Source organism: Phlebotomus papatasi, chromosome 1 (genome assembly GCF_024763615.1).
Source record: "Phlebotomus papatasi isolate M1 chromosome 1, Ppap_2.1, whole genome shotgun sequence".
Taxonomy (NCBI): Eukaryota; Metazoa; Arthropoda; class Insecta; order Diptera; family Psychodidae; genus Phlebotomus; species Phlebotomus papatasi.
In genome coordinates this window covers 62121792-62193880 of record NC_077222.1, presented here as the reverse complement: position 1 = coordinate 62193880, position 72089 = coordinate 62121792, and the positions used below count along the sequence as shown (strand labels likewise).

General features: G+C 33.7%; 1 protein-coding gene across 1 annotated transcript; it reads left to right on the top strand.

Annotated features, from left to right (window-relative positions):
* The first annotated feature begins 24139 nt into the window (after positions 1 to 24139).
* LOC129809613 (uncharacterized) lies at positions 24140 to 67436 on the top strand. The gene is made up of 4 exons (XM_055859572.1): positions 24140 to 24733; positions 28722 to 28922; positions 56027 to 56075; positions 64696 to 67436. The coding sequence occupies exons 1-4, from the start codon at positions 24428 to 24430 to the stop codon at positions 64983 to 64985; spliced, it is 846 nt and encodes a 281-aa protein (XP_055715547.1). The 5' UTR covers positions 24140 to 24427; the 3' UTR covers positions 64986 to 67436.
* The last annotated feature ends 4653 nt before the right edge of the window (positions 67437 to 72089 follow it).

The following is a 72089-nucleotide window of genomic DNA, read 5'->3' as shown; positions in this document are numbered from 1 at the left end:
TACTTTTGAAATATTATACTCTGAGAGTCACGAGTTCGAACACTTCGCAAAGGATGGGATGCTTTGTCACTCCTTTTTAAGAACTTTTGCCTGAGTTTTTCTCAGCCTCTGAGGTTCGATGTGAAATAAGACCTTATGAAATGTGGCCCAAACTTTGTAAGTACCGTGTTTAAATACTCTAGATCACAAATATGGCATCCTCTAAAATTCGATTTTCGTAAGTCATGACCGGATGTCCCTTCCCTCTGTCGTATAACCGCTTCTAGAGAGAACAGAAAGAGATATCAACAAGCGGTTTTCGGCAAAGGTTAAATATCGATGGGCGACCAGAAGTAGATGATGTTAAATCTATCAGTCACCATCACTCACAATTTTGGACCACCCCCGAAAATTTGTTTCCTCAATAACTCAGTCTCTATAACATGGATCAGTCTCATATAATTTAGTATATCTAACCTTAAAACCTTTCAATTGAAAGAAAACTTGACATTCTTCAACCCCTCTGACCCGATCTAAGGGCTCAAAATACGAATTTGCACTTGGATAATTTGAAAAGATTTCTTTAAATGATACAACTTTTCAAAACACCTCAACTTTATTCTCTTTAATAAAAAAAAACCGATTAGAAGATAAATAGATTTGTGAAAATTCTATTTCGAATACCAAACGATGCTGTTCCACGAAATTTCAGTATACTTCTTTAATAGCTAGTCTTAAGTCATACATTTCCTGTAAAAAAAATAGGTCATGTTAATTAAAGAAATTTGGGAAAGATATAAAGCATTTGAAGCCAGAGTTTGTGCGAAGCCTTAAAGCTTTCCCCGATGAACTTTCTTTTTTAGTAATTCCTCGCCTAATATACTTCTTTATGCCATTTGTGAATTTCTTCTTAATTGATCTTCTCCATTATATAAATAAATTAAATTTTATTTGATATAAATATTTTTTGATCGTCAATTAATAATAAAATTTTTTTTGGTAAATCGTAATCGTTTTCACAGAAATTATATAATAGGACATTTTAATGGGTAACTTTAATGCATTTTAGAGCCAAATATGAAAAAAGAATTAATGTTAACGTGTCTAAAGTATTTCTATGCTTGTATACTAAGCGCAAATAAACCATCGTCCGCTTTTATACACTAGTGAAAAAGTAGATTGGTTCATTGATGAAGCTTTTAATTTCAAAAGTGTAGGCAGGTAGTGTAGGAAGTAGTTTGAAATAACAATTGTACCTTCTGTGGTTTCAAATACTATAGAAAGAATATTTTCCTATTTACATTAAAGCGCGCTGCCTTCAGACGACTCAAGCTTCGAACAATTAATTTCTTTTTTAAATTAATTTGACACATTATAATATTAAATTTTAATTTCTGGCCCAATGCCAATTTCCAGAAAAGAGCTATATTGGTGAAATCTATTAAGAACATAGAAAAAATGAGTTGTCCGAAGCTTGAGTCGTCCGAAAGTAGCGCACTTTCCCCTTGTGTTTTGGTTTTATAGAGCATTGTAGAATATCAATTGGTTTCTGTTCTTAAATTCTACAAATTGATTTTTATTACCTCTTTTGCATAACAATGTTAAACACTTTGAAGTTTAAAATGAGCACTCTCTTAAGAATATCTCGTTTATCCCTCTCACGCTTGACATAATGTAAAATTCTAAGTTGTTTTGCGTGATGCTGCATTTGGACTTTCTATATAACAAGAAAATTAGTGAAGATATTGGTGTCATCCTGCTGTTCATGTATGTATCCAGGCACTTCACAAGTGCATCGAGATTTCAGTGAGAATTATGTAAAATGTGGGGAAATGCACGGAAGACGGAGAAGAACTAATGATTTCAAGTGTTATGTGACAATTGATGTGATTCATTAATTAATAACGTCGTGGGGTCTCGGGGCGCAAGAAGTTGCTACAGCTTCATTAGCGTGGTGCAAGGGGCAAAAAAAGGGGCTCCTCTCGTGACGGATGCAGTCATGTCTGTGGTCCATCGCGCGAGGAGCACGAGAGATTGAGTAAATTAATATGCCACAGCGATAAGTATCGATTGAGTCGCGCGCGGCACATTCTATTCCATCATTTACATACGGAATCCGACTTGGGAAGTGTCTCTTGGTTCTCAACAGGTTGTGCACCGGAAAAATTATGACTTTCTCACGTGTTTTTGTGGTGGGCAACAATTAAGCATGCATCCAACTTCCATGCCTCAAGTCTGTTGATACTTTGTCGCATGGCTAATTCGGGCGGTGAGATATCTGGGGAGCACTCTTGAGATGGATGGGACATAGCGCGGGAGATGCATCTCCAAATCGAACGCGGCTCATCTCAAAGCACCCAAAGAAGTTAACACAAATGGACAAAAGGTGATCTTCATCGGTGATTTCGATCCAGAGAGAGCAATTCATCCTAAAACCATCATCAAATCATATTGCTGGAGGAGGAAGAATGAGATGGGACGACATCGTCGCGGCATTGTTTTGTGGCCATTTGCTTCCTTTTTGTCCCCTCTTTATATCTTCCTCCTTTAATTTTATCTGTGGCACCGACTCTTTATTTGTGTGGCTTGTGTGACAGGAATCCATAACGAGAATATTAGCAATTTTACCTTTCTGATAGTACACCGGCATTTCTGGCTATTTGAAATTTTTTGCCCATCAATGGCCACTTCTTTGGATGCACCGATAGATGTGGACACCCTTTTCTGGAATGTCTCTCAAGTCTTGGATAGTTCTTTTTTTTCTGGAGCAGCACGCATCAGACGGTATTTTCTATTTTTCTTTCTTTTTTTTTCAAAATAAAATCCCACTTTGATCAATGGAATCAAAATCACTGAACCGAATTTCATTCTGAAAATAATTTTCAGTATTGTGTTACTCTTGGTCTAACTCACGGTGACAAATAAATGAGGAGCTCAGAGCAAAAAAAAAACGCTATTTTAATAGGGAAATGCATACGACTTAGAGTTTTTTTGCTCCGAGCGCCTCAAATGTTGAATATAGTTAGTTAGATATTTCAAGGGCTCAACTCTGCATTCAAGTATTAAAACAGTTCGATGAAAATCGTTGGTAATAGTCATTTTTATTTTCATTTCGTTAGTAATCTCCTAAAGATTTGCATAAACCGAGCGAGACTTGAACTCACAACTGTGACTGTCGAGTAAGGGATCACACCGCCCAGGAACCGAACGCTTTTATCAACTGTACCACAGACCACCTATTTGTATTGCTACAAAAACGATCATTGTAAACTATTTGTATTTGTACAGTATTTATTTGCTATCATGTGTCTTGGAAATTACCTACTTTATCGTGCGTTCGCCGTCGTACTAACATTGGTGATCAGCCTCCAAAGCCAAATGGCAGAAATACTTGTTCCCATGCTGCTTCTTCGTGTTCAATTCAATGATCTTTTTTGTAAAGTGGTTATCATAGCGCCGCCGTATGGAAGGGGAGTGATTAAAAGATTATTAAAATTTAAAACTTAGGGAATTAAAACATGATCTAAGGGACTAAAAGCGGGGGATTAGACACTCCACACATATGAACAAATGCTGGATGAAATTATTAGGCAAAAACTCGGATATAATTGACAATATGAAAAAAACATAGACAAGTTCCCTTCTATGAATTATCTATAAGGCAGGGGAAAGCGCGCTACCTTCGGACGATTTATGCTTCGAACAATTAGGGGAAAGTCGTCTGCCTTCAAACGAAAAATGGAGTTCCAAATTTAAGATTTTTTTCTGAAGAATCCACAAAATGGATTTTATTTTCTACTACACCAAAAAATTCTCTTGTTCATTCGGCGTATATGATTACCTCATTTAGCACTTGCAAGTCCTCAGTTTTTCCTTCTGAGGAAATTAAAAAAGTGATGTCGATTTGTATGAAGGCAGCTGGCATAGTCTGCCTTTAAACGCGATGCAGCTACCTTTAAATGTTTTTTTTTCACTGAGAATATTGAATCAATAAAACTAAATGGGCTATAAATGATTAGGTTGAAGCCTAACGCACTCACTAAAATCATCACTGCAGTCAAAAGACATTAAACAATAACTTTTCTTCACATTTTTCTGAAGCACTGTTTTGCACTTGAAAATTTGGAAGAAAAAGCCATTGAAGTTGACAATTGTCAACTTGAAACATTCCAGCCGGAGCAAGATAGCAGGTTATAAGTATTTGTATGACGTTCGTCAGAGAAAAGTAGGAGTTCGATTTCACATGTTTTGATGTATGGAAAGATAGGATTTAAAGGCACACGACATTAGCATTTAAAGGCTGCTGCAGGGTGATATTTGCAAATTTTTGCCACCCACAAAAATTGTGTCATCTGAACCAAAAAGTATTAACAGAAATATTAAGCCTGATTAACCTTCTATGTGTCACAATGGAAGATTTATTTGTAAAATGATTTTTACTATGAAAAATCACATGATTTGTGGAACATCAAAATTACAGTTTAGAGCTCATTTTCATTTTTTTTTCTAGCATCTAGGAAATAGGAGCTAGGCTCTCCATTTTTTGATGATTTGTGAGGATGATGGATAGCTACCTAATAGTTAATAGAATATAATTTATGCTTTTGAGAACAACGAAAAAATCGCAAAATTTGAAGGCTGCTGCATTTAAAGGCAGACGACTTTCCCCTACTCTTTTTCGGTGTATTAAAACTTAATTTGGCCCATTATAATATTATATTTTAATTTCTAGTCCAATGCCTCAAAGTTTCAGAAAGAGCTGTGGGTAAAATCCATAAGAAACATAGGGAAAAGATTGAATTGTCTGAAGCTTGAGTCGTCCGAAGGTAGCGCGCATTCCCCTACGGCTTTTCGGTTTATCTCATCTCAGCTCATCTCATTCCTCGCCTAATCATTTAGTACTTTAGTAAAACCGAGACAGTACAGATGTAGAGTTTTTTTCTATAATTTTTTTTTCCTTTTTTCTATAATTCACATATGGTAGAGAAACCATTTAATGCCATGTCCCATTTGATGCCGTGTTTGACAAATTTTTATTTATTTTCAAAATTTTAACTTTAGCATTTCAAAATCAAAGTATTTGATTTGTATTTTGAAATGCGCTTTTAAGATATCGAAATAATTAAAGCAAAATGAAAATTGGGTTGGCATCAGATAGGGCATGGCATTATAGTTACTCAACCCAAACATTGATAAATTGAATCACAAATTTCTTTAACACCAAACTAACATGGAAACGAGCTTTAAGTTACATTAGTACTCTATATTCTATGTTGCTTTTATTATGCGTTTCTTTTAAATTTTAATTGAACTTCAGCCACTGAAAAAAAATTAAGAAATTTTTGGAAAAAATATTATTTTTTCTAAACCGATGCTTTACCCCCATGATCACAGGTTATGCATTAAAGCGGCTATTAAGAAGTCCTTCTGACCTAATAAATACTACTGTTAATATCTTTTAGGAAAGAGTTTATTTTAAGTTATTAGTGGTTCATCTATAAGATGATTGCCTCATAGAAACTTCTTTATGTGACAACAGAAGCAAACTAAAATAGATCTCCTAAACATTTTTCTAAAAGTAAAAAATCATTTGTATTTTGTTACTTTATAAAAAGAAAATTTTAGATTTCATATTTGGTATGTGTATTTTGTTTTTTAAATAAGGGTCCATCTGAAAGATGATTGCCGCGGTATTTGTATTAAAGCTTCATTAGTTAAAATTATTAGAATTTGTCATGCTAGCTATTTGCTTTGCATATTATTATTAGGGGAAAGTCGTCTGCCTTCAAACGAAAAATGGAGTTCCAAATTTAAGATTTTTTTCTGAAGAATCCACAAAATGGATTTTATTTTCTACTACACCAAAAAATTCTCTTGTTCATTCGGCGTATATGATTACCTCATTTAGCACTGGCAAGTCCTCAGTTTTTCCTTCTGAGGAAATTAAAAAAGTGATGTCGATTTGTATGAAGGCAGCTGGCATAGTCTGCCTTCAAACGCGAGGCAGCTGCCTTTAAATGTTTTTTTTTCACTGAGAATATTGAATCAATAAAACTAATTGGGCTATAAATGATTAGGTTGAAGCCTAACGCACTCACTAAAATCATCACTGCAGTCAAAAAACATTAAACAATAACTTTTCTTCACATTTTTCTGAAGCACTGTTTTGCACTTGAAAATTTGGAAGAAAAAGCCATTGAAGTTGACAATTGTCAACTTGAAACATCCCGGCCGGAGCAAGATAGCAGGTTATAAGTATTTGTATGACGTTCGTCAGAGAAAAGTAGGAGTTCGATTTCACATGTTTTGATGTATGGAAAGATAGGATTTAAAGGCACACGACATTAGCATTTAAAGGCTGCTGCAGGGTGATATTTGCAAATTTTTGCCACCCACAAAAATTGTGTCATTTAAACCAAAATGTATTAACAGAAATATTAAGCCTGATTAACCTTCTATGTGTCACAATGGAAGATTTATTTGTAAATGATTTTTACTATGAAAAATCACATGATTTGTGGAACATCAAAATTACAGTTTAGAGCTCATTTTCATTTTTTTTTATCTAGCATCTAGGAAATAGGAGCTAGGCTCTCCATTTTTTGATGATTTGTGAGGATGATGGATATCTACCTAATAGTTAATAGAATATAATTTATGCTTTTGAGAACAACGAAAAAATCGCAACATTTGAAGGCTGCTGCATTTAAAGGCAGACGACTTTCCCCTAATTTTTTTTATTCACTTATTAATTTATAAGTTAAAATAATTTATTCTAGTTTTGTAACGCAATTTCTCTTTTAATAATTGTATCTCGAAAAGTTCAAATATGTCAAATACTCCTACTAAATCTACTGTATCCACTCCCAAGCGTTCACTGCCCTTTGGTTTGATTATCCTACTGTCAATATCAATATCTTGTTGTAGGCTGTCATATTGGAATCAACACATGGCTATGCCGGCATGAAATAATAAGTTTTTGACATAAGGACGAATAACCTCAATTTTTCGTTCTAACATCCCCAAACAAATTTTCGCCAAAATCTCTAACGAATAGAATAAAATACAAACTGGTAGGCTAAAATTTATAATATTTTATTTCTCACAAAATTTCCAAAATCACAACACCAGCCTAACGAAGAAAAATAGATTTAATGCGTAGGACACTACAAATTGCGTCATGGAAGAATTTCTATGTTGATGCGTTTAGGCGCTAGACTAATCCCACCTTTTCGCACAAAACGGACCTCTTACCTTCTAAGAATTATTACGCAATTAGCCAACATACTAATCGTCAATTTTGTTAATTTTTGAATTTCAGCTTGTAAGATTTATCGCCTTAATTTTGCACTTTTTTGTCTTTGTCTTCCCATATTGGCGCTGATTTTAACATCTTAGCGATATGACTAAAATTTTAGCATGTTTTTGTCTATCAGCTTTCAGTAGCTCTATTTGCGAGCTTTAATGAGTTATCATGCTTAGTCAAATATTGACTAGAAATTTTGTTAGAAGATTCCACTCATTTTCATCCAGTAATGCTAAAAATACCATCACGATTCTGACTTCTGTCCTGTTTCCCAAATTGCATCTGACCATTTTACCCAGCACACAATCGTGAGTTTGTGCCGAGGAGTATTGGTGAGAAAAGGCCACGAAGATGGGACAAAATGAGAAGAGAGACACAAGACAAATTGATTTGTGTAAATACTAAATGACATGTAAATAAAGATAATTAATGATAAGATGAACGGCTGCGCTTGAGAGTTGTACGAGGGGGATTTCTTCTGAATTCAAGCACTATTGGGAGGAAGTGCATGGGGGATTCGTGGCTCCTGGGCTGGGAGGAAAATGCACTGCACCAGAGGCTGCCGGTTAATGTATCCATCGATCAGGGCAAGAAGTTCCGGTAGCGGACAAATTGTTTCTCTCACTGAGCATTGTCCGCGGCACAGGATGGAGATGATGATGATGATGGCTAAAGAGCCGCTGGCGCAATTGAAATCCCCATTTGTGAACTTAATGGTGGGGCGGTGATTGGGTTAAGTTTTTCGCATACACCAGAGGTGTAAGGGAGTAAAAAATGACGATGAGTTAATTACAAAAACTTCTGCAGATGCAGAAATGAATGAATCTTTTAAGACTCTTCGAACTACCTGCAAGAGAGACTTTTGCAAAACCCTTTCATACAATTCTTTCAACTCCTCACCCCTTTATTCCTTCGTTGAAACCTCATCCATTGACTAGGTGAAATATTTCCAGTCAAGGTATAAAGGATGCATCGAAGAATTGGCAATTGATAGAGATTTCAGTGGAATTATTGTTCTCATCCTGTTTCATCCTTTCACGCACTATCTTTATTTGCACACAAAACCCAACCCCTTTTTGCGCCACTATCCTAAAAAGCACACGAAGGTTTGGGGTTGCATAAATCAACTTTATTCATTTTTAATTCAGTCTTATTGAACACAACAATAATTTATTTTCGCCTTACAGTGTTGAGCAGCTCCTTCCACTTCCACTTTGAGAACTCGCGTGTGACTTTTTATGTACCACCAAGATGGTATTCACAAAAGAAATTCCCATTGCACAATTCTTCATGACACTTTTCACCAATTCACTTTGCAAAAGGGGTGCATGCAAAAACTCAATCATCTTGTCAATTTATTATTTAGACATGCGTGTACTACAGAGGGATGAATGGGAAAAATGATGTGTTTAGGAAAGTTGGGAAAATTGCGCGAGTTCCATGCAAAAAGTGTGAAATGCAATTGGATTGATTGGAAAAGTGGAATTGACAAATAATTCAAATAAACAAAGTGTTTTTCCCGCAATTTGCTAATAAATCGACACGGAGTCCTTTACTCAACAATTTCCTGGAAAATTTAGAAAGAAAACTGGAGCGAATTGAAGGGATAATCATTGCTAAATTAATATGCATTTTCCATATAGAAAAGTATTAACCTTATCAAATATACATTCGTGTTAATTAGGTCGACTAAAAAGTTCTGAGAGCGGTATATATAAATGAACAACAAAATTACAAATAATAGTCGATTATTTTGTATCACTCTTCATATTCCATCCACAGTTTTGTCACATTCTTTCTTTTCCTTGAAACCCAAATGGACTTCATTCAGTGATAGAGTCCTTTGGTAATTTTTTTAAAGCAATAGAAAGTCAATTTCAAAAAAGTGATAAAAGCACTAGGGGATAGGGGTAAAGGAAGTGTGCCAAATTTCGGCCAGCTTCTAATTTCGGCCACTTTAAGTGTAATTTCGGCCATGGAAATAAATAAATTAAAATTATGTATGTTATCTTCGAATAGTCAATGAATTCGTTTTTTTTTTTAAATATTTATTCATTTTAGGATGCATTTTAGGATGCAAGAAAGACCGTTAAATTTTAGGTTAAATTAAGGTTAAATTAGGTTAATTTTAGCTTTAAATTTCGGGTAAAATTTCCCAGCTGTATCCTGTATTTCGCGTAAGAAAGTATATACTTTGTCTGCGTCTCTCCGGTGAGGTAATGTTGCCTATTCCGGCAACATCTTTTGCTGTCCTAAATTTCTTACTCATTTTATGTTTTTTTTTTTTAAATTCTGAATTCTCCAATGTTCATAGAAAAAAACCATCGCTTTTATGAAAAAGATGATGTGGAAAAGGTCTTGCAAGAGTTCAGGAAGGGCAAATTGCTACGGGAATCTGCGCGCAAATTTGAGATGCTACTCTTCAGGTCTTCAGGACAAATTACACGGAAGATCTCAGGACTTGTGGGTCATATAAACGTATTAAACTAAATATTAAACTCGTTCCGTATGAAATTTTGAAATTTTCTATTCGTTGCATAACAAAAGGTGGTCACAAACAAGGTGGCCGGTATTTCACTCAAAATGGCCGGAATACTACCCAAAGCAATGTAAGCATTTTGACTAATTTTTCTATATTATAGGAACTGATTTAAAGAAAACAAAGACGATAAACTAGTTTTCAAGGTTCCACACAACCTTCCCGAAAAGGAAGTAACAAGAAATATCAATATGAATTAAAAATATTGCATTTCAAACTTAGAACTTCGGTGCTTATTTGCAACTATGCCGAAATTTTGCACACTTACCCTAAGTTCCTTAAATTTGTATCAAGAAAGCCTTTTCTTGATATAAAGAAAAGTAATAATTTAGATTTTGAAAAACCAACATTACCGATAGAGTTAAGTAGTTCTTTGCGTTGGTCTTGACTGTTTTCCCCAGTCCTTGTCATGTTGTAAAAACCACCAAATTGTCATGACAGGAACCAATACTAAGGAAAATCGATTATATATGTGGAAGCATTTGAGAACGGTAAAGTTCTAAAAAAAGTTCATTTTTTATTGGAATACCACCATTACTCAGCTCCTTCATTCACAGCTGGCATTTAAAAAATTCGAATATCGATTACGAAAGCCAAATGGTAGACATTTTTCCTTATCATTTCGTTCGAGTGGTAGCTGAAACTTCCTGTTCGAATTTCGAAGTATCTCGTGTGTCAGTTTATATTTTGCTGTGCGGGGAAAAAAATAAAAAATCATAATATTCATGTTCTACTATAATTCCTCTAATAATCACTGAGTAATTCTTTAAAAAGCTTCTTAATGTGATATTTATAATTTTTTTCAACGTTGTGCGAAAATGTTGTTTGACAACCCACCCGGCAAATTCTGCAGAAATTCGTCATGATTTGAATTCCTAACTGCCGAAAAATCAGCAGAATTTCTGCAGAATTTTGTTCTAGTGTGGATCCGATCGTTGTATGAAAATTCTGCACTACATTTTCCCCACCTTGTTCGAAAATGTAGTATTAAAATTCGAAATTGAATTGGAATTCTTCGAACTTCAACGACTTTTTGTGCAAATAGAGTTCCATTTACCTTTTATCCAAGACACTATTGGAGAATCAAAATCTACTTTTGTTTGGGCTCAGTAGATTGGATCGATAAAAACCATCCTTTAGTTCTAGAAATAAAGAAAAGCTTACGAATAGGGGGGTGTCAAAGTCACCCATACTTACGTAGCTTACGTAGATGCTGTCAGAAAGTGTAATTTCGGTCTTCTTTAACAAAGAATTGCTAAAAGTACACTCCCTTTAGTATTGAGAAACCCCTCATATAAAAACGCGAAAAATGTTATGAAACCATGCAGTTATGGGACAAAATGAAAATTGTCGATGGAGAAAATGAAAGAAAAACATTTTCAGAGGCGATTTTCATTTTAGTGATGAAACGAGAAGAGCACAATATTGCTCATGATAAAAATAACATTGATGAAATGACATCTTTTATATACATATTGATTTCCCCAAGTATATGAAATTTCCACAACGAAAATTCCGCCCATTTTTTTCATATATATATTTTTTCTGTGCCATACTGTACGCTCTTGCCCCGAGGCTACAAAGCTCTCTCTGTCCATGGAAAAATATCCTAGTGAATGCATAGAAATACTGAATTATCCTGAGAAGAGGTGGTGGAAAAAATCCATCGTGTTCTATAAACATCCTCTTTCTCTGCGACAGATGTCCACTTTCCAGCTGAAGATCGTGTCATGTCTACTTCCATATCGTCTTATGATCGCATCCGATAGTTCGGGGCAGGATGAAAAAAAGTTTATAGAAAAAAGCTTTTCCATTAGATGTTGAATAAAACCCATTTTTGTGGGTTCTTTTTTTACGAAGAGATGGAGGGCAGAAAAAAAGCCCATAGATCCCATATCGTGGACGCTGAAAAGAATTCAATGAAGGAGCATATTTGGTGTATGTTTAGCCCACAAAAAGAGCGCCTGTGGCCACGTAAAAAAGAGCCTATACAAATAAATACAATTTCATGGTGGAAATAATGAAAGTGAGGGTGTTATGATGAAGATGGGACTCATCTGTGGTCGCAAGAGACTTTTGATTTCACTTGGCAGTGAATCAGTCTTTGAGATAAAAAAGCATCTTTAAGCCGTTGAATTCATCTGCCAGCTGTTGATTTGTTTGAACTTAAAATACTGGGGATGTTCTTAACCCATTCACGGAGTTATTTCAAAGGGGCGCGAAGATTCTTCCGGAACTATCTCCCCTGGTTGAGAGTTTTCCTTTCAATCTCACCAGCCGTGTCAAAATATTTCCAGGGATAATTCTCCTCCCCCATCTAAATGAGATGCATTTCTGGCATTTGCCCCCGAGAGAAAAAAAAAACTAGAACTTTTTTCTCAACATCCCAAAGACGTCCAGAGATTTTTTTCTTGCACAAACCGTCTCTTCAAATTGAAAATGACAAGATGTTCACAATATGGTGATACTTAAGGAATAACTAAGTATATTGGTTCCACCAATAAGACAAATTGATAAAAAATATAAGAGAGAAAACTTGAGTAAAAGGGGTTATTAATTCTTTTTTTTCTTCCACACCAATTATAAAACAGATGTCTCAAAGAAAAAAATTATCCTCTTTCCACTAACTCTAGCTACTGGTGTATTATATGTATGAAGAAGTTAATAAATTTTATGATTGAAATACATTGCTGGAGGATTTTTTTTTGCTATCTTCCCTTTCCCACTTCTGTACTGGGTTTGGGGAACAAACAACACTATAAAATTATGTAATTAGCCTTGTTTACGTGGAAAACAGTGGAAATCATGAATTTCCTTGGAAGTCATTACACTCAGAAAATTTTGCACTCATTTTGGTTAGAGCTAAAACTTAGCATTAAAATTTTTAAATTCTAAAATTAAAATTTTTCATTATATCTATTTAAACAATTAGTTTTATACTTTATTCTTTTAAATCAAATTGTAACAGATTTATTTACAACTTAAGAACTAAAATTAGAGTGGTAAACTTCATATTTTGACAGCTGTCAAAAGACAATTTGATCACAAAAATTCAAACTAGAAATACAGTAGATGCTGACCCATTTGGACATTTGGGAACGAAATCCAAATTGCGAAGTAATTCGTACGTGAAACTGTTTTGAATCCAACGAATATTTGTTTATCTTTATACTAAAATTAAATTTACTTATATTTTTTGTAAATTTCATAAAATAACCCTCAATAATGCAAATTTTTCAAATTATCTACTCTTTAGATTTTTTAAATCTTCCCATACTTCTACATAATTCAGTATTTTTTAATACTTAAGAAAAGTTATATTTTTGAAATATTTGATGATTAAAAAGATTATTTCAAAAATAAAATTCTGAAGAAAGTGTTTTAAAAAGCTGATTCAAATTCATTTTTTTTATTCAGTATTATATTGTATTTTAAGCATTTAGCATTGTTAAAATTTTAATATGACTTAGTATTTACATTATATGCTTTTTATTTATAAATTATTTTGTCAGTATAGTAATGTATAACAAATTCACGTTTTTCTATTGAAGTATGTACCTACCTACTTAATGTATAAAGACAGCTTTAGGTGAATCCAATTAAGAAAAACCTCAGTTAATGGTCTTGTTTTTAGCTTATTGTTGAAACCAACAAATAAAAAGCTTTGTTTATTGTTTTTAGCACTTATTCTTTCTTTATTGATATAAAAGTTTCTTTTTTAAATAAAAACCTTGACATAAAAAAGTTATACGATTCCTTACGTCGACTTTTCATTGGAGCAATAAAACTCCCTTGGAATATTTCTTTAAGAATTTATTAAATTCTTTTTTTGTAATTTTTAACCCTAATAATTTTAAGAGATATCTTCTCTGAGTACATCCACCCCTTCAATAGTGCCACCCCAGATTGTTAGTATTTTAAGAAAATTCCTAGAACGTGATATTCCTTCTATTGAAATATCTTTTTAAATTCATAATAACGCTCTTACAGGAAAAATTGCAAAGGTTTCGCAGCTACTTTTTTGCACCATTTACAAGCACTTGATAATAAATTTTAATATCCTGTGTTTTTTTTTCAGCTTCTAGGTAACCTTCATTTCTAATTAAACCATCACAATGAGAACATGAATGTTAATTTTTAATTAAACTTTTCACGGGAATTCCATATTGTGATTGTCTCGAGTACACGAGAAGTGAAATCTAAAGTGAGGATGAGAAAAAAAGAACATCACACAATTTCCTTAAAACTCTCACTACAATTTTGATGAAGTGCAAGAGAGTGGTTGAGAAACTTGGCACAATGTGGTGTAATAAACTGGGACACTTCGGAAGGGAGATTCAATATTCAGAGAAGGAAAAACAAATCCATCAACCTCTTTGAAACACGCCCAGGAATTTTGATGTTGAGGAAGCAATCACTGGCTGGTAATGACGGTTAACGGCAGAAATATCATATTTGACGATTATTTAAAGCCCATTTTCGTGTCTCATCATACTAGATAGGATGAGCTCTGAGACTGAGATGCCGGAATTGCTTGAGGCAAATCCTTACCTTTAGTTCTCTCTTCTATATTAATGTCTCATTTTCGATGCGGAAGGATAATTTTATAATACAGTAGAATAATAATTATTCAGAGGGTTGTAGATAATGGGAAACAATGTATCGTGAGAAAAATAGTGAAAATTAGTTAAAGTTGGTAAAACTATTTGCCATCATTAAATATTTTCAGATACAGAATTTATCTATCAAATACATTCATTCATTCATTTTCAACCGCTTATCCCTATTGGGGTCGCGGGCCCACTATCAAATACATTCCTCTCTATATTTTCAATATATGAAATTTCAAACCATAGTTTTCTTAAAGACTTCTCGTATAATCCCCAATGGATTGCAAAATATACAGAAAATGTTGCAGAATAAAACATTTATAAGATGAAAGAAAATTGAAGAAAACTAAAAAACTATGAGATTCTGCCTAATAAAGTTTATCAAAATTATTAAGAGAACCACTCAGAAATAATAAAATCATACTAGCGACATTCTACTTGATTTTAAATAAGTTATGTAGGATAAAATTTACAACCTTACTCCAAATAGATTTTTTTACAACTTCTTTTGGTAATTTAAATAATACCGGCACAATTTTATTATCTGATTCTATGTGCGCCAGATAAATCGAAAATCCTTTCATAATGATAAGTTTTAAGATTCTAAGTGTGGACATTCTATCCTACTCTTACTCCTTAATTCTAAGACAAATTCTTAAGCTTATTGAATTAAAGTTTAATTAATTTTTTTTTTTAATAAAAAGACTTTGTTTTAAAAACGTTAAATTTCTTAGTAAGAACCCTATAAGCTAACATACACGTTACAAAATCTTATACCATTTTATCAAAAAAAAAATTGGAAAGATTAATAAAGAACTAATTGTGGCGACTTTCAAAAAATACTTTTATTTTATATTAATTATTTTTACTACTTAATACAAACATGAAAATCGTTGATTTAGTACGTGTAGTACGTACCTATTTAGTATAGTGTACCTTTAAATAAACTGATAGATTAATTGACAAGCTTAGAGCAGAAATGGACTCTTTTAATAGGGAAATCAGGGGGCCATCAAGCCTAATAAAAAGTGAAGCTATTTTTCACATTTTCTTGTAAAAATGTTGCAGATACTGCACCGCGACTTAAACAAATTTGCTCGTAGTTCTTATATTATTTCGGCGAACATTATGAAATATGCGTTTTTAGATAGTTTTTAATGCACAATTTCGAAATGTATCAGACTGATAATTCAATTCTCTTTAGGAAAAAACTTTCCAGTAGTCTTCAGTGCCTTTATGCAAAAACGTATAGAAAAATAAAATGTCGAGAGCCCCCGGGGGAAATGCATACAAAGGAGACCATTTTTGCTCTGAGCGTCTCGATTTTGAGGACACACGGTAGATTGTAATTCAGTTTTAGTCCTATTTCGAAGAGTATTCTAGTTGTTTTAGTTTTGGTTTAAAATCCTTAAAATTGATGCAAATTAAATGATTTTTTAAATATTACTGTCAGCTTATATTACATTATATACAATTTTTCTAAATCCGAAATCCTTCTTAAAACTTCTTTGACGTAGAATTTAATGAACCGTAATCATAATATTCAGGTAGGATACATATAAGAATAGATTGTACCCCGTCTGTAAGAGTTTGCTGGAAAATTTTAATTCGAATGAAGTATAATGCTGTAGTTTCTAGTCTTTTTTCGCATTAGTCATACAAATTATTTATTATAAGGTCGAAGGAACACCTATTGGCACACCTTCTGTACGACTGTTATATGAAATTTCAATACCTATCTTTATAGGGAAACCTAGATAAAAAAAAATCTAGTTTTATTAACTTGTGCTTTATTAAATCCAATAAAGAAAATTCAATATTTTGACGAACCTGCTAAATAGTGTTCCTTGTATTTCCTTGTCAAATGAGTGATTTTAAGATTCTATTAACCCTTTAAGAACAAGTGGATCAGTGGTAACGCAAATTTTTTTTTCTAACTACTCGGAGTAAAATATAACTTCATATGATCGAAGGAAATTGTTTAAAAACGCAGGTGTCCCAATCGTTCTTGTTGAATAATAACAAACTCAAAAAAGTTAAATGTCTGAACAGGTTATACGTGAATCACGATGACTAAAAACATAATATTTTCTCTATTTTTTTCAACATAACCAAATATTTATTTGATTTGATTCAAGATCTTGAGCATATAAAAATACAAAATTCAAAGAAGCGGAGACTGGGGAAGTAGTAAACATGAGGTAGCACGAAACACTGTTATTTATATCTGCAATTTTTTAACTTATATCGATAATTTCTTCAGTGGACAAGCATTCTCATGGTATTTATAAATTCATATAAGTCTGATCCTCTGAAGTCTAATACATAATTAAAGAAAAACCTGACGTGTTTACAACTACCCCGTGTTTACTACTGCTCCAGTTACGCCCATATTTTCTGAAATTTTTATTTGAAAATTTCAAAAATAGAGCTGTAGCGATCTGATTTGCGATTCTGAGACGCTTTCGAAAAACTTACCGTTCGGTGGACAGCATTATTCTCTGTAGGTTCATCTTAAATCAAAAATCCAAGAAGTAGTTGAGGTTCTTGTCAATCTCACGTATTTCCTGTTAGCAGAATTAAAATCGTACTTGAACGAAGGATTTTGTGTTTACTCGATCACTTGCAAGACGAAACGTGGTGTAAAATACGCATAAATTACAAATTTCATCTATTTTTAATAAATTCTTCATTTAATTACGAGTTTAGATCATTCATTTTTCGATTTCAAGTGAATCTGCTCTGAACAATCTTGTCCACTTAAATCCCTTAAAAGTAATTTGTTTTTTTTTATAGAGGTGTACTAAAATAAAAATAATAATTTAGATTTTGTACTTTTATGCGTTCAAGAGCTTGAATAAAAAAATATTATGCTGAAAAAAATTAGAAAAAGTATAGGGGAAAGTGTCCTGCCTTTGAATGCGGAAGCCTTTGAATATTTCAACGTTTTTCTTATTTTCGAAAAACAAAAAACCCTAAGTCAATACAACTAACTATTTTCTATTAACTTCGATTAACAAAATAAAATTTTTGCTTTGAGAAACAAGAAAAAAAAATAAATGTTCAAAGGCTGCCGCATTCAAAGGCAGACCACTTTTCCCTACTGTTCTTAAGTCTACGTGACCTATGTAATCACTTAAAATAAAATTAATAAGTATGTTCATATGGAAAATACAAATATCTTGCATATACAACAATAGGGGAAAGTGCCCATGCTTTGCACGGTCCCATGCTTTACAATGACTAAATTTTTCCTACGTTTCTGAATAAATACGACTCAGTAATATATTTAAAAAAAAAAACATTTTCCATTATTTTTTAAAATATAGAAAAGATGAGTCACATTTATTGAAAAACATACGAAAAATTTAGCCATTGTAAAGCTTGCGACAGTGTAAAGCATGAGCACTTTCCCCTACATGGATTTTTATGTAAATGCTTTAAATTTATAGGACTTCATGTTTGTAAAGGTCCTCCATTAGCCTAGTAGAAATGCAGAGAAACATTTAATTGGTAAAAAAAATAATTTTTGTTAATTAAAAAACTTGTTTTTACAAAAATTAGTCTAATATGGGTGTATAGTATAGTATTTTATCATTTAAATTTAAAATAGATTCAGGGCAAATGAAAAACTTGCATTATTTTTTTTAATTTAAAATTAGTCAAATATGAGTTTTTACTTTATAAATATATTTAGAATCTTACCATAATTCTAAAGAAACTTAAAAAGAAACTCAATTTATATTTCATTTTTCTCGTTATCAACTTTTAAATTACCATTATAAAATCATTTATATAAATTTTTCCTCTTCAGACAACCGCATCGTTGCAATTTTGAATCAAATAATCCGTAATCGTTATGATGTCTGCTTCATTTAACGGAAAATTGAGCATCTTAAAATATTCTTTAGTTTCTTCTATAAAAAAGCATCATAAGAAAATTTCATTCTTTTCTTTCTGAAGCATGCGTGAAGGAAGACTTTCTCCTCAACATCTCTACCACCACATGAAAATGGGTTTTCTTGGTGTCTGTGAAAACTTAACACTATCCCCTGTTGCACACACAGAGAAAATTTTTCAAGTATCCAGATTCAATACCCATGGTATTGATTTTAATCCCACCATTTCAATACCAAAATTATCCCAAATTTTCTTGAAAATAGGTGCATATTGGGATTGACTTTAATTTCTAGAACAAAGTTAAGAAATATTGGGATTACTTTTAGGACATATTGGTATTAAATTTATGAAATTAATTTTTTGAGGAGGAAATGGTATTGTTTCTATCTCAATTTGAGATTGAATTTTAGAATTCGTGGGATTAATTTAATCCCATTGCAGCATTGATTTTTGAAAGTCATTATTTATTAGGAAACAGTATTAATTCTATCCCATTCTGGTATTGATTCTATCCTATTTTGGTATTGATTCTATCCCATTTTGGTATCGATTCTATCCCATTCTGGGATTGATTCTATCCCATTCTGGGATTGATTCTATCCCACTCTGGGATTGATTCTATCCCATTCTGGGATTGATTCTATCCCATTTTGGGATTGATTCTATCCCACTCTGGGATTAATTCTATCCCACTCTGGGATTGATTCTATCCCATTTTGGGATTGATTCAATCCCATTCTGGGATTGATTCTATCCCACTCTGGGATTGATTCTATCCCATTTTGGGATTGATTCTATCCCATTTTAGGATTGATTCTATCCCACTCTGGGATTGATTCTATCCCATTCTGGGATTGATTCTATCCCATTTTGGGATTGAATCTATCCCACTCTGGGATTGATTCTATCCCATTTTGGGATTGATTCTATACCATTTTGGGATTGATTCTATCCCATTCTGGCATTGATTCTATCCCATTCTGGGATTGATTCTATCCCATTCTGGGATTAATTCTATCCCATTCTGGGATTGATTCTATCCTATTTTGGGATTGATTCTATCCCACTCTGGGATTGATTCTATCCCACTGTGGGATTAATTCTATCCCACTCTGGGATTGATTCTATCCCATCGGGAATGAGAATGATACCTTAATAATATAAAACTGATACCATAGTATCGTAGAATATATACCTCAGTGGGATAAAATCAATACCCTATAGTCCTTTTGGAATCGGTTTGGGAAGGAAGATGGTAATGACGTGTCTTGTGCGAGTGTTTTGTATTTAAAGTGAAGTCTGAGTGTATGCTGTCTTTTGCCTGGTTATTAGTGCAAAAGGGCTGCAGTGGATACAGTGTACACACCAAAATACCAAAATGCGGTAGTCAATACCAAAATGGGATAGAATCAATCCCAGAGTGGGATAGAATCAATCCCAGAATGGGATAGAATTAATCCCAAAATGGTATAGAATCAATCCCAAAATGGGATAGAATCAATCCCAGAGTGGGATAAAATCAATCCCAGAGTGGGATAGAATCAATCCCAGAGTGGGATAGAATCAATACTGGAGTACCCTAAAGTCAATACTGAAATTATATGAAATTAATCCCACAATGGGATGAAATTAGAAACTCATTGTGCTGTAATAAAGGAAATTCAAGCAGTCCCGTGGCGCAACTGGCTAAGGCGTCGACTCTCAAGTGAAGATTTGCTGAAAAGTTGTGAGATCGAATCTCGGCCGATGCAAAAAAATGGATTCTTGGTTGGACTTTGCGAAAATCAATACTACATTGGAATGAAATTAATACCAAAATGGGATGAAAAAATCAATACTTGGAGTACTCCAAAATCAATACCAAAGGGGATGAAAATCAATACAAAAAATAGGATGAAAATACCCTAAAATCAATACGAAAATTGGGATAAAAATATCCTGAAATCAATACGGAAAATGGGATAAAAACACCCTAAAATCAATACCAAGATGGGATAAAATTAATACCACAATACCCTAAAATCAATACTAACGAGGTATTGATTCCAAGGAATATTTTTTTAATCAATACCTAAATACCCTAAAATCAATCCCAGAGTGGGATAGAATCAATCCCAGAGTGGGATAGAATCAATCCCAAAATGGGATAGAATCAATCCCAAAATGGGATAGAATCAATCCCAAAATGGGATAGAATCAATCCCAGAGTGGGATAGAATCAATCCCAAAGTGGGATAGAATCGATCCCAAAATGGGATTAAAATCAATACCAGAATGGGATAGAATCAATACCAAAGTGGGATAGAATCAATACCAGAATGGGATAGAATCAATACCAAAATGGGATAGAATCAATACTCATTGCGATTGAAATTTAATGATTTTATGGTATTAAATCAATGACAGAGATTTTCTTGAATTTAATCCCAAAATACCCTAGAATTTAATACCACGAGGTATTGGAGCCCTTTTAATACCAAAAGTATCCCAAAAAAGTATTGATTCTAGGGTATTTTTTTTCTCTGTGCAAGAAAGTTTTGTCGATTTTATGCAGCAAAAGAGAGTATTAAAAAGTTATAGGAAGGAAGTTCTTTTTTCTCACGTTAGACCTGTCGTGAAGAAAAATGGCAGGATTGGTGCAAAAGGTGGAAGAAAAAAAACCTATAGGATGAGTGACATAGACTTGAAGCCGGAAAAGTTTCTCACGTGAAGGTGATTTCACTGTAATTAAAATTAAGGCTCTTCGTAAATAATGGCACGATTTGTTAAAAATACATTGCTTTTTTTCTACCTTGAATGGACCATTGAAAAAAATATCCTATGTTTTGTTTCAATTAATTTTTATGAGTTTTGTGTGTTTGTTGAATTTTTCTCGTTGACTCGTTTTTTTTCATCATTCAGCACCCCAATGTACCCTCCCCTTCGATATAACAATATAGCAGAAAAAAAGCCGAAGCTCTTTGGGGCAGTTTTCTCCATCATATCATGTGTAAATATTTTTCTTTGATTTTTTTTCATCTACTCCCCAGAAGCAGTCGAATATTATGAAAAAATATTATTCTCCATGAATTCTTCACTCTGTGTGTATATTTTGGATTTTCGTGTGGGATTTTTTCGTGTGCAAAGATGCTTTTTGTGTTGATTCACTGGGAACACTGTAAAAACAAGCACTCTCTCTTGTTACCACGGATTCGAAAACTTTTTCATGGAGTTCCTCAAACTTTTTTGAATGGCCCTCAGCTATCCTAAAGAACATCATAGTTATGTTATAGATATTCTTTAGTATCTATCTTAAAAGAACAGAATATTTTACTTGAAAATCTTAAATTCAAAGTAAACATTTAAACTTGAAAACATTCTCAAGAATTATTTATTCATTCACATTATTTTTAATAACATTCGAATCTACTACAATTCTACTTTTTTTATGTTTTCAGTTGGGATTTTAAACAAACTCTGTCATGTCTTCTTTTTTTATTTAATTAATTGATATCATTTTCTAAAATTCTGCTCTAATATAGATTGGTTTTCTATTCTTTCTTCCAGAAAAATTTAAAAAAAAAATAATTAAACGTTTTGGTGTCCTTTTTTTATCAACAAGAAACTGTATTTGGTATATATTTGTAAAATCTACTAAGTACTCAATTTTGATCTTTACATTCGTTTTTAATACGATTTTTAATTCACTGCTTTTCGGCTAAAACTCCTGACAGCCTAGTACTAATAATAATTACAAAAAAATATAAATGTATTCAGGAAGCATTAGGGGAAGACTTTCTGGCTTCGCTCAAGCTCTGGCTCCGAACACATCATATTTTTCTAATATTCCTTTAATGAGGACCTAGCAATATTTTAACACTAAACCTACCGACCGTTTTTGGTCGTTTTTTCTAGCGCGCTCGGTCAAATAACAAACCGCGGTAGAGAAGGATACTCAATAATTTTTTTCTTGTAAAAGAGGGAAAAATTAAAACTTAAACACTAAAAAATATACTACAAGCATATTTTAGGAAAATCATAAAGTTTGATAGCGACATAGTACCGTTTTCTGTCTCAATTTTAAAAAGTTTTTAAACCGGTCTTGGCAGGTTTAGTGTTAATAGCTAGTGTTAAATTCTATATTTCCTGAAAAAATAGGTCAGATTTATTAAAGAAATATGGAAAAATATGAAGTATCCGAAGTCAGAGCGTACGGAGCCTGAAAGCCTTCCTTTAATGGAACTGAAGCCCAAAACCAATTTTGGAAAAAAATTACATAGAAGATCTTCGGAAACACAAAAAAGTTTTCATTCTAAAAGAAAAATGCAAACGTATAACGTCGCTAACGTAAAACATCGTTTAGTTAACACATTTACTGATCCATATTATTAATATTTATTATAATAATCTTACCTTGAATAAACAACCTTGGTTACCACTCAAATTCCAGGAAATGACAGTTCATGGATTTTTAGAAACGACATCTTCAAACTTATGTTCACCGATCATGGATCATAGATGAAGAATAATTCCGTTTTTGCATACTAGTTCAATTTTGTCCCTGAATATACAATCTTGGAGCCCTTGTTGGCATTTAACTCATTAACAATTAACTACAAAATATCATACATTTGCTGCATTGTCTTTGATCTGTTAAAATGAGTCCCAACTAAACTGCAATTGTCAATTTTTTTTTTGATTATTACGATCATTACAATGAATTAAAATCTCATATAAACTCTGATTTGATTGATACATTCTTACATAAAATCCTTCGTTCAAGTACGAGTTTAATTCACCTGTTATCACACTGAGAAAAAAACAGGGGTGCGATAAACTTTTTTTCCTTATAACTTTAACACTTTTTAGGTGTAAAAATATATCAACATTTTTTATTGTTAAGGGTAAAATTAACATGAAATGGGGTAACGTTAACCCCTAATACTCCTAAAAAGCATAATATTTACACTGATTTCGGATCAATACTGCAAAGTAAAATAAACATTTCCGGAATGTTATTTTAACTTTTTCGGATTTCTCTCAGTGCAGGAGACCTTTTTTTAACTTCTGATGAATTTATTCTGGGTAATCTTATTCACCCCAAAGAAAGCTTTTATAAAAAAAAGTATCCAAAAACCCTTTCTCAGCAGCTGAATTTTGAAATTTTTTATGTTAAAATTTCAGAAAATATAGTTCAAATGCTGTACTTTAATATGCCTAAGAGTTTCAATTGAAATAATTTATAATTATTATGATGAAGAAGAATAGAGAAAATATACTGATTTCTAGTCTTCACGGCCCACGTAACCACTTAAATCATATGCAAATTAAATTAATATAGCTTTAAGTCTTGTTTTAATACAACAGATAATAAATCAATTTCGAAAGGAGATTTACTTTGTGGATTAAGGATTAGTTAAGAGGATATCTCATCTCACTTCCCCATCTTTCTCTGGGAAAAATTAGTATCATCTCCTGCGGCAGAGTGAAAGAGGTGAACACTTCCACTTTGACATTGGCAAGGGAATAAAAAAAGAAGAAGAAAAAATGTTCTTAAAGAGAAAGAGAGAAATTCTCCATGTGTGTGTTCTCTAAAGAAGAACGGAAAGAATGCAATTTTTGTGTGCATCCCATTGAGCCACCCTCTTTCTCGAAGACGGAAAATTCTCTGGTGAAGCTCCCTCCACTTCGTTTTCACATATGTGGAAAACTCGTATGTGGGGCGGTGTGTGGGTGGGAAAAGAATGTCGCTGCAATTCGTCGAATCCGCCACTGACGGAGCCTTCCAAGGAAAAACTTTCTGCAAAAGTAGTTTTGCGGAACACCGTCAAGGCGACGGTTTACAAGTCTGGCATTTTTCTTCCTTGTATTTTCCTTTTGTTTTCCCTTTGTGAGTTTCTAAAGAAAAATTTGAAAATGTTGTGCGCCCCGGGAGATGCCTCAAGACGGGATCATCAGTGCATCTCATCGCGATGGTGCTGAAAAGTTCAGTAATTAACAGTTTAATGTGGGAAGTGACCCAGATGGAGACACCATCCTTGGCGCCAATGTAGTTCCGAAGGCCAAGTCCTGCCGCCCCACAAGTCCTCTTGCTGAGGTGCTAACGGGTGGAAAATGAATGAAAATTTCAGTGATGCCGCATGCCATGTCACAGTGTCTCATGAGGATACAACCAATTGCAATAGTGGTGGTGAAAGTGCTCAAGTGTGCTCGTTCGTGAAGCAAGAGGAGAAAAAAAGTGAAAATGTCTCTGGTGAACATTTCACCCACAATTTCGGCGACGCAGCGTCTGACGGGAATTTTTCCGAAGTCAATTACTGGGCATACAACAACAACTTCCTCTTTCCACCTCACATCTACAAGAGACTCTTCGAACAGGCTATCTTCCATAAGAGGAACTACCTTCCTGCAAAGATAGAGGTGAAGATCTGCGCTCCTTTTTCGTAAAATCAAAAGGAGGAAGTTAATGGAAAGAGTTGGCTTTTTAGAAGGGATAAGTTCCTTGTTTCCCAAAAAACAATACAGCTCTTTGAAGTAGATTCCATCTTATCAAAACAATACTTCATTTAGATGTTTTGTTTTACTGTAAGGTTTTTCTGTGTTGACAAAATTTTGGATTAGAGAATTGGTAAATAGCTTTGAATTGACAATATTCCGTTAGAGAAATTTGTCAAAGAAACTCGGATTTTAAAGTATACCTGTATAAGGAACTCACATTTCAAATAAATGAATGGAGAAATAAAATTAAAAAAAAATTAGATATACTAACTCAAAATTTTGATGATTATTAGTTGTATAGAGATAACTGTCCTCATACCTATAAAAGTACATTAAAAATTATATTGGAACTATTTTTAATCGTTTTTTCGTGCACCTGTTACGCGTATAGAGTCCAAATGCTTAGATATAGACTTTAGGTCCTCGATTACCCTTTAAGGGAGACCAGGACAGAATTAGACTCGTATAGAATTAGATAGTGAGATGTTATAGTTTGCTTTTTAAGGAATATTGAGGAAACCACTGTTTATTCGAAGTATATCGCTCCTTGGAAATTACAAGGGGCCAACTCACTTTTTGGCGATTTTGAGGTTTTAATGCACTCAGACAGAGAATTTAATAAAATTTCAGATGATATGAGTCAATAAATTTCGTTATTATAAAAGTTTTTCAAAATTTTACTCTTTATGATTGCTTGCGCGGTTTTGTTTGAATTCAAGGGGCACAAAATAGATTTATCGTTCAAATTTTTGTGAAACAAGGGACTAACTCAAACAAGTTGATCCCGTGTCATTCTAATTTCATGAAAATTTTCGCATCATTTAGAATGACAAAGAGATAACTCATAAAAAACATATTTTGAAAGGTAAAATTATGTTTGTTTCGATGTTTATAATAATGCTCATACAAATAGAAAATAATTCAATTATTTTTATTAACATACTTAATTGAGATAATTATTTATACAAAGTTGAATCTTTCATGCTGTCTCGTGCAAAATGGCTCAGATTGAGTTGGCCCCTTGTAATTTCCAAGGAACGATATGCTTCCCTTACTATTCATTGAAATATTTATCAGCCTGATACAAACATTTTTTTTACGAATTGTACGCAACGAAAAATTGCATATGCTGGTTAATTCTACCTCGGTCTCCTCTATAATAATGATAATGCTGGCACAGCATTCTATAGAAGAACTAGGTCTTCCCTCAAGAGGAGTTCCGAATATGGATTATTATTTTTTCTTATTAATACAGGGATAGCCGATCTCATGCTCTAGACCCTGTGTAGAAGTTTAGATAAACAATCTAACTGTACATAAATTGAAGAACGTTTTAGATAAATAATAATAAGATGTTCCTATACTTTGCCAAATGCTTGAACTCATGATATCATACACCCAAACAGTAATTTCAAACTAATTTATTAACATTAAAGGGTTTCATGAGTCATGAAGACTAAAAACAGCATATGTTTTCTTTTAAGGATGTTGAAAGATTTATTTAATCTTAAATCTTCGATAAAAGTTAAATTAAAAATTCAGCAATTGAAACCTGATTTTCGGAGATTTTTTTGAAAAAGTAATTTAACGATAGTCAAGATTACATTTGAGAAGTCAGAAAAGCTAATATTCCCTTATAAGCCGTTGAGTTAAACTCATACTTGAATGAATGATTTCTTGTTTCCATGATGACAACTTTTTTTACAAGACGAAACATGATGTAAAAAGTTAAATTACAAGTATTTTAACATACTTTTTATCAATTCGACGACATATTGTTCACAATTCCTGAACAATTACCAAAATTAAGAGGTTTTCAATGTTTTAAGAGGTTGGGTTACACAGACTAAAAAAAGTACCAAATTTTCTCTCATTTTAGTTAGCATAATAAATTCTTATTCTAATTTCATTGCTTAGGTATTGAGGTACAACATTTTAACTATATTTTTTGAAATTTTAATTTAGAAATTTAGAAAATTCCGCTATTGGGACCTGATTTTCGGAAAGACGATTTTTAAAAAAAAATATACTTTTCGGTGGACAAGATTTCTTGAAGTATTTTCAGCTGACGTCAAAAAACTAAATATTTCCCGTTAGCTGATGAGTTAAACTCGCATCTGAACGATAGTTTTTTTACCTTGGTAACAACTTATTTTATAAGACGAAACTTGGTGTGAAATACGCCAAAAAGTGTTTTTTTTTATACAAAATTCTGTCAAAAATCCAAATTTCATTAAAAAAAAGTCGGTGTAAGTACGAGTTTAGCTCATCAGCTAACAAAAAATATTTAGTTTTTTGACGTCAGATGAAAATACTGAGAGATCTAGTCTACAAAAAACATACGTTTTTTTTTCAAAAAAGGTCTCCGAAAATCAGGTCCCAACGGCTGACTTTCTAAGATTTTTAAATGAAAATTTCAGAAAAAAATAGTTCAATGTTGCACTTTTATATTTAAGAGCTTGAATTATTTTTTTATGTTGAAAAAAGACATAAGGAAAATATGCTGTTTTTTTAGTCTGCGCGAGCGATGAAACCCCCCTAAGAACTTGAATTATGTGATGGAGTTTTCCACCGTTTTCACTCCTGTTGTTGGTCATCAACGCTAAGACGGCGGTGGCCGCTAAAAATTACAATATACTTTTGCCTCTCTTGTGATGTTCCTTAAGCATTGGTGATGAATAAATATCTATCTATATATCTATCAATAAAAATAAAAATTTGTTCTGTTGAAAAGAAATTAGAGAAAATATGGTATTTTGTCTCCAAATCTTTGAAACCTTGAGAAAAAAAAAGATTATTGAGATTAGGATCATCATGAAATCTTGAACATAAAACACCAAATCTTGAAATATCATTATCTATAGCCAAAAATAAAAACATTTGACTAATTTATTTTGAAATCTTTTTTGTAGAATACCAATAAATTCCCCATTATTTCTTTATCTCATTTCTTATCTTTATTTGCAAAATGCTGTCCTCAAGTTAAATTTTATTCATTTACTATTTGTGGATTCATGTCCCAATTGGGACTCTATAAATTTATGTGTTTTAAAAAAATGGTAGCGTGATCCCTTTAACGACGTGACACTTTTTACAAACTAAAAATCAACAATAAAAATTAAACTGGGAAACATAATCAATGATAAGTCTTACATCTAACCTTGGAAAGTCCAACAGAGTCTGATTTGGTGTATTTTGTGCTTCTATGAACGATAGGGAAAAAAATAGCCTAAAAATTTAAATAATTTTTCTGACAATACCAATGAATAATATTTTTCGCTTTAGTGAAAAATACTTCGCATGAATATTGTAGTTTTTATTGCCAAAATGGTTTTGCTTTAAAAAAATTGGAAGTATAAAAATAAATAAAATCAATTATGAATTTGAGAATTTAAAAATTCGCCATTTTTGAGCTTAAATATTTACTACATAGCAAATCGCTAGAGACTTGCAAGATTCCTTCAATCTTCTACTTTGCAATTATGTACAGACATAAGAAAAAAATAACTTTGGGTAGTCAGGAAAAATTATTTTCTTTATGGGACACCGGTGTTCCAATCATCCTTAAAGGGTTACAAATATGACTTATAATTTTTACGAATATATTAATAATTTAATTTTGAATTTAGATAATAATTGATGCTCGTGTATTTGCAAATATTTATTGTTTCCATCACATACGATAATGTATTTGAGATTTTCTGTTGTTTTTACATATCTTAAAATTGTTACTATGGACTTACTAATGGACTTATTATGAATTATTTAAATCTGCTTTAAATCAAGTGCATTGAGAGTAACAAAATTTTGATTTTAATTAAGAGACCCAGGAAAACGTTTCTGAAAACAAAAAATAAAAATGATAACGCCCTCTCCATAGGAAGTTTTAACTTTCTTCATCGTGTTGCAGAAATCATCCCAGTGGGAAGGTGCTCCAGGTGATTTTACTCCCGCCAATAATTGTATATCTCGGGAGAAATGTGAAAGTGAATCATTACCAAGAAGAATTGAAGATCAAAAGGGATTTTTCTCCTTGATGAACACTGTAATGAATGATCAAATGCCAACTCAAGAGTCCGGAATTCATCACATGTGGAGTCGTGGAGATTTGGTGAGTGTGGTTAAAATTGTTGCTAATGAACTCCCTTGTGCTTTTCTCTCCCCTCCCCCCGCATCTTATTTTCCATTTTTCCCCGGAAAATAAAATACAGTGAATTCCAGTTCATATTCTGTATACTTATACACAGTATACACAGAGTCAAGCAATAGCGCCCCGGAGGCTGTCTCAATATTAAATTTTACGTTATATTCGTGCACAGTCACCAGGTGATTCCAAAAGGGTTGTGTGCCTGGAAAAACTCTCTCATGGGGTGGGAAATTTTTTTCATCACCATCCCTGAAACGCTTGGAAAAAAGTCTCTCTCGCGTTTTTTTCCTTCGTCTCCACAAAAAAAAATCATCTGCATATTATTAACATGCGCAGTTGAAATTTCGTTAAACTAAAGCGATAAAGTGATATTTTACTCCAAGTAATTTTTTTTGGGCTGAGAAGGACGCTTTACAGCCGTCCTGGGAGAGCAACAAAAGATTCAATTGAATTTTATATAATTTTTTTTTTCAGTACGAAAGCAAAAAAAGCATCCTTTCCCGCCAAATGCATAATGATTTAGTGTTTACATAGCAATCAAAACGGCAACTGACTTACAACAATAATACGAAATTAACGAGATTACGATATAGTGGCATATTCCGTGCAGAAAAAGTTTGAGGAGTGACGAAGAGCGCAAACAAAAATCAGGGGTGGTGTAGTGCAATAATCTCACAATTAAAGTGTACAACACTATTAATCACTCAAGTTTTTTTACGAATCACTCGAACAAGGAAAAAAACAGAAAATCGTCCCTGGGAAAGTGTAGGAAACTCTCACAATCATTCACGAGAGAATATCTCACACAGAACATTTAAAAATTGGATTAGTAAATATTTTAAAAACTTTTGCACCAAGACAATTTTAAATTTTATAAAAATGAAAAAAAAGATAATAGCATTTAATTATAATTCTAGAATTATAAAATTAATTTTCATTTGGTTAGTAAAAATCTGAATATTGTAAAAGAAAGTGCATCCTTCGTGCATAGGACACATTTAGTCATTGCGAAGTTTAGGATCAAACGAAGCATGAGAACATTCCTCTATTCTTCTGAATTTAATTTATAATAAGAATATTTAAAAAATTATATTTCGTGAAGAAATATGATTAAATTTTACAGGTCATAGAAAAAGTATTCGACATTAATAATCATGTAAATCAAATTATAGTAAAAAAAAATCTAATTGTTAAGTCTAACGCAAAAAGAACACCCAAAAAAAATTAAATTAAAGACAATAAAGATTTTGAACTTTTGTTCTAAAAGCGAAGAAAAGCAAGGAAAATGTCAAGTCTTACATTAAAAAAGAAATATATATATAGTAGCTGAAAAAATGCAACAAGATTCATCGGTCATAGCTTTTAAACCACTTGTAAGACTAGTATATATTTTGTATAGGGTCAAGGGTTTAGTCATATTTTGTATAGGGTAAGGGCTCATAATTTTGGACAGGGTGCTTATTAGCGTGAATGTTCTGAGTTTGAAGTGCGATATTTTCAATACTAATTGATTTTTTATGTTACTCTCTATTTAGAAGCGTTGTTAAGAATCTTGGCAAGCGTTTATTGTCTTTGTTCTTACTAAAATTAGTTTTAATACGTTAAAAAATGAATTGATATGTAGAGGTGAATTTGACTCGAATTTTGGACAACTTGGTTGTTAATTTGGACACCTTGGTTGTATATTTGGACAGCTAATTCGCCTTAATAGGTTGTCCATTGTTCTACATTCCAAGAACCAATCTTATCACTCCTCTTCCTGTTCATGTAAGGGAACCGTAGAATGTCACAAGAAGCCCAGAAATGTACTATATCATTTATTAAAGTTAGTTGACTTCGGTAATCCAACTACTCGCGGACAAAAGCTAAAACTTCACGAAATTGCGAGAGAAAAACATCTGTCCAAAATAAGCAATCTCACTGGTGAATGTCTTAAAAAATTTCCCATTTTTCACACGAAAAACGTAATTCACAAGGCAAATCTCACTTCAGGTGAAATCAACAAGTCACTATAAATGTTAATCAACACAATATTCAATGAATATTCAATAATATCACTCAAAAAAAGCGAAGAAATATTGTTAGTACTTCACCACAGCTAAATAAGACTGAAGTAAACACGAAGTTCTGTCACATTTCTCGTAAGCAATTGCTCACACTGAATTTTCAACAAAGCACTTTTAATTCAAATAATATTCAAAATTTAACGTATTTAGTGTTGAAATCTTCAAAAAAGAACAAATATTAAGATAGAATTCATTATTCATCAAGTATTGGAATAAAGATCCATAACTTTAATCAATTTATTTATAGTGTCCAATTTTATCCTCAAAGTGTCCAAATTTAGAAACAGTCCAAAATTATGAGCTCTTACCCTAATTATAGCTCATTATATTGTTTAAAAGCTCACGAAAGCATTTCCGTAATTATTTTTTAAATTTTCATAAATTTGTAATAGACTAAAAAGTGACAATTTGAAGACACTATATTTTACTGGAAATTTGGAAGCAGCTATTGTGACGGCTAATTGAACGGAATTCTAAACTTTAAAAATCTCAAAAACGAAAGATTTTATCAATCCTCAAAAAAAGTTATACTCGATAGAGCGAAGAATTAATTTGGATTGCACGTTTAAGGCTAGTTGCAGAATATCGTCCTTTTAATGAGAAAAATTTTCCAATTAGCTAATTGATCAGCAAACAAAATGACTGTGTCTACCTTAAGGGAAAATCTTACAATAATTAAGACATGCGAATAGCCACCGGAAGTCAAAGACCATCTTATTTAAAGGCCTGGACTTCCGTGATGGCAAATTATCGATTTCCACGGGGATTTTGAGCTGCACCGTCAATATGATTGACAATGTGTATTTGGAAATTGTTCCGGAACAACCCCTGAAGCCGTGTGCATACAAAAATTTTGGTTAACGATTCTGGAAGTTCGAACAAGATTCGGCACCCTAGCACAAATCTCGCGCCAAAGAATAATATTAAAATAATAGTGGCGCACCGTTCCATAGAGGAACTAGGCCTTCCCACAAGAGGAGTTCGGGACATCCATTATTATTTTTCCTTATACAGGGATGGCGTTGTCAGTCCCATGCTCCGTGGAATCAAGTGCAGTGAAGCTCACTGGATGCAATTCGAACCCCTGGCGTTAACGCCAAAAAAATTCCTGGTGATCTAAAGGGGATTCGAACCCGGGACACTTTCATCATAGAGCGAGTGCTCTACCACTTGACCCATTGAGTGCCAAACAAGATTGGCTAGAAAACAATGTTTCTTTTTTCAATTTTGGAGCATAATGACCTGAACGGTTCCCGGATGCAAAACCGCTTGACTTCTCCAAAAGAGGCATTTTGTTGGTCAAGGATAGGACTAAAAAGTAGCGTAGTGTAGATGAGCTAAAGACAGATCTTTCGTCGTAAATGGCAGGGCATTCAAAAGGCTGGCATTCGTGCAAACTACGACACATTTTCTGACAGACTTAAAGACCATAGTCAAGTCAAAAAAAGGTCGTATTAAACATAACCGATAATATATGTACATACAAAAATTTTGATGTATTTATAATACCATTTTGTTTTTATATCATAAAAGTTAAACAAAATTGAGGATAATACGGCGTGTTAGTTTTTGCATTTTTTCAGCCATCCTGTATATAAAGTTTATTACATATATTTCGCTCTCACATCTCGGATTTGTAATAAAAATGCCGTAAATATAAATATTTACTAAAAGAAATAATAATTTTATTTAGTACCTATATTAAATTATTATTCGACATCTCAAAGAAACTCAAATGTTAGAGATATTTTAAAAAATATAATTTAATATTTAAAATAGGCAATAGATTTTTTAATGTATTCACATGAAGTCTTAAAATTTATTTCACTACAAAAATTTATCTAATTTCCTCGACTTAGAACATCAAAAATGTTAATAAATTTTTTAAAGTTACTCCAGAAACACATCTATATCTTAATTAGAAAAATACGTAAAATAAATAAATACTTGTTTTTGTTATCTCTGAATTATTTCACGTAAATTTTCACTTTAAAATTTAATTTGAATTGAAATCAAGCATTTTAGTTGATTGAATTCAAATGAATAAAAAAATTACAAAATGTCATCTAACGACTCTTTACTTTCTCCCTAAACAGAAAAAAAAAGTTTTTTTTTATAAGCTCTTTGCTGCATTAAATTTATATTTCAGTCTCATGCTTTTTTTTACATCCTACCCTTAAATTAAATTTACATATTCGTTTTTAGAAGTTCTCCTTTGTCATCTGAGAGAAAAAAAGTGTTTAAGTTGAACTTTTTTTTCCACATACAATTTTTCTTGCAAGGGATGGTTTTTTCCACTAGTGAATGAGGATAGTAACGACTTTTTTGCCACGGAAGATGTCTAACCGTTGATCTCATAAGTGAATGTGTTTTTCCTGAAAGAGTTGAGGAAGGATATTATAGAATCCTATGGTGGGGAAAATGTTGATTATTCAAACATCTTCTGTATCTACTCAACCCTTTGGTTTCTGCGAGGAATACCGTTCTGGAATTATCGACCACCCAATGGGCCGCAAGGTATGATTATACCACTCAGATGGTAGTTTCCCTTAATTTATTCCACTAATCCAATTCCTTCCGGATCAAAAGTCACGTGTGAAAAAATCAATTAATTTACATGTGGCCTATTGGGCTATCACCCCAATTATTCGTACATCCCACATTTTACAAAATTATCCTGCTAGTCAATTTTGCGAAAATTTTCACTCACAGTCCATGCAAAAAAAAATGACGCATGAAGCCTGACCGTAAAAAAGGGTATCGTCTAAGTAACAATTCAATTAACTATTCTTCCACTTCTTTGACACTGATTAAATATCAATCAATAACTACATTTTTTCCTATTCGCATCATACGTTATAGATCTCAATGGAAAAGGGGTTATGAGGATGTGTTGATGCATATGAAATTGCAATAATAGAATTTGGCGGTTCGTATTTGCAAGAAATCTTACTAACAATCTCACATGACTCTTAACCCCATAGCACCATACCCTATAGCTATGCAGAGTAGATCTCGGGGTGCCGGAAAATCGCAACCCTTACCTTTGCATGACATCACCCTACGCATATATTTACCGATTATAAGGATTCGGAGTATGGGGTTGCACATGAATTGCAGTGAATGGAAAATATTTTGTCGACATTGCAAAAGCCGAGAGAGAGAGCAACCCCTTTCTTTTTCTTTTAGCTCCACAGTCACTTTTCTGTGGGTACACGATGAAGGGTTGAGGCACTATGTTTACCAGCAATGCCACATAGAAATTATGTAGTCACAAGGCATAAATAACCACTTGTAGATTATGGAAGAAGGAAAGGAAACCACCTTTTCTGCACTACATTCTCTAGTATTTTCTGAAAAGGTTTTGCTTTTGCCAATTGGCACGTTTGCATCGCTGCTAATATCCTCCTATTGGTCCTTAAGATGGGATTGGATTGGGCTGTAAGGGCAAACATTTTTTAGGGGTACCCAGTTTAAAGATTTTTGTTGAATAAGATATGGTGTATGACTCAATAAGTTTTACTTTTAATATGGTTATGATATTGTTATATTCTTATTAAAAAATCAACTACTTTTTAGTGATAGTAAAACTACGCTGTTCTCTGGTAGATAAGGTATCCCCAAGTAACACTCCTACTCTTCAAAAGGGATAGGACTAAACATTTTGATCATTAAATTATCAGATTGTTCAGTAAAAAAACTAAATTTGATTATATAAAGGCAAGTGCACAAAACTTCCGATGAATTTAAATTTCGGACACATTGAATGTAATTCCGACCAGGCAATTAAATTAAATAAATCCATATGAATGATTTTTTTTCATTTAAATATTTATTCTTTAAAAAACGTATTAACACAACAATCGTTAAATTTTGAGTATAATTTGAATTAAAATTGTGTTATAGAAACTTCAATGTGGGAGGAGTGTTACATGAAAAATCTGAAAAATCCTTGTGTTGCTAGCAGTCTAGTGATTTGTGATGAAGTACAGATTTTCTTCCGAGATTTCTCATTAAAATTGATTAGTGTTTATTAAATATTATTCTTGTTAATATTAATAGTTAATTTTTTTTAAATTCCGGATGAAATTTCCTATACGTGATCTAGGTATTTCGTGTAAAAAAAATAGAGATTTTGTGAGCAGTTCTCCAGTGAGCTTATGTTTACTATTTCGGCAACATATTTCGCTTCCTCAAAATTCGTATTTATTTTAGTTGTTTTTTTTTCAAGTTATATATTGCAAAATGCCCAAATAAAGTAAAAAGTATCACACCTATGAAAAAGATTATATAAAAAAGGCAAGTCGCTACAGGAATCTGCGCGGAAATTTGGAGTGCGAAGGTATCCCCATCAGGATAAGTTACATGGAAGATCTCACAACTCTGTGAGTTCGGTAGGTCCTATAAATGTATTCAACTAAATAATAAACTCGTTCCTTGTGACATTTTGAAATTTTCTATCTGTTGTTTCGCACAAGATGGTCACAAGAAAGGTGGCCGAAATTCCACTCAAAATGTCCGGAATATTATCCAAAGTGATGTCTATAGTTTTATTAATTTTTAAATATTTTATAAAGTAAATTTAAGCAAATAAAGATGATAAACTACTTTTCAAGGTTCTAAACTTCACTTCTGAGAAGGAAGTAGCAAGAAATTTTAATGATATATGTATCATAAATATTAAATTTAAAATTTGGGACTACAAGGCTAACTAAAAATTATGTCGAAATTTGGCACACTTACCCTAAATCCATATGGTTAGTGAAAAATCAATTTTGATCAGTAAAAAACATAAAGTTAGGTATCATAAATTTCTAAAAAAAAAAAAACAAAAACGAAAATTACAACATAAATCATAACGTCTTCATTTTCTCTTAACCAAGAATATTTTTCACTCTTTTTCCTCTGTTATTATAATTTCAGCTTTGTTACAAATTGACCAAATTACGTTTTTACTGACCAATTTTACCAACATCGAGAAGAACAGCCTAATTCAAAACTTTCCACTAAATAGAAAGTTTTCACAACTTTAAATAGATGCAGATTTTTTCCCTAATAAACACAGAGCACTAAATTTTTATAAATCAAAAATCCATTCCTGTTGATAAATTTTAATTTAAAAAATCCCAATTGGAACAGGTTCTGAATTATAATATTCTACCCTATTGCTTATTTGCTGCAGTCCAAAGTCAGTTAGCAGAGTTCAAAAGAAAGTTAGCACAAGAAAAGAAAAATTATAGTCTAATGTAATCTTAATCATGGATTTATAAAACACAGAAAAGAAAAATTTCACACACAATATTTTGTTGCTTGGATCAACGATTCTTGCAAATCCCTCATTATCTTATATCACAAATTCTTATTTAGCCTGTATATTTCTATATTTCTACAAGAATTGTTTGATAAAAATGATGAGGAAGTTACGACAATTGCTTAGGGGAAAGCGCGCTAACTTCGGACAACTCAAGCTTCGGACAATTCAATTTTTTCTCTATGTTCCTTATGGATTTCACCCATTGCTCTTTTCTGAAAATTTGAGGCATTGGACTACCTATTAAAATATAATATTATAATAAGTCAAATTATTTTATAACACATTGAAAAAAATGATTTGTGCGAAGCATAAATCGTCCGAAGGTATTGCGCTTTCCCCTTCTAATATTCACATTACGGTGGACAGATTTTGCTACTTTGGTATAGAATTTCAAGAAGGGTAAGCGCGCTACCTTAAGACGACTCGAGCTTCGGACAACTATTTTTTTTTAATGTTCTAAATCAATTTGACCCATGGCTTTTTACAGGAATCAAATTAGTATAGAAATGTGTTGAAAAAAATATGAGTTGTTCGAATCTTGAGTCGTCCGAAGGTAGCGTGCTTTGCTCTACTTTAGATTTAAGAAAATAAAATTTTAATACGTTGGTGTAATTCTGTATATAAATAGTAAACCATATACCACTACCATAAGTAGCTTTACTCATTCTATCTCTCAATAGTACTTTTTAAAATCCTAAATCATATTTTAGTCCTAAATCCTTGGAATTGTAGAAGTTTAAGAGATTTGTACTTCAGAATGGTAAACAACTAGAAAAAAAGTAATTTCCATTCATTTCTCTTAGATGACATAGACATAGTACGATGAGCAGTAGAAATGATATATGACCAGCATCCCTTGAAGCATTTTGGGCGAGTGAGAGTGGTAAGGAACAAAAAAAAAAAGAAGAAGAGGTGAAACAATGTGAAAAAATTCCCAGAGTTGTCTCTCCAATGTGTGCAACTAGAAAAACTTGATTATGCAAATGAATTGTTTCACATTACCATTTTTTCACTTTGGACTGATTCGCCGTGAAGATGATGAAGAGACGAGAGGCAAAAAGCGGGCCATAGTCCTCGGGAGAACCGCGATCATCCCTGCGCGTCCCCCTCGACTCTTTTTGTCTAACACACATCATTTCTTGTGCACACCTTTTGTGAAAAATGCCCGTGTGAGATATTTTGGGTACACAAAACTTTTTCTCTTTTTGTCTTCTACCACTTCTTTTTTTTTCTACCATCTACTAATTCTTTACCCTTCTTTTGTACAATTTCGCTGGCAATATTGCATTTTGTTCTCGCCAAGCACTCAATGCCCATCGCCTGAATCCCTGATATGCAGATCAGGGATGATACGACACTATAAACCACCACGTCAGATATTTTTTTCAGCTAGGTTGAAATGGGGATGGAAGAGAAAAGGAAGAGGACATAGAGGAAGGATCAGTGAAATTTTCTCGCATTTCTTTTTCATACCGCAAACTTGCTTTAGCTCCATGGGAACTAGCGTGATGAGTGATATAATACGAGCATATGAAATTACATGTTAGGCCTCTGATTGTAAGATTTCAAACGAAAAAAAACGTGATACGGATTTTTAAGTAATATACGTAAATATCCTCTCTTTTCACGAAAACAGAATTTTTGTCATAGGCCAGCAATCTAATAGAGGATCCTTAAGAAATCCCATGGTTTAAAAGGTGTCTTGAGTATAATAATTGGTGAGAAAAATGGTCCATTAGTAGAATGAATGGCATTCGATGTATCAAATAATCGGGACAATCCGATCATGACAATTTATGCATGCAAATGAGATGGTTGAGGAGAATACCATAAACCTTTTCACTTTCAATAGGATGCTATTGATGAATGTGTGAAAGGTACACAGAAGGAATAAAAATAAATAAACCATACCAATTTCTCTCCTCTATAAAATCTTCAAATAGAAACCCCCTATTTTAAGGAATTGTCGAAGGATTCCAAGATAAACAATTTATGCAAATTAATTAGGCACATTTCAATTCTTGAACTATTCTAAAGGCACGATAGAGGAATTTTAAAATGATTTCTGCACCTTTTTCCCCATATTCGATGCTCAATCGAAAGTCATTAAGGATGTTTCCATGGGATGTCATCTCTTGTGTATCTTTCTTTTATCATATTTTATCAATTAATCAGAAAAAGATGAAAGGGTGTCTTCTCCCATTTGTTCCATCCTACAGCAGAGTGTTTTCTCACAAAAAAAAAGGAACTGCATCCTCAGGCGCATCTTATACCACTAAAATATTCACTGCACATCTCATTCATCATTAATAATGTCAATATATGAGTAAACAGTGCTCCTTTCGTTCCGGTATCCTGGCAAAAGTACCCCAGAGACAGAGAGAATCTCTTTGGAATAAACCATAACTGTCACACATTGGATCCATTCACACACAACTTGAATCACAAGGAGAAGAGTGTACTTTGCATCTAATTAAACTCTCTTTCACCATCTTCTCAATGGGATGGTTATAGACTATGTTAGAGAAGAAAAAAAGGAACTGAGGTAAGACACAGGGGCTGAGATGACAAGAAAAAAAAGGAGACCCGCGATTTTTTCTCACAGTCCTGCAATTCATCCCCGGGAATTCACCACGGAAGAACAATCAACCCTATATGGACGAGGAGGAAAAAATGCCAGAAAAGAATACTAAAGAGCTTGTCGCGCAGTCTCGCGAGGATCCCACAGATATCGTGGATGGTGGTATGAAAGAGAAAGGTGTCCCATCTGCATAACCCAAAAGCGCGTAAATAGATTAGTTGCTCAAGAGAGGCAAAAATGCAAAGATGCTGTTTTGCATACGGAAACATCAAGCTGAACAATACAGGAAAAAAAGGGGTCCGACGAGGAAGAATCTTTTAGGTGATCCTCACAGTAATACCAAGAGAATCACGTATTTGGGTAATTAGGTGAAGGGGTACAACAAAAAAGGGATTTTTGTTCTTATATCAATTCATCATGTGGTGCACTCTAACATCTCCGGAAGATCTCGCTTTGACATGGCATCATGGGAGTTTCCAGTGAGGAAGCCAAGGATGGAAAGTTGTTAATTAAAACCGTGACACATTGCATCTGCCGCACTGAGATGGGCTATGGGATGCAAGTAAATGCTGCAAAAGTGTGAAAGTGATAAGCATTTTATGGCCATTCTATGGCAATCTTGTTCAACTTTGCGGACTGTAACTGTCTGACTCTATTTGATAAGGTGTTTCCATCGCAATTCAATCAAGTAGAAATAATTGACAATTTTATTCACATTTAATTAATTGGTTTATGGGGTGGAGCTATAATACGCCTTTTTATATTTTACGGCTATATTAACATTACAAAAAACAAAATTAAATTAATTCAGTGAAATATCAAGTGTAGAATATTTAATTTGTATTTATAGAATTATAAAAAGCAAATATGTAAGTCTATAATTTTATGAAAACAACTTCGTTTTCTAATATTATCTCATTCTATCGAGACTTACAGAGACCGAGTAGTTGGAGATATCGTTTTTGAGTTCTCGTAACCCTCAACAAAATGATTTTCCATTTTATCGAAAATTATCTTATTTTTTTATCATCAGATCTCTATGTTCATCAGAACCATCAGAACTTTGTTAGCGCGACTTCTCTAGAGGCGTCTACACACTACACTGAGAAAAAAAACAGGGGTGCGATTAACTTTTTTTCCTCGTAACTTTAACACTTTTTAGGTGTAAAAATATATCAACATTTTTTAATGTTAATTTTATACCTTTTTAAGTGTTAAATTAACATGAAAAAGGGTAACTTTAACCTATAATACACCTAAGAAGCATAATATTTACACCGATTTCGCATCAATAATGCAGGGTAAAATTAACATTTCCGGAATGTTATTTTAACTTTTTTGGATTTCTCTCAGTGTAAGAGCAATTAAAACAAAAATTGCTTTTTTAAAGAAAATTTTCCCTATCATTGCAGGTAGAAACGTCAATTTTTTTAAGAAGCAATTTTTTAAGAAAATTACTTCAATAGACTTACTTACTTTCGTAGACGCCATAAGATAAAATTAATAATTTATTTTAATTAATTTTATTATTTAAATTAATAATTTAACTGTGTAGGGGGAAGTGGGACACCTTTAAAATTAGCCAGCTTTTAAATTGGGTTTTTTTCTATTATTTTTACATGGAATTGAGCCTGATCATGATGTACTTTACCGTGCTATCACACTAGGATTTTTCTAATTTGTAAATTCAATTTAATTTTTATATGAATTGTGTTATTTTGCACTAAAACCCCATTGAATTGATAGATCTTCACTGATTTATTAATAAAAACTAATACTTGGCCCAGAAAAAACCTGTTTAAATATGTTAAAATAGCATATGTGGTTGCTCAAATAATGAATTCAGCAAATTAAAATGTTAAAATTGCTCATTAATTTCAATTTTATTGCAGATACACAAGTAGTCTTTTGAAGAAAATTGTTTTTATTAAATTTATTTACTCGTAATTAATATTATTTGTGGCGAAAATATAAGATAAGTACAGTGTTTTAGTTATAAACTTGCATGAAGTGAAGCTCAACCCTCTAACGGGTAAGACCGCCTCCAGGCGGTCTTCACAAAAATCACATTTACTGCGACAATAAAGGTTTAATTTATTTAACAGTGCTATAGTGTCCTCGGTAATAGTCTTATAAACATCTCTTGAAAGTTTGAACTCACTTTGACTCTTCGTTTTGTTGCTATTCCCAGTTTTGTGTGACAGGTCAGAGAAAAAGCAACAAAAAATATTTGTGCAAAAAAACTCATTTCCAATTTCCATAAAAATACCGATTTAAAGTTATCTGACTAAAATAAATTTATTTTTTACTGAAAGATATCATTCTACTTTGTATATTTTATTTAAAAAATTTGAAAAAACTAAAAATGTGAATTTAGAAGCAAAAAGAGTTTCAAAAAATTTTTATATTTTCTCACCTTGCGCCTAAACTAAAAGAGATAATAAAGAATGGATGGTTTTTTCGACTTTATTGGATCATAATTATCCTAGAAAAAATTGTTTCAGAACTTTTTTCGCATATTAAAGAAAACACCGTTAGAGGGTTAAGTATCGGGAGTTATTCATTAAGTTCCTCCAAAGCCATTCAAAGGAAATTGTTATATTAAGAAATTTCAGATGGGAGTTGGGACGACTTCATACAGATTATCAATAAGACTGTTTGAGAGTCGCCGCATAAACCCTTTGTCTACAAATCTTTCTTTCTGGCTTTGGGAATCCTTTTGAATAACAGATAAGTGACTCATAAGACATTTTCAGTACTATCACACATTTTCTGGAGTCATTCATAATCAAAAATCTCGCGGCACTATTTTAAATTGAGCAAATTTCTTGCAAAATGTGTCCTGACTGTGAGAAATTTCAAGTAAATTCTAGAAATCTTAGTGCTCAATTGACTCAATTGAATTTAAAATTAAAACGTAAAAAATCCTAGTGTGATAGCACCGTTAGATTCACAAATGGTTTATTGAGCTAAATTATATCATTAAAAAATTCAGTTTCAATTAAAAATAGGAGAAGAAAGGTTTATTTTAAGGCTGCCCCAATTCAAAGGCACCCCAATTTTCCCTAGGTAATTAACTTTAACTGAATAACACTATTATTACTCTTTTTTTTTAATTTTAAGGATCAAAACTTCTGGATCAAATATTTTTATTGTTAGAAAGACACTGCCTGATCCATTATAGTCTTAAATTTTTGCATAGAATTCTGGAAAAAAATACAAAGTAATTTTCAAGTTATTAATATAGGGGGAAGTGGAGCACCTTTGAATTGGGGCAGCTTTGAAATTGGATTTTTTTGTCCTATTTTCAAATGGAATTGAGGCTTATCATGATGTAATTTAGCTTCGCAATTGGTTTGTTGAGCTAAATTATATCATAATAAGGTCTAGTTTTATTTAAAAATAGGAGAAAAAAGCTTAATTTCAAAGCTGCCCCAATTCAAAGGTGCCCCACTTTCCCCTAAGTATATAAGTAAACCTTCACTTTATCTTTAGTTGTGAACTTGTTCCGAATCACGAATGAATTGTCTCTATATATATTCAGTAAATTCAAATAACTTGACGTGCTAAATTTTGGGAAATTGCATAAATGGAGAAGTGTAATAAAGTTTGAAGGAAATTCAAATTTAAAGTATGGTAAAAGACAGCCATAGCGTGCAAATCAAGAAATTCAGACAATGAAAATTGCCTAGAAATTGAGAAAATGAAGAGTGTAAGCATGTTATTTTCCTCCCCAACAACTCTGCTTTAATCCCCAGAAGACACCCTCAACCAAAATAAAAAAAAAACTTGGGCATTTCCGCGTGAATGGCACAAAATCGATCAGTTTTGGGATGTCTTTTGCACACAAAAAAAAAATTGAGAGAGTGACGCGAGATCAAACGGCAAAAGACATGTGTTATATCATTTGACTTAGCATTTGGAATATCTTTGGGTCGGGTCAGGGTTGTTTGCCAAAAAATTCACCCTCGCGCACAAAGAGCCAGGAATTGGGAAAATGCTGGAGAACATACTTTGGGGGGCGCAAATGGGTGGCTCTATGTTGGAGGATGATGTGAGAGAGAGAAAGTTGGGCAAAAGGAAAAAAAAAGAACTAAATGGAAGTACAAAAATGGGGAAAACTCGCGCCCAATAAAAAATGCTTGGAGAGAACTGATTGAAAAATCAATAGAGGCAGACATGTGCGACAAGGATTTTGCACTGGAGAGGAACATACAGAACTGAAGCATCTTTCTCACACTCGCTGACATGGCAGGACGACAAAAAAAATCCCACCCGCTCAAGAGGGTGTATCGGGATTTCCCATGTAAAGTACAACAAAAAAAAGAAAGCCCCTGCATGTCCTAATACAGTCAGCGGAAAATGAAATTACGAAAAATGGAAATTGGAATCTTCAATTACACCAACCATTCTCAGGGATGTGGGAAAAAATCACTTCCGAATCGATGGAGGGATGCTGGTAAAAGTCGTGAACAGTGCCTGAACCCATTAACCTTTCTCACGTCTCACTTTCCTCCACTTTCACATCTTCCACCTCCCGGTATTTTTTTACGTCTATTTCACTACTTTTTTGTGCCCTATTCCATCGTCAGTCTTCCAGGCACTTCATCTGGCAGATAGTGTACCCACAAAAAAAGCCATCCTCCCTCCGGAGACTAGGTCAGGTTCTAAACGTAAAATACTCGCACCTATCGGCGTTAAATCACTTTCTACGGTGGCACAAATGTTTCTTATTGTGTCACTAAGGGATTCGGATGCCAACATAAAAACTAGTTGAGAAAATACTCCAAATGGTGTGTATAAGAGGCCTCTCAGCACATAAAAAGCAAGAAGGGAATGAACAGTGGAAGCCTGTGAGAAAAAAAGTCCTCTTCCGAGTGAGGGAGAGATATAAGTTCAATACCCTGTCTGATACTCCTTTTGCCCCCAAGACGGACACAGGGTGTGATATGAATATTGCAACATTAAAATTTTACTCAAATTTGAGTAGCTTAAAATAAAAGTAGAGAATTTTGATATTAATCAGATAATTAATGTATTTCAATCCATGCATGTAGCAAAATCTAGTTAATAAGACTCTTCAACAGAAAAACAAAGTTATACATACCTTATCTTTAATGTAATTGAACTTTAAAATAAGTTTATTCACATAGAGAACAAAAGGTGATAGAATATCCTCCAATATGATCCTGATCTCTTAAAGAATTTTCAAGCTCACATAGAGGCAGGGTAACTAGAAAGAGTTCCATATGGCTATTTTTCCACTACACAGAAAATAATATTTTGTAAAAATGTTCGTAAATGTTTGTGAATTCCAATGGGGGGGTTTCGAAATGGTCGTAAATCGTATAACCCACAAACAAGTTCGTAAAGGTTTGTACTTTTCTCACAAACATTGTTCGCAACATGATCACTTGACGAGTATTTTTTGTACTTTACAAACATTTGTTCGTAAATGTTCATAAACACAAAAAAAATGTTCGTAAAATTTTGTTATTAGTTCGTAAATTTATGTTTATTTGACGAATATTTCACGACCATTTACGAAAAAATGACAAAATTTTACGAACATTTTTTGTGTGTTTACGAATATTTACGAACAAATGTTTGTAAAAGTACAGAAAATGCTCGTCAAATGATCATGTCGCGAAAAATGTTTGTGAAAAAAGTATAAACTTTTACGAAATTGTTTGTGGGTTATACGATTCACGAGCATTTCGTAACTCCCCCATAGGAATTCACAAACATTTACGAAAATTTTTACAAAATATTTTTTTCTTTTAAGACGAATTTACGATAACAATCTAACTAATCAATTATGACTTTCTCTCAAACATCCAACCACACAAAAAAAACGTTTAATAAAATACATCGTCAATGTTTGTTTGAAACTTAGAACTAGCAAAATATTCGTGAATTGCATAATCCACTAACAAGTTCGTTAAAGTTAAAGTTTTTTCTACTTTTCATAAAAGTTGTGCGCAACGTTCGCAACATGATCACTTGATGAACATATTTTTGTTTTATTACAAACATTCGTTCTTACATTTTTGTTTGTCTGGCAAAGCTTTACAAACAAATGACAAGATTTTACGACTATCTTACTGTGTCTTTACAAATATTTACGAACAAATGTTTGTAAAAAAAACAAAAATTCTCGCAAGGGTGAAACTAAAACTAAAATCGGATATAATGACTGTCTTATCTTCCAACTGATCCAAATCTATCTGATCTATCCTCAATTAACACTTTAGTCGATACAAATATTCGCTGTCATTGATCCAAACACTCACCGAGAAGGGATGCTGTGATATAGTAGCGGCACTAGTTGCCCATAGAGCTATGATACAGAGCGTCCACCCGTATCGGGAGATAAGATAGAATAGGAGTGGGGAAGCATAAGGGGCCCAAGTGGTGGCCTGGATGCATCGGTAATCCGAAATGAAGAACTGACCCCTGGCAAAATCTTATCTTATCCCCAATTAACAAGAACGCTATGCCACGCTAAGAAACGGGAACTCAAAATTTAACATTACCTAAAAAATGAAAAATGCCTTGACAATTACAAATTCACAATAAAACTATATGATTAAGAATTCAGAATTAGGACATTGGCATTAATCGGATGGAATTTGAAATTAAATCCCTAGGTGTTTCTGTTCAAGAATTTTCTATTTTTCTGTGTGATTTTTTTTTAATAAAATATTTTTCTAAGCTGATAAAGTTTCATATAAAAAATCAAGAGCTTTGGAATTAATCTAATAATAATGCTAGCACAACATTCCATGAAGGAACTAGGCTTTCCCTGAAGGGGATTTCTAGATATGCATTATTATTTTTTCTTATACGGATGAGGTTGTCAGTCCCATGCCCTTGGAATCAAGTGCAGTGAAGCTCACTGGATGCAATCCAAACATCTTTAACGCCTGGTGACCTAAAGGGGATTCGAAACCGGGACACTTGCATCATAGAGCGAGTGCTCTACCCGCTCTACCACTTGACCCATCGAGTGTATTAATCTGAAGTCTTTTAATTTGGAAAAATTGAACGCTCTACGGGAAGAGTACGACTATGAAAAAAATTTCTTTAATTTTCAAAAGTTAAATTTTTCTCAGCAATAATGTGAGAAAAAATCTTTTTTTTTGTTTTAAAGAACAGTAAGACAAGTTTTTTAGTAAATTACTATTTTTTCGTTTGTAAAATCTAATCTATTAAATGTCCTAATTATATAAGATAAAGACAAAAGGAATTTGAATGAGCCTTTGTTGCTTTTTCAATGGGACAATCTGTATATAAGTGAGGGAGAGTATCTGGAGAAATGTACTAATTTATGTCTGGTAGTGTTATTTGTTTGGTAACATGAAAACATGATGAAAAAATTTGAATATATGAAGAACAGCCGTCAACATTTCCCTCTTCACTAACTTTTACACCAAGAATCCTGAGGAATCCGTCGTGGTGGGAAAAAATTGAAGAAGGATGTCCCGCCAGACTTTAAGAAACACATGTTGCATGCGACTGTCTGATTTGATTTTTTCCCCATGGTGAATGCATTAAATACTGGATACATGCAGAGACTATGAGGAATTATTCAAAATAGGGACTTGTGTTTCACGGAAAAATAATGATAAAATCTCGCGAGATGAGAATTCCTGGGTTCCATACTTCATTCTTAAAACTCTGATTTATAGTCAATCATTCGTCAGAGGGTGAGTTTTGGGGTGTTTTAAATCACTCAAGAGGGACTATGGATTCCTAACAGGTGGCTCATACACTTCCTCCAATTTAGCTCAGTTCCTGTTTGTGTGGGAACTTTAGGGAATTTTCGGGTTATGGGAGAAATTGTGGGAGAAAAGGGGTTCACGACTTCGTGATTCTCAGAAAGTTACTCATCCTATGGCATTCCTCAAGATAAATTCTAGAGGGTTTCCCTATAATCCGTTGAGAAGCTTATCCAGATCAATATAAGTCTTAGGATTAGTGATATTAAAGTACTCAATTTAGTACGTAAATAGTTCTAATATTGTAGAAGAAATACTTTCTTTTTAAATATTAAAATGTTGTAGATCATTACAGTTTAATATAACAAAAATATATTGATAATAATTACTCATTCTTTTATCTTGCAGCACAACAACTGATTAGCCCTTCATGAAATTTACTTTTATATGCGGTACTTTTCAAATATCTCAAAAGTAGCTAAAGGTCTTATTAAATTGCGAGGGAGTGGAGCGTGTGAAAGTGTTTCTCTGTTACTTCTACTTCTATGACAGATGAGTAAAAAGGAAAAAGGGGTGATAAAATTCGTCTTATTTCCCTAAAGTCTTTCATGTTGACTCTTGAGAAGTCGTGTACTCTTGACAAAGTCGAGAAGAGCTGGGCCAGAAAAAAATATTCCATCTGTGTTGCTTTTCACAATTGAGTAAATATCGTATTTATCTCGAATTTCTCTCATCTTGTGGATTAAATTTCTTCAAGTTTATGCCCCGTGGGGATGGAAAACATTTTTATGAAAATGTGATTTTTTTTTCTTTCACAAGGACAAATCAAATCCCTATGTGAGGCTGGTTCTTGGAAATATTCACAATTTTCGCTTAAAGTCATGGCTTTGCTTCGTTGAGTGTCTTAAGGTTGTGGTGTGAGGTAAGAACCATCAACTTTCTAAATTTTCCTGGAATCGTAGAGTATCTCAGGCAATCATGAAGCTCTCCAGCGAGACGGTTGTTATAGGGACGCAAGATCCCTCACAGGTTCTCATTTCTTTTTTTTTCTTCTGTTTGGAGGAAAGACCATCGAGGTGGAGAAGCCTCCAAAAGATGAGTCGACATAATATTCCGTCTTGTTTGCAATCTCAACTGAAAGTCGATACAATCTGTCCCCAGAAGTTATATGTACAATTTGTTTTCTCTTGACTTGGGCCCAAAAACATAATCTATGTGCGTAGCTTTTTATATGGGGAGGCAATTTGGCCTCGACCTTGATGGTTGTAATTCGCAGAATTGTGCCAAGATTCTTCAGACAGGAGGATGTTCGCATTAGTTTATATTTCGACTGAATTAATCACAAAATATAATGCCTATCACAATTTGTTTTTCTCATAAGGAAGTCATTACAGATATTAAAGTCTTAAGAGACATTTTATTAGAAATAATCTAAATCAACCAAGATTTTTTGTTTTTGATTAACAACTATGATCCCATGGATCATGGATAGAATGTGTCTCTTTTATGTTTTTCTTATTCCAAAAAGAATCAGGATCTTCTTTATTATGAACTTGATTGATTAATACCCGAAGAAAGTCAATTGAAGATAAAATTTAGAATTTTGAGCAAAACTGAAAGTCGGCCACTTTACAAAAAATCAATTAAATATTTTAGTCTTCCATCAAAAATTTATTAATCCTGATTTTGTAATGTTTTGGGAAATTTGAAAACTAAATGCAATTGTTTTATAATTAAACTGTTACTTTAAAGAAGCATTTGAAAAATTTATTGAATGCATGAGATTCTTAATCTTAAGACGAGAGTTGTATCCACTTTTTCTGTTTTTTATGGATATTGCTAGGAAAACATCAAAGTATTTTACTTGAATTTTTAGGATGATTTGTGACTTAAGGGCAGAATCACATTGACAATAAAATACTCGCCGTAGTCTTGCATTGCAATTCTTACGCAAAGTTTCAATTACCGTATTACCTTATCTCATACTCGGCGGCACTAGGTGAAAATAATATTATATAAGAAAATTGAAGAAATAAAACGAAAATTCGATAAACGGTGAGCAATGAATACTGTAAGAGAAATTAATCGTACAGTTTTTTAGGCTTACCGTTTATCGAATTTTCGTTTTATTTCTTCAATTTTCTTATATTATTTTCACCTAATGCCACCGAGTATAAGATAAGGTAATACGGTACTGGAAAATTTGCGTAGGAATTGCAATGAAAATGCGTAAATTTACGAAATACGGTGAGCATTTTACTGTCAATGTGATTTTGCCCTAAGTATTAATAAGCACGCAGTGAAAATCTAAAGTACGAGAAAATAAAATTGGTATTTTTGAAAAAGAGGAGATATGGTCGGTCTTGGTGGGAGATCCTAGAATTTCCTAGCAATTTAGTATTCCTCAAGCGTTACCCTGAGATAAAGGCCAGAACAGCATAATCCATACAACGTGTAAACATAATATTATGCGGAAAAATCTCAACAATTAGTTTTCTACGTATATACCGTAGATGCGACTAACTTTTGCCGGGGGGTAGGTGACTTTGCCACCGGCAGTACATAAGCTTTTCTTTAATTCTTGAACTTATGGATGATCTTCCCTGATCCGATCAACCGTATTCGATCGGCGAAGAATATACTAAGTGCTAGAATTAAAGAAAAGCTTTCGAACAGCAAGGGGGTAAAGCCACCCCCGAAAGCCTAACTCACTCGTATCTACGGTACATATTGTTATTATTTACTATCACCGACTTTCCAAATGCTTTGGTCCGACTTTTGTGAATGTGCTATTATTTTATTTAAAGTCAGTTTTTTTTATTTTAGTTGAAATTATAAATAAAAACTGATACGAATAATTTTTGATTTGGAATTTTGAGATTACCTTTATTATTTTAGATGGGCAAAAAAAAGTCACGAAGAAATGCTGTTTTTACACGGAGAGAGTAGTAATCCCTCGATATTTTCACCCCCCAAAATTTCCACCTACCACTCCCCCCCAGAGACCACTTTTGTTAACAAATCTTCACGTTTCAGACGATTTCTGAGAAATGTCGTCACGTTATTTGTCTGTCTGTATGTCCGGCCATCGCTAGCTCTAGAGGCCAAATGGTAAGAGATAGAGACTTGGGACCTAAGAGGGACCCCCTCCATAAGTCGACCCAAGGATCGTTAACATGTCCCTCACTTTCCAACCCTCCCCTTCCCCACCAAAACAAGGTTTTTTTGGGATTGCTCGAAAACGCGTCGTGCGATTTTTTTCATTTTTTGGATATGTTTTAGAGATTACCCAGGAATCCCCCGTTGGAAGTTACCCGTTGGAAAGGTCTTGGAATTTCCTATAAAACTGAAACGGTTTCAAACGCTTCTGAACCGGTAATGAACCGGTTCATAGCCGATAATTAATTTTTATCCGAAAATCGATACTTTTAAAACAATTTTGGAGGATCTTTTGAATGATATATGAATCGGTGCAAATCGGTTGAGAACCGGTAAATGGTAAATGATGCGAAAGTACTTCTGAGGTATATAGAATCTAAGTCAGGCTTTGCCACCCCTTTTTCCTTACTGATTTTCTTTTTCTTCTATTTCGTGATTTGCTGTTTCTTTTTACATATATAAAACAGTGGTAAAATCTCAAGATTGTAAATTGAAAATATGATTCCAATTTACTTATACTTCTTTATTTTGTCCTATTTCATTGCTTTTGCCATGTTCTTTTCTCATTTTAAATGTAAAAAACACATTTTCAATAGGTATTTTTATTTTAACAAGATCTATCACAGCAAGAAGTAAAACTTTAAAATAATTGTTAAAAAAAAATATAGGGAGAACGGGGTAGTAATAAACATGGGGTAGTTTGAACACTGATTTTTATTTGTACACTACTTGGACTTATGTCGACTATTTCACATTTCTTCAATGTACAAAAAATCCTTTTAGTGTCTATGAATTTATACAGGTTTCGTCCTCTGAAGTCTAATATCTAATTAAAAAAAATGTAGTATGTAATAATTTACAACTACCCCATGTTTACTACTGCCTCAGTTTTGTCTGCTATTTATTAAATAATACAGGGAACAGAATAAAATCAAAAGTGTTTTGTTATTATATTTGGGTTTGTGTCCCTTTCTTTTGCTTTTCGGGTACGGTCATCAAATTGTAATTCATTTTAATTTTTATTTTTTTCAATTATTGTATCTAATGCCCTATATACACCTATGACTTAAGCCAAAAGACGGCTTAACGTGATTATAATCAAAATAATAATTTGAGTAAAATTCTATCAGATTCTCACTAAGCCATTTCTCAGCTTAAGCCGACAGCCGGATTAGTCAAAAACTGATACAAATGTAAACTGATCATTATTTTAAATATAAGTACGTTAAGTCGTCTCTCGGTTTAAGTCATAAACGTGTCTAGAGCATAACCCACCTTAACCATAACATAGTGCAAATGAATATAATTAGGTGCCTGATATAAATGTTATGAAATTTACCAATTTGATGAGAGCGTCTTCGAGTTGTCCTATTCATTAGCAGAACGTCTGTGTTGAATTTCATAGATGTTGGAACAATGAACGCACCTTGAAGCCAAGTTCAAGGTTTACATGTCGCGAAATTGCGCCAAATAATGGGACGCGTGTTACCTGAGTGGATCCATACGAGAGTGGGGGGACCAGACAATGTGCAAGTCAGAGATTTTCAATAGAATGCCAAATATGAGAATCCACTCCCAGAAATGGGTTCACAAGCTGAGGCACGATTCAGCATGAAACTCACCGGCTCAGTGGCGAGGTTTCCAACCACAAGTGCCATCGATTGATTCCATCTCTGGGTACCCGGAGTGTTTTGGAACAATTGCTGGTGTTGCCACTCGATGGTTCGTGAGAGGTCCGCTGGAAGATTTCTGTGCTGAAGAGTGCTTGGCAGGCAAATGTGTGTTGAGGAAAAGATCAAAATAGTCAAGGTTACATCTTGTTTTGATGGATCTTTCTCTCTCCTCACTGTGGTTTTCTCAGAATGCCCGGATTCATGGTGTTTCAGGCATCGCTGCGGTGTCCCCCTCTGGCCTTCATTAGTCACTTAATGCCGAAGCTGGCGCACACACGGACATAGACTTTACTTTACTGAATTAACCTTTTTTTTCCCTCATGCTCAAACTCCTCAAACTCTATCTATACCGTTGGGCATCCATCGTATTCACAAAATTACATTCGGGCGTCATCACGGAGATTTTTCTGAAACAATAATTAAAGAATTTTTCTCTGTTGATTGATTACCAGGTAATTTACACACTGAACACTATCTAACTGCTGCTTTTGTAGCTTACATATCTTCACTGATTTTCCTCCCTAAAACCATTCTGCGGGTGTCTTTTGATCAAAAAAATCATTTGGTTTCTAAAAAAAAAAGAAACACCTAGAGAAATCTTTTTCATGTTGAATCTTCTTTTAATAGGAGGTATTATCTTTCAACAGTGTTGTATGAAAAGGAGGGAAAGGGAAAGTGCCAGAGTAGAAATGGAGACTAGTGTTAATATTTTAAGCACACTTCTTCTAATTCTTGAACTCTAATATACCCTGGAGAGCAATTCTTAATTTATCATTGCGAATCGGACGATTAACGAAAAATTGCATCACCCAGTTTGAGCATTCATTATGGGTTTTCATCAGAGCTAGAGGCCAAACGGGTCGAGATAGAGGCTTGCCGTTTTCAACAACCCTTTTCTCTTTTAAGAATACTTTTTTGTATCAGTTAATTGCATTAATCTGACACTTATTTTTCATCCAACTTCTTTAAAATACACGGGGTCTCGGTATTATGCACTTCGTGATTCTGTACCTGACAGGATTATGCAACAGTTATTAGGTGAGATTCTTAACAATCTCACCTACTATAATCCTAACAAAATTTCATGTCGTCCGATCGACCTCAAATTTGGCCAAAATGTGTTTCGCCACTTCCTGATTCCGAATATATATGTGGCTAATTTACGTTCCCGGCCGGCTGGCCGGCCGGCCGGCCGCTCTTTGGAGCTTAATAGCTCCTAAACTAAAAAAGATATCGACTTGCGGTTTTCGGCAAAGGTTATATATCGGGTGAAAATTGCAACTTGGTGCATAGACCCCCCACCCCCACCCATCCTTCCGCCATTTTGAAGACCCCCCTTTTTTTGTTTTCTCAATAGCTCCGCCCCTATGGCATTCAGCGGACTCAAATTTTAGTATGTTATAGCTGGGCCTTAGAGCTTTCCATCAATACCAAACTTAAGGTCCCCCGACCCCCCTGACCCGAGCTATAAGGGTCCAAAAAAAATTTCTTAAAATGGCCATAACTCCGGTTCTAATTGTCAGAATTTAAAAAGTGATGGCTTTTTGGAAAGCTCTCGTGAAATGCCACTTCTCCTTCTAACATCGCAAGTTCATAAAACCACCGCTAGGGGCGCTTTTTTTAAAAAGAAAATTTTTAAATCTTAAAAGTTAAATAACTCAAAAATTCCATTGTGCATCGGGCTGAAAATTTAGTATGTTGTAGCCGTTGATTATACCTATCAAACAAAAAAAACCTTAAGTCGATCCATAACCCCTGACCCGAGCTATAAGGGGTCAAAGTTCGAACATTGACCGGCCTCTATCTCCGGTTCTAATTAACATAGCGACCTAAATTTTACCTTTTTGGTTTCGTCTCGATGAGCACTTTCAGATGGAAGTTCAAAAAGTCACCACAGGTGGCGCTGTGATAGCGTCAAAATTCATCGAAATTCAAAGTCACTTTTCTCAAAAACGGCATTGTGCAAGTTAATGAAATTTTAGTATGTTGTAGTCCAGTCTAGGACGTTTCCAAAATGGTGCGTATGCGCGCTGTGGTTTCAATAGAACCGGAGATATGAGGAGTCAAAGTTCACAAAATTCAAAAAATCATATCTCCGGTTCTATGTGACCGATTTTGATGAATGAGGGCTTAAACGAAAGATCTCACCAAATGCTACAACTTTCTAGAATGTTTGAACTTCGTGGGACCAACACCAGGGGCGCCACAGTCGAAAAACCAATTTCAATATCACATAACCTCAATTATCTCGACTGTCGCTGAACCGATTTTGATGATTACTTCAACATAATTGTAGAGCACATTTGTCTCTACATTTCGTCCATACATCATTTTCCGATCAGATTACGCTATCACTCCGATTTTGCCGTTTAAGTGTGAAAAAATTGATTTTTCCCATAATAACGCTTTGAAATCACTCAGATGTCAATTTGACTGCCTCTACTCCACCAAGACACTTAAAATAGGGGTTTAAATGGAAAGTCCCACAAAAGACAACAATTCTTTGATTTAGTTGAAGTTCAACAAATGAACACTTGGGGCACTCTGGATGAAAAAACGAGTTAAGAAACAAAAAACCTCGCTTATCTTGGCTTCTGAGTAATCGATGAGTTCAAGTTCTACGGCAAAATTATAGAGAACATTCTGGTCTACATTTCACCCATATAACACTTTTCTGTAAGTTCATCCAAATCCTTGACATTTTGGTTCAAATACAAAACTTGTATAATTTCACGAATTTGATTCAAGATAACTGAATGGCGACTCACAATTTCAGCTCTAAATCGAATTTGCATGCACTCCGAGTTAGCTCACGTTAAGAATCTCACCTACATAAGCCGGTTAGGATTATCTGTCCCTTTATCTAATCATTGAGAGCTAATTTGTGAAATAATTTTTCAAATGCACTTCTTTTGGCACTGAAACTAATCCAAGAAATTAGCGCTAACTATATTTTGTATAGTACATCGAGGGGTTCCTGTAACTTATTCGAGGCATATTCTCAGAGCTTATGCAAATTTTCTGGGTGCATAAACCATTTCAAGCGGTTTTCTTCGGTTCCCAAAATGTTTAAAATCCCGAAACCCTATGTAATGTTTATGATATTAGGAGTTGCATAGGTGGAAATTCAGTCCATGGGCAAAAATCAACTTGAATTATTCTTTCTACCGGCTTTCAGAAGATTTTTAATTTAGACAAATATGGTTCCTTTTGGAAAGTATTGGATCCTAGAGCCGTCTAAATTTAAACTGGTAATTTCTTATCATTTAGAAACCAATAACAAAAGTGTAGTTTAATGATTTAATAATAATATTAACTTTACCACTGCATAACATCTCAACAGATGCTTACTCGTTAAAGAGTTTAATATACCATGGATTAATATTTTCGTCTTACAGGTAAAGTGGTCTCTTGCTTACTCGGTTTTTTCAAGATCGAGCTATAAGTGAAAGAATGCTACTTTCCGATGACTCAAGCTTCAGACGACTTATTTCTTCAATGTTCTTGATCCTGATCGATATGAGTCCTCTTATCAGGAAATTTCAGCCATTGAACTATATATGAAACCAACGTCTAAAATTCATTAAGAATTTCGTTTCAAAGAAGCCTTACTCCTTCATGGAACGTGGTGCTATCATTTTATAAATTCAAACAGTTTCTCACCCAAATTTCTCTCTGAGTTGGACGACGAACGTTTGGTCGTTAAAGTCTTAAATTGAGAGAGTCCACTGTATTTCTTTAAGGATAATATCTACCAGAACACCTAAAATTAAAGAGTGTTGTTTTGTTAATTGGCTAGCGAATCTATCACTATCGATCACTAGTTTTCTAAATTTTTTATATAAATAATAATATTGTCTTTTGCTAGATAGTTTTCGGCCAGTAAACTGAGTATGAGGGACAGTGAAACACGGTATTGACCTTTGGCTCCTTTCTCCTTTTAATTTCCTAAGCCGACGTTTCGGAGGGGTTTTCCTCCTTCTTCAGGTCTACAATTTGTTTAATCATTGTTTAATTCATTGTGTATTCTTAATGTTTTGTAAAAAATTGCAAATTGTAGACCTGAAGAAGGAGGAAAACCCCTCCGAAACGTCGGCTTAGGAAATTAAAAGGGGAAAGGAGCCAAAGGTCAATACCGTGTTTCACTGTCCCTTATTGTCTTTTGGACCTATCTAAGAAATTCTTAATTATTATTCAAAAATTAAAACTACTAAATTAAAAAATTATGCCTGAATAAAAATATTTTTTATCCACTTTGTTAAGAGATAGTACATGATAGATAGTAGATGATACATTCTTACGTCATACTTAGCTTCATATGACTTTAGAAAAATCTTTTTTAATAGATTATTCTTAAAAATAGGTTGTTTTACTATTTACTCAACTCTTTTATTACTAGAACTTGACCTTTATAAAAAGTACGTGAGGAACTTGAGAGAATCCACCAAAAATTCGCCCCAAGATCAAACTGAAATTCACTGTAAAATCAATTAAGTGGATATTTATCGGGTACAATGTGATTGTCTCATTGGCTAATTAATTTGTGATTTTCAGGGTAAATTGCGAGCAGAGCACGGAAACAGCAACGAATTGACACGGAAAGGTAAGCAATTGATTGTCTTCGAGTGAAGACAAGTCGGCGAAAATTCCTGACCACAGAGAGGAGCACATCCAAAGAGATGCGATACAAACGTGCGGGATCTAATTCCCGCGTTTTGTCTGCAAAAACCCTTCGACATGGTGATCACCTTGCTCCCCCAGCTGAATCTCTGGGGAACACACATTTTCATGTCTTTGGAAATCTTGTTCAGTTATAAATCGCGTAGCAATATTATCTGGGCGAAAAATACACCTATTGATTGCATGGTGATGTCGTGTAATTGAGTTTCTCTGTGGCGATCGCGTCGTACAATTGCGGATATCAGGGAAGTTGGAGTTAAGACGCGGAGAGACATCTTCTTCCCGCGCATTTTAAAACAAAATTGCCGCCTTCATGTTTTCCACATTATTATACACGGTCCTCGTATTACTCAAACTCTGATCTTTATCGGATATTCTGTACCATAGCAAAATACAACCAAAGGTCGCATACAAAATTGCTGTGAATTTGTTGCTGAAGCCACGGAGATTCCTCTTCATTGTGTATACACAATTTTTCTACATCAAAAAGAGTGATCAAATCCGCCAAAGAATTAACCATTTGCCTTCATCTTCCAACCTCTCTGCCCTCCACAGGGGAATTGTCTCTCCTATCATTTGGGGGACTTGTATATATTGAGATGCGACGCCAAACAAATTTTTCTATGCTTTTAGGAGACACAAGAGAAGTGAGGGGCTAGGAGAAAAAAAGAAGTTTATTGAGCACAATTTTGTGGTGCTATATAATTGCTATTGAAAACCACTTGTCATTTTTCGTCAAGAAATCACGCCTCACTCAGCAGTATTCTTTGATGCTTTTAGTGCCCACAAAAGCCAACACACAAGGTCTTTTATAGGACAAACTCAACCTGACTCCAACTGACTATCATTAATTTTCATTTTTGACTGACCTCTAATCTCACCTGTAGATCTGGCCCCTTGCTGCAAATGCCTACAGAATTTTCAGATGGATTTGCATTTGTTGGCTCTTGAACCAAAAGGGTAAAATTAAGGGGTATTTAGCTAGTATTAGTTCTTTAAAAGCTTATAGTTTGATTGTTTAGAAGCATTTGGAAACTTGACTTCTGACGAATCAACGAAAAATATTATATAGTCTATAGAAATATTTTAATCCTAGGTCATACAGTTAAATTTAAATGCTTTTACTGCAATTTTATCCCATTCAATAGGAGTTCTAAATTTTAGAATATTTGCACTAAAAATAAATACATTTAAAAGAAAGGATAAAAAATATTCTTTGAAGAATACACTTGAATCAAACATACGAAAACTCTTAGTGTAATGAAAATGGTAAAATGTTTAAAAAAAAAACAAAGCTATGCAAACCATTGTGAGGAGGCGTCAACCTAGGGGCAGACATAGGACAAAGTAGCCTGAATCAAATTCAGGATCTTGCCTGAGAGCGACTTGTGATTAACCATGAACACCTATCTGGAGTGGCGGAGGATGGGAAGGCTTGGGCTTCTAACCTAGATGCCCCAAGCCCGCCACCCCAATAAGGGCAAACGGTTGAAAATGATGATGATGATGTTTAAGGATGTTAGGGTAAGTGTGCCAAATTCCGGCCAGCTTACAATTCCGGCCACCTTTTTTATTCCTCGAATTTCCATGAAGTTCTAGTTTTTATATACTCAAAAGATTATACAATGCAAAAGAAAAACATGAAATGTAATTTGGATAAACGAGATGATGTGAAACAGACATTGGAAGAAATCCCGAAGGGCAAGGAACTATGAGAATAAAGGTGGCCGAAATAGACCACCAATACTCTGTCTACATTTTTATTCATTTTAAAATATACTGAGAATGATTTTAGAGAAAATAAATACGATAAATTGTTAACAAGTTTCCAAGCAACACTCCTTAAGAAAATGGAATAAAAAAATCAATTTGTATTAAAAATATTACATTTTAAATTTGAGATTTTTGCGCTTACATGCAACTATGCCGAAATTTGGCACACTTACCCTAATCAAAGTTACAAGAATTACAAAAACTTTTATCGATATAATATTCTCCCAAATACAATAAGAAATATACTTATCATTTAAAAAAAAATGATAAACAGAAAATTAAATAATATTTTATGTTAATGAGACATTCGATTGTATCGGCTGCAGACCTACAAGTTTAGTCTAATGGCTTGAATTATCTAATTTCTTATTAAGCAAGATTTTCCGAAAATTCAATTAGATGCTAAGGGCGAAATGATTGATAAGTTTTTGAAAAACTAATAATATTGCTGTTATTTAAGATTTCGAGACATTCAAGAATTGACTTAAACTTCTAGTGTTTCTTTTTAGTTTTAAAAATAGTGATTAATACCACTCTCTTTTGTACATATTTATAACCGAACTTAAACACCCTTAATCACTTAACAACTCCTGTTGAGAAGTTTAGCGAAAAGTAGCTACTTACTCTTTGATTCCGAAAATAGATCAAGGCCGATCCTCGAGAATGCTTAATCTAAAAAAACTTGGTAGTAAAGGATCAGAACTATCATCAAACACTGGTAGATTAAAGGTTTTTGCATAAATTCACACTTTTTGAATCCTGGAAAAAATTTAAAGAATATATAGTGGTGTTTCTTCCTTACGGAGAGGTTCACCCCAAAGTCTGACCTTCCATTTTATTCTCCTGTTTTCAGTATTTTTAAATTTAATAACACTTGTTATATTTTACTTCTTATTATAATTATAATTTTTTATAATTTTCAAGTGTTTTGGTATTTACATTCCGAAAAGTACTCAATAAAACCCAAATTCATCCGTTTCAAATCCGTCATTACTAGCCTAAACCAAGCTTATTATTTTTACTACTTGGCCCTTCTGCGCTTAATTTCACTAAAACTCATAAATTTAGAGGATCTCCTTTATTCCCAAAATTGTGAATCTACAGAAAAATTTTAACTCTAGATTTAAGAATAAGACCTTCGGGAACTTAAATTGGAAGTGAAGCCGCAAGGCCTTTAAGGTTACATACTCTGAGCGAATGAAAGGGGCTAGATAGACCCTGCCTCTTTCACGTTAAGTGATTGGAAACTTAAGTTCAGCACTGAGATTTGAAAATTAAAACTAAAATTAAATGATAAACTATTCAGAATTAGGGCATTGATTGGCATTTATCGGATGGCATCTGAAATTAAATTCCTGATCCTGTTACTATTAAGGATGGTGAATGAAATAATTTGCTTTCAGCAATCGTTGGTGCAATCTTGGGAGTAGCTATGACGTTTCCAATTCTTCCAACCAATTCAGGATTTTGGCTTTCAGGATTTTGGCGTTCAAGATTTTAGCTTTTGAGATTTTGACCGGGATCTGATTTTTTACACAGCTCCTTCACTGCTAAATTTTATAGGCTTGAGGATCTGTCTGAATCTAATTGGGTTTTAAAGGTCCTATAGTATTAACTTATTTGCAAATAATAAATTAATATATTCTTTTAATATTTCTTGCATTTTATCTCTAAAAGAAGCAGTATAAAAATTAAGATGCTTTTTTTGTAAAAAAAAAAATTAAATAATTTCACGTAAAGTAATCGATCCCAATTTTGCATCTCTTGCTGTCTTCAAAACGAAACCCACTACGTAAAAATAACTAAAATCCCGAATTGTGATTCAGGACAAAGTTTTTAAAATGTTTACAATCAATAAAAAAATTTACAATCAACAAAAAAACTTTTTGAAAACAAGAAACCTTAAAAAATATTCTCTTTAATTAATGACATAAAATCATAATTTTAGAGTCAATTTTCATTAATTTATGTAAATTTTAAATCAGAATTTTACTAATTTGTTTTTGATAATAGCCCCTTGGTGAAAGTCATCTAACTCTCTGGGTGTCTTAAGTTGGTAACTGTTGACTTTTGGTCGCGAAACTTTTGAAGGATTTTTTTTTTAAAGAATAGTTCGCGAAAGTGAGTATAGATTCTTCAGAAACACTCCAGAAACAACTTGGTAAGCAATTTTGGACGCACTTATCGTAATTGCAGGTGTTAAAACGGGTTCCCTGCTTAAGTCACTTTCGCATATAATTGTGAGGAAATCGACGTTTTGAAAAAATGCTAATTTCTTCCATCCAGCGAAACATATTACATCATTCATTCTCTTCAAAAATTATGGTAATTAGAGGCAGGGTGACTAATAAAATATTTCATGCCATACAATTCTTCGAGGTTTCCATCGTGGACTGAAGTTGAGAGAATTGAGAAGACAGGGGAATGGGATATCGGATAATTGAATCGTGATGCATTGGTTTTGAGCGGCTAATTTTCTCAAGATAGAGATCACCCGGTGAGCTTCTCTGTTGTTGGTAGCGAATAGCACTTACAGAAATTAAAGTGGTCTCCTTAAAATATTTTCTCACTGACCTTGCCACCATCCAGAACCACGTCTTTCTCACATGGATGAAAAATAAGCACAAAAGCATACAGCAATTTTCGTCTCATGATCACACTCTTTTGCACCAAAAAGATCCCTCAGACTTATGTCTCTTCGTCACGGTTGCCCGAAAAAAAAAGAAATTACCAAAAATTGCAGAATTTTGCTAATTGAAAAATCAAGACAGGATTTGTACACTCTGCAATCATCTCTAAATGCTCTATTATATTACCATAATTATTGATCTGCATTTTCGTTTAGTTGAAAAAGGAAACCAAATCACTATGTCATTTTTTTGGCCCAACCTCTACCATGTTTAACATTAATGTCGTGTACACATGTGTTGTTTTTCATGATTGATTATAAGTTTGTACTTCGAAACAAGCTCGAGATGGTATTTAAAAAGTCGATCGATTAGTTTTGCGCCTGAGGAGATCGCTGTTTAATTTTTCAAACAATCAAATGAAGACGGAATCTCACAAAAGTGTTTGAGAAGAAGAAATGCCAAGGGAAGTGTTTTAAGTCTTACGAGTAGAGTGATTCTTAAGATTGCAGACCATAGAAGCACATATTGCGTTTTGGATAATGTCTTAGCTAAATCTTAGCATTGACGTGTGTCTTAGCTTAAGCACAATTATTTTAGAAATTTACTAAACTAACAATTTAATCTCTTTCAACACCAATTTTGAATAGATAATAATATGCAGTAAAATAATTTCAAAACTTGAAATTAATTTTAATCTAGTGTAAAATTCATTATTTTTCCATAAAATTCTGTATATTTTTATTGTACAATTTAGTACAAAGTTTAAAAAAAATGGAATCTACTGAAAAATTTGTTTAATAATGCTACGATTCTGAGTGTAACCACTCTCAATTTGTTTTGCCACCTAACAGAAGACGACATGAAATTGTCAGAAGAGTGGAGGAATGGATTCTTCAATTTACTAGCCAAGTTGAAAAACGAAGAATCCATTGGAAGCATCCGTAGTACTGAAGGTCCTCAACTTCCACTCTCCCGGGAATAATTTCTGCTATTCTGCATCTCCAGTACCTTCTGGGAGCTCTCTCAACTGCTTCTCCATATTAGGTGAGATTCTTAACAATCTCACCTACTATAATCCTAACAAAATTTCATGTCGTTCGATCGACCTCAAATTTGGCCAAAATGTGTTTCGCCACTTCCTGATTCCGAATATATATGTGGCTAAGTTACGTTCCCGGCCGGCCGGCCGGCCGGCCGCTCTTTGGAGCTTAATAGCTCCTAAACTAAAAAAGATATCGACTTGCGGTTTTCGGCAAAGGTTATATATCGGGTGAAAATTGCAACTTGGTGCATAGACCCCCCACCCCCCACCCCTCCTTCCGCCATTTTGAAGACCCCCCTTTTTTGTTTTCTCAATAGCTCCGCCCCTATGGCATTCAGCGGACTCAAATTTTAGTATGTTATAGCTGGGCCTTAGAGCTTTCCATCAATACCAAACTTAAGGTCCCCCGACCCCCCTGACCCGAGCTATAAGGGTCAAAAAAAAATTTCTTAAAATGGCCATTACTCCGGTTCTAATTGTCAGAATTTAAAAAGTGAGGGCTTTTTGGAAAGCTCTCGTGAAATGCCACTTCCCCTTCTAACATCGCAAGTTCATAAAACCACCGCTAGGGGCGCTTTTTTTAAAAAGAAAATTTTTAAATCTTAAAAGTTAAATAACTCAAAAATTCCATTGTGCATCGGGCTGAAAATTTAGTATGTTGTAGCCGTTGATTATACCTATCAAACAAAAAAACCTTAAGTCGATCTAAAACCCCTGACCCGAGCTATAAGGGGTCAAAGTTCGAACATTGACCGGCCTCTATCTCCGGTTCTAATTAAAATAGCGACCTAAATTTTACCTTTTTGGTTTCGTCTCGATGAGCACTTTCAGATGGAAGTTCAAAAAGTCACCACAGGTGGCGCTGTGATAGCGTCAAAATTCATCGAAATTCAAAGTCACTTTTCTCAAAAACGGCATTGTGCAAGTTAATGAAACTTTAGTATGTTGTAGTCCAGTCTAGGACGTTTCCAAAATGGTGCGTATGCGCGCTGTGGTTTCAATAGAACCGGAGATATGAGGGGTCAAAGTTCACGAAATTCAAAAAATCATATCTCCGGTTCTATGTGACCGATTTTGATGAATGAGGGCTTAAACGAAAGATCTCACCAAATGCTACAACTTTCTAGAATATTTGAACTTCGTGGGACCAACACCAGGGGCGCCACAGTCGAAAAACCAATTTCAATATCACATAACCTCAATTATCTCGACTGTCGCTGAACCGATTTTGATGATTACTTCAACATAATTGTAGAGCACATTTGTCTCTACATTTCGTCCATACATCATTTTCCACTCAGACTACGCTATCACTCCGATTTTGCCGTTTAAGTGTGAAAAAATTGATTTTTCCCATAATAACGCTTTGAAATCACTCAGATGCCAATTTGACTGCCTCTACTCCACAAAGACACTTAAAATATGGTTTTAAATGGAAAATCCCACAAAATACAACAATTCTTTGATATAGTTGAAGTTCAACAAATGACTACTTGGGGCACTCTGGATGAAAAAACGAGTTAAGAAACAAAAAAAACCTCGCTTATCTTGGCTTCTGAGTAATCGATGAGTTCAAGTTCTACGGCAAAATTATAGAGAACATTCTGGTCTACATTTCACCCATATAACACTTTTCTGTCAGTTCATCCAAATCCTTGATATTTTGGTTTAAATACAAAATTTGTATAATTTCACGAATTTGATTCAAGATAACTGAATGGCGTCTCCCAACTTCAGCTCCAAATCGAATTTGCATGCACTCCGAGTTAGCTCACGTTAAGAATCTCACCTACATAAGCCGGTTAGGATTATCTGTCCCTTTTCTTCGCGGCTTGGGAATATTCCTTAGTGCTAGGGTGATCTCCTTCATCCTCTCCCGAGGGCTAAATGGGCCACTTTAAAAGCCAAACTTGTTCTTCTCTGACAGAGGGACACTTCAAAAGCCAGAGGAACGGAGAATTTCCCCTCAATATCTCCCTCTGACAATCTGGGGTAGATCTTCCAAAAATCACCCCAAAATCAAAATGAGAGAGAATTTTCTCAGTTTCGGAGTAAAACTCCAAGCTCTGCTTCAATCTCTCGCTCTAGATAGTTGTCATTCCATATCTGTTGCTCACAAGAATTATAGCCTTAAAGCAAGAAATCGAGAAGCTAAGACTCATACCACCAAAACTAATTTTCTGTTCAAACTCTGATTTTTTCTTTTTTTTTTTAACCTTTAAATATATTAAAAAAAAAACAATTTTGTAATATATCAAAATGACAAATACTTAACCATTGATGGGAAATGCAAATTTATATCTCTTTCTATTTGTCAGAGGGAGAGCTGAAATAAATTATTCTTATTATGTATGTAATTCATGAATGATAATATGTGCTATTAAAAAGTTTAGGCCCGATTTGACTAAGTCAGACTTTACCTTGAATCACTGAAGTTGAGATTGTAAAGAATCTTATCTAAGGTTTGCAAAATGATGTGAATTAATTGTTGGGCTTACCTGGTAAGTGTCTTCGCTTATCAATTGCAATTTGGTAATATTGATTTTTAAATTCAACATCATATTCTTCGGACAATGTTGTATGTCGAAAATAATTTTGTCAAAATTAATAAAATCAGATTTTATCTTGATTGCAATAGCTTGAACTTCCCGTGTATCATAGAGTTATTATCTTAAAGATATGAGAGAGAAGCATTTGAATACACTTCCTCCATTAAGAGCACCATTGGTTGTATTTTTGCGATCACCATGAGACAGCGATGGGAATTGTCCGTGGCCACGATCACAATATTGTGGATCATATACAAAAATACTATGCATTTCACGCCATTAAATCTCAATAAATCAATATGTAGTGGCTGTCTGAAAATCACTGTAACCTTTCGATCACCTGCCAAACGGTCTCCCGAGTATGGGCCAGACAAAATGCTGAAGTCCTTGAATTTGGCAACTCATAAATCTAATGATGGAGACCCCATACCTCATACACACTGTACCCAAATAATGATTTCCGTAACGAAAATTACTTAATCACACGCTGTGGGCAATTATACTGAGATGGTGTTGAATTTTTTTTTCTTCCATATCTTTCTATGTTAGATGATGACCAAGGGGATCATCACATGACCACAGCTATGTACCCAGGGACAGCAATGCGATCCGCAAGTGTACCAATCAGGAGTATGTCACCGCAGCACGGACATGCTGGACCACCGGCAGCCAATGGATCACATTTACTAAGTCCACCACAGCCACTGGACGCCACAAAAATCGGATCAAATTTGCAAAATGGTCCAGCGATTGGAGGCCGAAAATATCACTGCAAAATCTGCTCTCAGGTGAGTGAATTGAGCCATTTTCATCAAATCCATTTGCCATGTGTCTCGTGAAATACGATCATCGGTCGATCGGCAGGATTTCACAACCCTTTTTTTGCGCCTCAGCCTCGACAATACATTTATCAATCAGAGTGAAATTATAAATCGCAAAATTACACAAAAGCCACGCGCTCATCTTTTTGCTGAAAGAAACTGGATGAATGCCAAGGAGATTGAGGATGATATCTAACAAACCGATCACACCTCAAGAATCACCATCCCGGTGCCACAAAAACCTATCGAACCTTATATCCGATTTCTCCGATAGGCACAATGAAGCACACCCCAGACTCTGGAATGGCAAAAGGGTTGCGCAAAGGGGTATAGCACTATCTTTTTTGTCTACCTCCGAGATGCCACCCTAATCAATTGCTTTCTCATTTTCTGAGTGTTACCCGTCTTAGAGACGCAAATGGGAAGATCGGGGATGGAAAGGGGTTTGGTCCATTGTTCACAACTGATAGAAGTACTATGAGGAAGACAATCCGCACCCTTTCTCTCTAAAATAAAAAAAAGAATCCTCACAAAAGGTACAACACAAGAGCCAGATGATTTAGGAGCTCAAATCAATTTTGAAGGAGATTGGGGTAACCCCTTGTACCGTGTGATCTTTATTCGATCGCATTCGACAAGACTTATTGAGAAACGATTTAATGCCTTATCTTCCTATTGAATTAAGAGAATGCTCATCTAATGATGCTTAATTTATAGCTGAGCATTTATCTCCAAAAGTTCACATTTGGCGATCTTGAGCCATGTGATCGAAGCTCCGGCGTGAGAAGCGCAGGCAGAAAAATTTGCCAAAAAGAAGCACTGTGATTTCGTAAACACCGGAAATAGAATCCCGGAAAACAGGTTTCGGTTGGCAATTTATCACAAAACACACTTACCGGACGGTGTATTGTGCGATCATCGTTTTCCATGTGATCCACCTCGAAAGATTTGCTCTCGATCATGCAAAATGGGATGGGAGAGAGAAGAAGATCTTTTGAAGAAGAGAGGTCTCGTGAAGAAGGTTGGAGGAAAGCCAGTAAAGACAAAAAAAAGAGATGCTGTGAATGATGTTTTTTGCATCCAATTGTCCCTTTTGAGTTTAGCGATCTTGGGATTGTTTCTCACTCCCGCCTCCTGTTTCAAATATTTTACTGCATCTTCCGACCATAAATTGCGCGCAAACGGCGTGCGAGACTGAGGTTTAAGATGGGTCTCTCTCTTGGCAAAATGGTACAAGGACTGTGCTGGCGGTCTGGCGTGTTAGGTGGTTGCTGATGGGCGACACAATGTGGTCAACATCCACTATCGCACTCTGTCCCAGAAGGCGCTCTGATATCACCCAGAGATTGCAGAATGATCCTCGCCACACACACTGGGGCTTTCTCTCTCTCTCTCTTCTGGGAGAGATCGAATCTGCAGAAGCCACTATAATCGATCGCACAATTGGATAATACATCCCATAACAATGCCCCATCCGAGATAAATTAAAACGGTTGCCAATATGTAATCCAATCTGTTCAAAAGTTTTCATCTCGTGATTGCCGCCACTTGAGTTTGCCCAGTGAAAAGTCTCTCATATGAAGTTCCCCTATATAGACGGTGATCAGCCAAGTGTCTATTTCATTTCATTTTGAATAAACCATCGCGGTATATTTACACACCGGCACTTTTCGCATCTCATTCCAAATTCAAATATCCCCAAGTATATATTCTTCAGATTTTTCCGCCATTTTATTGCTATACAGCTTAATCTTTCTCGTTTCTCAATGATATTCCATCATATCATGTTCCTGTCATGAGTCAAGCGTGAAAGAGAGATGTTGGAAGAAAAAAAATTGTGTTAAATCTCTTTTAGATGCCACCTTTGGAAATACCATCCAATAGTATATTTCATAATTAAAAGCCATCCATTTCGTGTAATTCCATCCCACTAATATTTTACTAATTTCATATTTGAGATAACTAACGCTATATTCCTTAATGTTCTAGCGCCAAGGTTATAGAATATTTAATCCGATGACAGAAAAAAAGTATAATAACTTCAAAGATATTGTTTTTTCAAATGACATATTTTTTGGAATATTTCATCTTGGGTTGTTTAATAAGATCCATCTAATAATGTTTTTAGGCCACGCCCCCTCCTCAAAAAATTAATGAAGGAATATTACTGCTAGTATTCTTTATTTTTTTTTTATATTTAATACTTTTAATATAATTTTTAACCATTACGTAACTACTTAGACTTCGTAGCTTTATAAACTGCGTCGGGGAATTTTTTGTCCAATACTTCAGGCAAGAGAAGGCGTGGCTTATATTATATTGAACAAAGTATACCAGAACTTTGTCTGATAGAATATTTTGATATTTAGTCTCTCTATGACTGATTTTCCGATAATCACATATTTACCATCGCATTGCTATACATAGTAGTTTGTTAATAAAAAAAATGAAAAATGTAAAACAAACAAATTAGAGAATATATAAGATTTAATAATAAAGTAAAGCACTAAAATCAAAGGTTAAAAGGTTTCAGCTTTGTCCATTAACCCTTTAACGACGAGACAGTTTTCGTTCACCGAAAATCAGCAATAGAAATGAAACCGATGAACAAAACTTGTAAAACGTCTTACATCTAACCTTCTAAAAGCCAACAGAGTTTGATTTGTTATATTTTTAGTCTCTTTGAACAATAGGGACAAAAATAGCTCAAAAATTTAAGTATTTTTTCTGACGATACCAATGATCAGGGGCATGACTTTTCCTATGTTTCCCATATGTTTCTAGCGTGCCGAAAAAACTGTAGAGTTCAATCAGTGTTTTCTGTCATTGCGGAATGAATTAGCAAAAAATACAAATACAAAATAAAAGCCAATTTAATATGGAATGGGCAACCGAAAACCCCAAATTGGCAACCTACGTAGTTTCGGAGATATCTGGTAAAATGTGAACGAAAACAGGGAAAAATTTACACTAAAACTGGTCGCATTTTTCAGAGCTAATGACACCCCCCTGTCAATGATAGATAATTTTCACTCTAATGAAAAATATTATGTTTGAGTATTGTAGTTTTTATTCCAAAAAGAGTTTTTCTTAAAAAAAAATATAGGTAAAAAATAATTAAAATCAATTTTCAATATGAGAATTTAAAAATTTGTTATTTTTTAGCTTAAAAATTTACTATATAGCAAATAGCTGTAGAATTGCAAAAAATATCCTAGATTCCTTCAACGTTCTACTTAGCAATTACGTACAAAGCGTACAAACATAAGAAAAAATAACTTTAAGTAGTCAGGAAAAATATTTTCTTTATGGGACACCGGTGTTCTAATCGTCCTTAAGGGGTTAATCGTGCTTTGGGATTGCATCTAAATCATTTTCCATTCATTTGATCTATATCAAAAAAAATTTAATTCTCACGCTGAAATGTTAAAAAAATTTTCAAATAGACAATATTAGATAAATGATGAAAAAGTACTTAATATTTCACTGGTCTTACTCAAATAATATTTTTCAACCGATTTAGTTAAATTTGGATTTTCGGAAAGGCATTGAAATTTCCAACCTAACTTCATCGGTCTCAATAGGTAATGAATGAACTAGAAAACAAATGGTAAGAGATATGAGCTTCTGGTCTTCGGCAGACTACACACTATAAATCAACCAAAGGACCATTATTATGACCTTCATTTTTCCGTCACCCCTCCATCTCCTTCAAAACATATTTTTTGGTTTAATTCGATCATAGACCCTACGTTTTCTTTTATTTTTGGATATCTTTTAAAGGTAGTCCAGGTGGACATTTCGAAATCTTCTTTTTTTTAAGGTCAAAGTTTAAACACTCTTGACGGCTTATTTGTGAACCGATTTAATTAACTTCAAATTTTTGGAAAGGTTTTGAAGCCGGTAATCAAGAAGTCAAGTATCCGTAGATAACTTTTTATGTACATTGTGAAAATTCAGAAAAACTTTCAAATGGAAATTTCGAAAGTGGTCTACACATTTATAAATTAATATCTCCCCCTAGATTTATAGGCTATGTGTCATAAATTTCAAGACATTTGGATTTAATTTTACCGCATCGTGGAGTTGATTTTAGCACGTGTATTGTATTGATTTGTACCACGGAAAAACATCCATAAGAATTTAATGCATTTTGGGATTGAATTTAGAACATTTTGAGATTGACATTAGGACTTAAGTTTTTTTTGTCTACTCAAGAAAATATGCCAATTTGAGAAGCATTATCTTAAGACATATGATCATTCCTATATAAAAGTAGAGCAGGTTATTAAAAATCCTCATTTAATCTCTATCACGTGTGCAACTTTGTAAAATATCGATATACAATAGCAATTCGACTCGTGTAGACTTTTTCAAACCCAAAACAGAGTAATAGCTTCATCGGGTGATCTGTTCCCTCATGATCTCGTGATACTGGGAATCAGAACGCCTCAATGATTGTATACCATAAAAAAGTATACAAAATACGACAATGAATTCTCCTTGGGAGCTATCACTCAAGAAGATAATATAATGTGACACTCAAATTTCTGAGGGAGACAGCGAAACATAAAAAAAATGAACTACGATGTCTTTTTTTCTAAAATGTAACACTATATTCAAATATTGCTAGAGTCTCAACCCGTTTTTGTGATGTGAAAAAGAACACCAGAGAGACAGATTTTTGAAAGAAAATCAGTCCCAGATGTCGGTTCAATCAGGCTTTTTTTCTTTGGTCTTTATTCCTTTGAAGCATGGTTTGGTTTTTATGCTCTTCAGCATCGATCCATTTTTTTTATATGCTCATGTCCCTGTGTTAAAAACTTTCCCCATCATCGGAGGTCTCGATAATATGAACCTGTTCTCTTCAAATTCCTTGAGACTTAATCCCCTACAAAATACGAAAATGGGGAGTGATGTGTATGAAAAGAACGAGAATCACTCTTGGTTAGATGTAGCAAAAACAACCCCTTTTTCCTCAATTAAATCTCTTCCCAAAGTTCCAGGCAAAAAAATCACTTGAAAAACTGCTTGACACATCATTAGCACTGGCGTGGACCAGGAAAAAATCCCTTTTTTTTCCTCGTCCATGACTTATCAATAGGAATTGTGGATCGAGGAGAGAGTGCTAGAGATGTAAAAAAAAGTGTGTAAATATCTAGTAAAAAAATGTGTTTTACAGTTCCCTCCAGAAGTGCCCAGAAAAAAAAGACACAGACACACACACCAAGATCCACGAGCCAAAACATAATAATCGACGAGGTGTTTGGAGATCTTTTTTTTACAAACTCTGTATCTCTACTTGTTGAAAAATGGACAAAAACTATGATTTTTTTACACCATATTCACTTGCTCATTTGAACTAATTTTGTTTTTACAAGTCTATGGCGCTTGTATCTTCACTTTTCTTGTCTCACAAACTCTTTTTTTTGTACCCACCAACAGCGGAACGTGCTTTATTGATTTTATTGAATTACATTTCTTTCATTCAGACACTTTTTTTTACCCATCATCGCCCAGATTATGAATTATACAATTAATATCAACTCAGCACCAGTTTTTTTTTTATTTTATTTTCTTTTTGCTGATATGCCACTTTTGTCCAAACGGCCGGTCACAGCACCACATTTTTCTTTAACTTTTGTGAAATTTAAAACACGTGAGCATTGTCCTGTGAAAAAAAATTATATTCTACAACGCTAAATTGCTTAATTAAAAGTCATTATAGCTTGAGCTAGAAGGAGAATGGGAGATATGAAAAAAAGAATGTAGAACACTAATGCTGAATACCTCATTCCTTTAATAGTCATCTCTTTTTCTCCATTTCTAATTCAGCATACTCAAGATTTTATTACATCTTTTTAATTAAATTGTCATAATAAAGTTAGTTTTGATGAAAATTTTGTGATATCTTACTCGGAATTAATGATATCTAACTTGGCACATTTGGTTTACGTAAGATTGCTTTCGATAGACATCGATGAAATTGTGAATTATAGCCCCAGAGTTGCTGGTCAATGAGTGACTAATTACAATTTGTACCACACAAAGGGAAAAGGTGAAACAGAAAAGAATGCATAAATTTAAATTATTAATTTTAGAAAATCTTCAACTGTCAGTTTGATTGCAAAATACAAACACTGATTTGGTGATATTTCTGAAATTTTATGCAATCTCTTACTTTTGAATGAAATCCTATTAATAAAAATGTCTAAATATATATCTCAACATAAGAATTTGCATTTTTGACATAGCCTAAATTTAATCTTAAATTTCTTAAATTAATAATAACAGAAGCGTAGAGAAAATCATTCATGTTGAAGATATTTGTCTAACTTATTATTTTTTTTTACAAAAATAGCAAAATGTTACCTAATAGTTTTCATTTAAATAATTATTTTTCTACCCTGCTGAACTAAAGTTGTAGGCTTCGTTATGGGGTTGATATTATAATTATGTTTTACTATAAAACTATTAGAGGTCTGAATATATTTAATATAAAATAAAACAAATAGAGTGAATTGGAAATTTGCATTAACATATTAACGCAAGCCTTATGAATTTCTATTGTCTCCACAATTTTGAAATAAAAAAAGCATATACAGATTTCAAAATTAAAGACTTTTTATTGGCAAAAAACAAATGGTCAGTAAAAAGTCAAAAATGGTCAGCAAATAATTCGAAATAATCAGTAAAAATTTTCAATTTTGTCAGTAAAATTTTGTCAGTAAAAAGTTAAATTTGGTCAGTAAAAACTTCAAATTGATCAGTAGATATATTCGAGTTGATCAGTAAAAAATTGTAAATTTATCAACTAAAAATTAAAAACGGTCAGTAAAAAGAAAATATGGTCAGTAAAAAATTAAAAATGAGCAGCAAAGAAAATTAAAAAAAGCATTAAAAAATTAAAAATGAGCAGTAAAAAATAAAAAGTGGTCTGCAAAAAATTAAAAATGATCAGTAGAAATATTCGTATTGATCACTGATAAATTAAAAAGTGGTCAGCAAAAAAATTAAAAAGGAGCAGTAAAAAATAAATATTGGTCAGTAGAAAATTAAAAGTGAACAGTAAAAAATTAAATGTGGTCTGTAAAAAATTAAAAGTGGGCAGCAAAAAATAAA

What these genes read in the sequence shown, in the direction of transcription:
- LOC129809613 (XM_055859572.1), top strand. Translation starts at nt 24,428, where the DNA reads ATGAATGAAAATTTCAGTGATGCCGCATGCCATGTCACAGTGTCTCAT. An exon ending in ACCTTCCTGCAAAGATAGAG is followed by an intron (nt 24,734 to 28,721) that starts GTGAAGATCTGC and finishes ATCGTGTTGCAG; the next exon opens with AAATCATCCCAGTGGGAAGG. An exon ending in CAACGAATTGACACGGAAAG is followed by an intron (nt 56,076 to 64,695) that starts GTAAGCAATTGA and finishes TTTCTATGTTAG; the next exon opens with ATGATGACCAAGGGGATCAT.